Here is a 72089-nt window from a genome sequence, read left to right on the forward strand (position 1 = left end):
ATGCTTAACAACATCCTTAAAAAGAATTACCCTTTTACTTTTCCTTCCACTTAAAAAAAAATCGCAAAAAAACGTTAAATTTTCGCTCTCTACTGTGGTGTAACCCCTTAATTCTCGTCGTCGTTTTTTATCGTGAGCACACCAGGGAAACGTCGAATAACCGGCCCGTCGAATCGCCTCGTAGCGATGTTCGCTGAGAATATCGAAGATAAGATCAATATTTTACACGACTACACCGTTTCCACGGTAAATACACTCGGCGCGTCGACGTCGCGGATTTATAGATCGCTTAGAATCGCGCGTCGAGTGTTGTTCTTGGATTAACGTACCTAAACGACGATCCGTTCATTTCGGTGGGTGGCGAAGTTTGGTAGGATACGAGCCGAAGTACGCGCAATCCTCTTGAATGATCTTTTTTTCTGCAATCCGCCGATGAATTTACCGCTAGCGCGTCGTTTCAACCACTCAACTACGCTCCATTCTATTTTCTTCGCTTTAAAGAGAATCTATTATCGTACGCGTCACCCGCCTAGGGTCGCGCGCCTATCGTTCCTAGCTTCTACGTTCCGGCAGTCGAGGGGTGCAATCCACTAGACGTTTTATAGGCTTCGAGGCGTTTTTCTTTATACACGGGGTTAACGACGTCATTACGTAGAACGCTTTAAAACGCCTGATGGATTCTACCCGAGAAAGGAGGGACAAGCGAGAGTCCCAACGACTTTGGACGCGCGCTCTCGTCGCCGAGGACGGGATCTAAACCGAATCGAAAATGTTGGTTCCACCATTAATCCTCCAGACACACCGTCAAACTTGAAGAATCAATGAAGTCTCATGATATAGGCTATTGTCGTACCTTGACGCTATAAATACTTGCTTGTTATCTTCTCCGTGTTCAGGCTTCGAGAAACACTTGTGCAAGAACTATTCAATATTCGATTATCTCAATATTCTAAGTTTAATCTTCACTTTTAATTCCGATAAACAATAGATTCACTACATAACTTATTCGATCGGAGATAAAGTGTGCACACGATAAGCAAATGTTAAATAATCTAATAAAGATTAATAGATAAATCGGTAAATAAAACAACATATTTCTTTATTCGTAATTCTCTCATGATTTCTTTCTTGACGTTGGAAATTCCGATTTCGATAGATTTCAACTAGAGATTGTGAAGGGATGAAGAAAAAAGATATATAAGATATATAAGAGCACAGTTAGTATGATTTTATATCCAATAATGTAGTAAAAGAGATTAAAATTTGGATTCAGTACGTTAGCAGATAAACGGAAATGAAAAGAAAGCATCAACAGATGTCAATAAGATGGGATTCGAAAGACGGGTAAATCAGTATTTACGAAACTTATATTAGATTCTAAGGCCGGTTATTCACGATTATAAATTCTTTATGAGATGCTCTCCGAGTGCATAGTTATATATAGTTATAGGTTCATATTCGTGAACCGTTATTCGATTAGATTATTTCGTGCTTAGATCGGTATTACTTGTATGAAATGGATGCAGACTAATGAATAATCGGAGATTCATGAAGCTATAACTGTCAAATAATGAATGAGCTATGAATAAAGGAATAAATTCTGATTTGTTATTTCCTTATACACGGTAAGTTAGTCAAATGTCTGTTAAAATTAAAAACATCCCGGATAATAAATAATTTAACATACCTAAGGAAACATATCATACTTTATTATCCACGTCCCGACGTCTATCCTGCATCCTGTGTCCTGCCAATCCCAGCATCCTGCTCCAAGATTCATCATAGCATTCCGGATATTCATTCGTGACATTGGCACTGACACTCACGTAAGTGCGATTCGATCGGAGAAACGCGTGTTAATTAACACGATGTCGATGGGAGCCCGATTACATATCTCAGTAGCCGGCGAAATATTTTAATTATCCGACTGGAATTGCAAATAAAGCATCGATACGCATGCTATGCGTCACGGTATGTACGTAGGTAGTCGACTCGACACGTAATGGCCCCATCACGACGCATGATCATTAATTAACGCCGCATTTTCGATTGACTCGTACTTTCGTGACATCGTTGAGCGTCTAACCACGATGACGAGCAGGAGTTGATTTTAGAACGGATTACAGGACATAGGATGCAGGACAGTAGCTGGCAACGAGGCTTACAATTCCTTATTCTTCGCATCTTTCGAATCCCGAAATTCTATCGAAATTTAGCCGAAACTAAAGCCGATAAAAAATAATAATGAAGAAATTATGAAAAAAGAACGTTTCTTGTTTTATGTATATTTACCTATTCACCTATTAATATTTAATACTTACCTCATAATTACTAATATTATCTATTGCCTATATTATCTATTAATATTAATTATACATGTGTCACTATTTATAAGATTATTTAATAATTGCTTATCGCAATAGCTTAACTGCAGTTGAGCAAGTTGCACGCAATTCATTTCATTTTGAATAATTTGTTTCGAAATGTTTTCTTCTTTTTCTATTTGCACTTTATTTTATTTATTATTATTCATTGTACTCAGGAACATCTTCTCGTTTAAATAAATAAATAAATAATACATTTCTGATTAAAATTACAAATTAAGAGAGATTAAATGCAGGTAGACTATTGAGATACTGTAATGTTAAATAATCTCTTGAATAAGTAGTTTTAAGAATCACAACAAAGCAGCGGGAAGTAGCCGTTTGTAGCGTCAAAAGTAAGTGGTCTGCATAATATTATACCTTGAGATCTTCCATTGGTCCTTCAAGTCCGACGGAATCCGCAGGGTTAGGAAGAACTACAACTGCCGAACCAAGATTTCCACTCGGGCATACTTACGATCGATCTAAATTACGTATTCACAGGTCGAGAACTATTGTCGTGTCTCTCCGCGCCGCTAATCGTCTCGTCGGCGAACATCTCCCCGGAGGCGAGCGAAATATCGTCGATCGCTCTCATCACTTCGTCCGCACTAGATCCGCACGATCGCGTCTAGGGTCACACATTCACCGGCCGCACGTTATCGTCCGATTGCGGTTGCTCTCCGCTCTGCCAGCCGGAGTCCAGAGTCGTCGAGTCGCTGAGGCAACATTGTGGCGTCTCCTCCTCCTGACTGCTCCTGTAATCCCTGTAATCCCTCTCCCTGCCTCTCTCGTTCTCGTCCTCGCGGAAGTAGCCGGAACTCGCCGGGCCCTCCTGCAGCTCCTCGTCGTCCTTCGACGCGTAATAGGAGTAACGACCCTGCTGGATCACTTCGTACTGCGCGTCCGGCGCGAGAAACGGACCCCTCGAGTTCCTCGGCTCGTCGCTGTTCGCGTAATTGTCTGACGGAATGTCGCTGGTGTCGGCCGGCAAGGGAAGAGGCAACCGCGACCTCTTCGACAACTGACGCTTGCCCAGCCTGGCCGCCAGGTAGTCGACACCTTCCGTGTGCTCCGCGCCTGAAAATCGAGACGCGTCGGTTAGACATGCGCGCTCGTCGCGAGGCTGCGTGTCGTCGAGGTGGAGAAGTGACGGTTTTCGAGAGGAATGTAAATCGCGGATACTTTCATAGGATTCGCGGTGACGAGAATTTGCGAACGCACGCCCGAAGATTTGCCGTGGATGTAACAATAATCAACGGGAGAGGAAACGCGCTCACGTGTGGAAGATTCTCGGATCTCGGAGAATCCTCGGGAAATTAATCCAAGCGCGCGCACGCCGAAGCAAGCATCCGACCGTGGAGTTTCCACGCGCGATGGAAGGCCGCGAGGCGTGAGATGAACTTCGATAATACCTTCTTTCTCCACAGCCAGATCGTAAAAACTACTCTCCGGTCCGCAGCACGAGGACACGTCACCGAAATACAGCTCGCTCTCGGATTGCTTCGGGCCGGGATTCGCCTCCTGCTGAAATGCCCCGTTCTCCACGCCCTTCAAGGGCTTCCTGGCTCTCCTACCTTTGATCGTTCCCTCGTTCCCGCCCTCGGGATCCGTGCTGTTGGAGATCTCCTCGGCGTTCTCGTAATTGTCCGAAGGCCGCTTCGCAGATCGCGCCCTGTGATCTAAACGTTCAAAAAATCGCGAACATTCAATTCCTAACGTTCAACGTTCCAAATTTAACGGAATCTTAATATTGTGTAATGGATTTTTCGTTAAACCAATTATTAAGATTTGTTCGAGTCGCGAACCAGGAGTTACATGATTCGTAATATGTGATAAATGCTTTACCTTCGCTAGTCTCGAAGTTATCCATCCTTTTGGCAATTCTGGCTCTCGATTCGGTCACCTGTGGCCGCCTGGCTGGACTGTTCGGGTCGCTGTAAGGAGGCGGCGGTCCCCACAATGGCACAGGCGCTTCGAGGACGCTGTAGGACGCGGTACTCGGCGTATACGGGGCGCTCGGAGTGTTTAAGACCGAGTAGGGACCGCTTGACTGTGAATTGAGGACACTGTAAGGTCCCGTACCGCTCTCTACGTTAGCTTCCGCCGGTCGTGTTTGCGTGTGAAAGCCGTAATTCGAGTCCGGACTCGGCGCCGGACCCCTTGACCTGGACCAGGGCAGTCGCCATCTCCTGAAGAAGGAATACTCTTTAGTACAGGAGAAAAAGATTTTCTAATTTCCGGCCCCGTTATTAATATTTTTTTCTTGTCAAAACATCTAAATACTCGCACGAAATTATCACATAATTATTACACTATTAAAATAAAAAAATATATTTAATAATGATATCACACATACGTAAAGCATTATATAATTTTATATTATATTCTATGATATAATAATTATGATAATAATAACTAAATATAATAATTATATTATTATATTGTTGGATAAAATTGAAATGTTTCTTTCATCGGAGTTCATCTTTTTCTTTTTAATTTCGGGAGATCGAATGTTTATGCGGGAAGCATACCTGGACGGCGCTATATCCGGATTCGGTGTGTAAAGATTCCCCGGCGTCTGGGCCCACCACGGGCTCGCACCGCCGCAGTCGTTGCAGCAGCCGCAGGACCCGGCCGGCGGCCCGACGGCACCTCCTTGGCCGTACAGCGACCTGCATCGCAGCTCCAACTGCTCCCAGTACATCTTCTTCTTCTCGTGACTCAACAATTGGTACACCAGCATGCACGAGAATATGCAGGCCAGAATACCGGCGACTGAGACGCCGAAGAGGGCCCTCAGGCAGTCCGACAGCGCGCCGTGCACCGCTTCGCAGTGAGGGGTTCCCTCAAACAGCACCCCGGGATCCCCTTTCGATTGCGGCGCGCCGTAACATGTGCACGATCTGAATCGCCGCGGAAATTCGAAATTAATGTCTATATCCGAGAGATATATATTTGCTAATTTCAACGAAAGAGAAAATATATACACGGGGAGAATATTTTAGCATTTTCTTCGTATAATTTCTTTTTAATTTCTTTTCATCGTGTTATCTAGAGTGCAGAAACTGTCTGACAGACTGTCGGTAGAGTTTATCTCGTTGGGAACATAAATTTTTTCAACGGTAGATTTCAGTTCCTAAAATATAATAAAACGGCATATATGAAACGGAATGGTAATGGACACCAATGCCGATATGTGTTCCTCGGTTGCAAAGTTTTATACAAAATTTTTACTACAAAATTCTCTCCGTGTGAATATGTTCTCGGGCAATTTTAATCATTCGAATGAGGATCGACTACAAATTGCTTGAATGAAAATTGACATTTATTCGACCATTTCCGTGCGCAAGCCACTTCTACCGCGAGGAGTCTCTATCAGTACGAACGATCATTATCAAAAGCTACGCATTTGCCGTAATAATAAAAGGAACGAATTGATTTTTTACTTCCACCGCGTACTCTCGTTCCTTTTGTCTTCTGAATACACAAACGAGAGATATACGTACCTCGCGCGCGCAGTGTAAACGCACTCGCGAAGTCCCTGCAATCGGGACATGTGAATCACCGTGGTGGTGACGGTGACGAGAACGCACACCATCGCGCACACCACTCCCACGGAACCGCAGACTTTCATCTGCAAAAGTTATAAACCCGGTTTAATAGCGGAACTGTCAGCATCACCGATGACGCTTTACCGCGGGAATGAGAAGTTACCGGGGAAACTTACCAGAAGTCCGTATCTATGCTTTCGCCGAGCCAGCAGCATTGTGAAGAGACCCATCAGGATCAGCTAGAATCGTTAATTAATTATTCGCCGTCGAACCTCCGCGATCTTCTCAGCCGGCTGATTGAACGAGAAAACGCGCAAACTTTCATACACCTTCATCAATAACTAATAAGCCAATTAATTCAATAAGTTAAAAAGAAATTCAGTTACATCGTATAATGCACAAAATCGACAGTATGAAACTTTCAACTAACTTGACGATAAAATATAAAACCGTTTTAAGGAGATTGTAAGACTCAGTGTCGTATTTTCAGTGGCACTTACTTTTATATATAATTTAGAAGATATTAAAAATAGAAATGAAAAGTAGCACGCTAATCTCTCTCAAGGAACACGTGTAAAAGAACGTCGACTTTAGTTATATCTCAGCCCTCGAATGGTCAATCTCTTTCTAATTGCAGAAGCAGTTAGATAATATTTCAGTCTATACTTGGTGTAAGTTTCACCGAATTCTTATCAAACTCATTATCTACAATCTCCTTAAATATAAGACCAATAATTCCCGCTGCGTTCGACGTGTTAGCTCGTTTTCGCGTAGGACCGCCGCAGGTACGCCATTGCGCGCGCTGAGACAGTTTCGGTAATACGGTCGATCGATCTTTGTCTCTCACCATAATGCCAGGAATGTAAGACGGCACGGTCTCGAAGAGCGCTAAGCTGGCTGTGTGGGCCGAGAGGACCGCGTGCACCGCCAAAAACAGGCAGCCGACCGCCGCGCTCAGGCCGCCGCAAAGGCAGCAAAGGACTACGTACTTCTTGCAGCAGCCGCCTTCGCCGGTGTGACCTGCAAAAGTCGATCCTGAATGAAATTCAAAGCGCTGGCGCGACGAAGAAACGTCCCGGCGCGTGATCGCAATACCGATTTGCCCGCGTGTATCCCCGGGATCACATCGATCTCAGGCGATGGAAAACGAAGCGATGCTCGCGCGCGATTCGTCGGTGTCAAGGCCACCAATCGTCGATCTCGTGTCATGGCATATCGCGATCCTGCGGGACGACGCGTCGTCGAAGCGCGAGAATATCAACACGAGAGCGCAATCACCGCGGAGATTCGAGGAATCTCGTTCGCGGCACGTTTCTCATTGTGACCAGATCAGGAGTACTGCTGTTAGATTCTCACGCGGGGACGATCATTATCCGGCTGACCGAGGACCCGGCACGATTTACTCCGGTTGCATCCGGGTGTCCCGATCCCCCCGGAAGGGTTAAACGGAGCGCAACGAACTGAGCGACCGGGACATCGCCGGCGACGGATAACGATGTACGTAAAGAATATACACGATGCTGAGGGAAGAAAATTGAATCTCAGCACCCGGGACGACGGTATCGGAGAAGAGAAACAGAGGAGTACAGCGAGTCGGCAGGACTCAACGTCGTGATTTATTCCGCCGAAAACACGTCCCACGGGTGAAATTGAACGCGTTCGAACGCGTATCGCGCGGGAGGGGGGGGAACCGCGAGGAGCCGCCGATTGTATTTCCGTTTTCTACGGCGTGGCTCGCGAACACGCCGCGAAACGCTTACGACGCTGCTTTTGTAACGTTCGACGCAGCTGTGTTATTTCGTTTGATGGCATCCGGGTTCGACTTCCATTGTCGAGCCACCCTATTGAGTCCAGCGCGCCGTATTGGAAGTTCTCTCAATGAATTCTCGGGCGTCAATACACACCGGCCGGCTGCCGGAGACAATGTGCTAATACTCCTCGGAGGCTCGCGAGGAATAAAATTTTCGATCGCGCGCGCACACGTACATCGTCGATCCGCGGGAGATCGAAAAATTCAAGCGCGCGAACGTAATCAAGGGTATTGATTCGCGCTTTACGGCGCGCCGACCATTTTTTCTCTCCTACGTCTCTACGTCATTAAACGACGCGGGAACGAGAGCTCATTGTGCGAACTACATGAGGGCAAAGGTCAAAGGCCGGACATTATTTTCGTCGGGAATTTACGATCGCTCATTCTCTCTCTCTCTCTCTCTCTCTCTCTCTCTTTTTTACTTAGGAACGCACACAGGAACGAAAGCCGTAAGGGCTCGCGGGGTAAAAATATTTGCGGTGAAAGAGAGGAGAGCGCGGGAGTCTCGATAGAAATTTCCAAGGAATACTTCGAGCGTGACGCGTCTCCCGATTCTAATCTGCCGTTCAAAGGTTAGATACAAAATTCACGGGGTGGAAATTCTCAGGAGGGAGAAAGAGTCGAGTCGGAGGGGTCCTTTGAAGGAGAGGCTGTGCTCTTCCTCTTTCTTTCTTTCTCTGTTGATCCGGCCCTCCGGAGGGGCGAATTCACGCTTTTCACGAGGACAATAATCTCGAAAATCGGTAACGTCACATCTCGCGATGCGGTACGCACATTTCACCCCGTGTGTGCCCATGGCCGCTCGAGAAACTCGTGAGAGACACCCGTGGTTTTTTCCCCCTCAGGTAACAATGTCCGCCCAACGTTTTTCATCCTAGCTATGACACGCCCGCCACTCGCGGTGTTTATCAACGAGAAGAAACGGCACCGCTATGAATCGATGCAGAACGAATTGGGAATCCGAGGGAGAATTCACCGCGTCTGAGATTTCGGCCGTCGTGGGAAATGGTAGAGGAGGAGGAGGAGGAGGGGAGGAAGAAGAGAGCGAACAGCGACAGCGAAACGCTTCGCTTGCGATGCACTAACGATGAAAACGAATATAACAAGATATTGGAAAGATTCCGCAATTGCTACACGCGCAGAGGGGGTCGCGTAAAACGGTCCCAGTATCTCCTTCGGATCTACGTCGGGCGCGTAAACGCGCGACGATCCATCCGGGCCAACCCCCTCGCGAAATCGGAGCCGTCTATTTCGGAACTGAGAGCGGCTAAGAATATTTCGTACGTGGTAAACGGATAGTCGATACGTCGAGAGCAATTTTTCCATCACGGAAAGAAAAAGAGAGAGAGAGAGAGAGAGAAATATGATGGTTGAATAAATACGATATATCTGATAAATATAATATAAATATATACGAAAGGGAAATGTATAAATATGATAAATGAAAAATATAATTAATACGAAATATATACATGTATATAAATATGATATACGATTTTTACAATCGAGTGTTCTTGTTTAAAGAAAATGAAGAGACAATAAAGCCCGCGATGTTGCAAAGCGCAGTTTATCGAATTACATTACGCGTACGACAGAAGAAAATAGCAATTTCGTCCTTCCCCCTCCCCCTCTCTCTCTCTCTCGCTAATACGCATCGCGACAAGTTCGCAAGCAACAATATCGGACAAGATAATTCTCAATTTTGCGAATTACGACGCTGATGAAGATTCAACGCGGACGCGTGACGTACGCGTCGAAAGAGCGAAGCGACGCAACCTTTGACCTTGCCTCAAGACGACGACGACGACAACGCGCGTTGACCTATTAATAACGATGCACACGAGTGCACAAAGGGAGTGCGAGGGAAAAAAGGGTTGCTTCGATACGAGCGAGCAAGCAGCCCACGGGGTTGATCGTCGGCGTACCACAGGGATGCGGATAATGCGGCCTCGGGAAGTGCGCGTGATGTGGCAAGTGTGAGTGCGAGTGCGAATGTGCCGGTATCGGGAACGGATAGCCCTGGCTGTCCATTTCCATTTCCGTCCCGAGGCGACAGCGCACTATTTGGAGCACCGGGTTGCCATCCATCTTCCCGCCTTGTCACTTTGGCCCGATCCTTCACGACGATCCTCAGCAATCCTGCGAGCTCATCCCTGCGTTCTTGTCGCTCGCTAACACGTGCCGGCGATTCTCCTTCGCGCTGGAGCCGAGCGGCACTCTCAGCGACGATCGGCCGAATCGATCGGAACTCCCGTCTCCTTCGGCCGATCCTCGATCGAACGAGATTCGCAGCGTCCCAAGGGAGGCTTGAATCGTTCACCGATGTGTAAAACGCTCGAAGCTGAATTCTCTTGGATTCAACATTCGTTCATCGTTCGCGCGCGATTATTGTAATTAGCTTGGCGCTAATTTTTATTCGCACGTCACCGCGGCGTCGATCCTTGAAAGCGCGCGCGGGACCTCGAATCGAGTGTCTCCTGTCAATATTGACATATATTACTACTATAAAGCAGACTCTTCAAACTGCATTTCATTCAAGTGTAACGCAATACAATAGCCACATGTCACTACACACTCGTAGAAATTCATTACATTCACCGACGAGTGTTTCTTTTTCGAGGCTTCCTGAATTAAAACAATCAGAAGGTTTGTTTAAAATCCGTATAAACCCGATGTAAAATTATCCAGTGTAAATTAACGAAAGGAACAGGAAAAAAATACGAAGTCTGCGAATGACGTATAGTCGTAGCTTACCGCTTGAATCTAGATATTTGTCAAGCTCGCAATGCACATTATTCGCGATAAAGAAAAAACGATGGGAAATATTTTCGACAAACGTAGAGGTGGCTGTAACAATCGGACGATCACATGTACGCGATATTCTTCATTACTCCGCGGAGGGGAGAGATCGTATTCGCACCGGAACGTAATCAATGTTGCACATGACACTCGATCTGCGATTAAATATGATTTATTGCAGACAACGTCATTAAATCATACGTGCCCGCGATATTCCGCACACACACACATATACAGACACGTAGACACGCGCGCACACAGGTCACGTGTCACCATGAACTCGTCTCTCCCTCCAAGGTCACCTGTTCGACTCGCATTTCCGACCGGGTCGAGCCCACTTTCACCGTCAATTATCGTCATCGGAAGTCATTACTGACGCGGAGATTCCCTCGATATCCTTCACCGAGCATCCCGCGCGACGATCAGTCGGCGACGGCTGACGAGAGCGATTCGATATCGCCAGGGTATCGATCTTCCCGCCGTGTACCCTTCTCAAGACGCGAAAATTCACCCCCCCCGTATCGATGATCGCGCGCTCCAGACAGAGGATCCACGAAACGTCGCTGGCGGCCACGTCGTCGTGGCGTGTCCCACAGGTGGCGGCTTCCGTAGCTGCTGGCACGAGTCGAGATCCAGGTGATCCGGCTTTCTTCTCCACGTCAGCGAAGAAGAAGCGGATACTGAGCACGCGTGAGGCACGTAGAGAGAAAAAGAGAGAATGAGGGGGAGAGAACGATAGAGCGAGCAAGAGGGAGAGAGAGAGAGAAAGTGGCCACGTTGATAGTGCGATGGCTGTGTCGTATCGTCGGCCCGTTTTTAACTCGCCCGCATCCCACGACGGGGTCGTCCTACTCTCGGTTGGTGCGAGCATCGACTGGTCGATATACCCCCGGATGATTCGAGCGACCCGGCGCGGTCGGGGGTTGAAATTCCGCGGGAATGCTCCCCCGGGCAAGAGAGAGAGAGCGGGGTAGAAACCTATCGCGTGGTAGTCGATAACGCGTGTCCGCGACTGATAAGGCCGCCCGCGAGGACGAACGCGTCGGACTCCTCATCCGGCTGATAGTGCAGTCGGGATAATCGTAAAACAAGTCGGCATACAAGGATGGAGCTACCCTAACCGTCGTCGACGCGTGTCCCGCCGCGGCGTCGCATTCCCCGGCGATCGGCTGGGGCGAATTTTCAGGAAACGCCGCCGTCCGACATTTCAACGGCTGCCTGACATTTCAATCTCGAATGGAAATTAAGTCACCGATATAGAGCGGGTGTTAACGTCATATCGCGAATCGACTATTCATATCGACGCGTGCGCTCGCGAGCGGGGGAATATCACGCTCGTGGAAAATACGAGCCTCGACTGCGCCCCCCTCCCCGAATCTTGTCGGATCGCGCGGAAAATTTTATTTCGTTTCGCGTAACGCGTAGAAATCGCCGAGGGAGAATTATGGCCGATCGTCGATAAATTTTATTCCTTACTGTTAAATTATTGAAAATTCAATGAAGTCGCCGGTGATGACCTCGTTCATTTCATTGTTCCAATATATTGGGATCACTTATCCGGGCTCATCCCTTGTATTTTATCGGACGAGCGTGGCGATAATAAAATTAAACCAATCAACAAAATCGTTTATTAAAATTAACCGTCGGCTTTGCAGATAAACAGCCGTTGGATCTCCCCGAGTGCGAATAATATCACGGGCAAAAATCCGATAACCGCATGGAAGTTAGTCACTTACATTGATTGGCAGCGGTTGTCTCGTAGCGTCTTGTTGGTCTCGGCGGTGGACGTGGCGGAAGGGCGGGCGGTTGATGCGTTCTCGATGTCACCTCGACGCCTCCGTCACTCTCACCCTCGGCGCCTCTATTGTTTCCTCCGGGTTGCTGCACCACGTGACATTGACACTTGTTCTTCGTAGGGGCCGAAACCTAGACGACAAACGTGTTCGTGTCAACTCGCTTATCAATTCGTGCGAGCGGCTTGATAATAACGCGGGGACAGTCGTCCGATACGATAACGAGTACGCTTTGAGGAAACCAAAAAGAGAAACCCTTAATTCATGTCGCAAGTCAAATTACACGACTTACGTCGTAAAAGATCAGTAACACTTGACGAGCTGCGATAATGTCTTCTTTCGTTAAAACTGTCTCTTCGGGAGCAATAATTATCGGAGATTTACAGGGACCGGAGTGGTTCCTCAAGATGTATAATTATCGGCTCGTTAAGGCTTAACGCGGCTCGATAATGAGTATTAAGTGTGATATCGTCACGTCGTTCGACGAGTCTCTTTTCCTCTCGTTCATCTGGCGGGAACAATGTTCGCGGCTCGCGCGAATCTCTCACGATCTCTCGCTCCCGCGCCGCGACATTTTCGATATCAACATTCGCGGACGAAGAATAAGCCCCGGTGAAATATTTTTCGTCGCACTCGCCCCGAAATTCGAACGCATTCCTGCAACGGGCACCGGATCATTAATCATCCGTGCGCGCTGCATTTGGCCTTCGGCTGAAAATATTTCCTGATATAAGCTCTAAGGGCAGAACCGTTGCTTAGTACACGATTTATAGCTTCTCGCGTGGCTAGGACACGGCGAACGTAACTCAAGCGTGCGCGGATAGAGATATGGCGATTCACGAACATGTATTTTCTGAGATGTGGCGGCAAAAAAACCCGCTAGGAATATACGAGCCGCTTGGGCGGAACAGTGGTATAAGTCATTCTCCTCATTTGGAGAAGCGGAAGGGAAATTTATGGAGGCGCGATCGCGCCAAATCTAATTATCTCGCGCGTTTCTTGTTTGTTTTTAATTCTCCACTTCGCGCTCCTGTCCAATTCACGTCGTGTGTGTTGCGCGACTATTTCAAGATTTGAAATTCCATGTCGCCTCGAAGCAAGAACCGACGCGATTCGAAATCTGTTCGACATGTGTGTACAATTTCTCTTTATTAGCATCCATTAATTGGCGTTATTCCTTATTAAAAATCAAGTCGAAAAGTTCGGAGGCATTTTTCTCTACGACGCTTAATAAGGTAATAATTATTAAGAGAAGTCCAGCCACATCGTTACGCGTTCAATCATTGACATTCGTTCGCGTAAAAAAGATGATCGGCTGATTTTTATTTACTAATTATTACTTTATTATGTGTGTTGTGGAAAAAATGTCTCGAGACTTTCCGACTTGATTTTTAATAAGAAATAGCATTGCATAATTATTGGACGGTAATTGAGAAATATTCATATAAATGTATTATATAAATAATTATAATTCAAGTTCACACACCTGAATGGCGTCGACGCCCATGAGAGACGCGTTTTTGGTGTCGTTCTGTCCGTGCGGATGGCCATGATTGTGAACGTGGGCGTGGTGGTGTCCATGATGATCCAAGCTGGAGGGAGCCCGATCCCGCTGTCTGGTGTCGGGATGACTCGGATGCAACGAGTGCACCGGCTGTAGGTGATGATGATGGTCGTGGACATGGTCTAGCCTGCTGTGCGTCCTGGTGTTGGCGTTCGACGACGAGGACTCGCAGGATATACCGGAGCTGACGTGATGGTGGTTGACGCTGGAGTGACCGGTCGTCAGGCTGCCCGACGAACTACCGTGGTGATGGCCGCCCAACGGCGTCGTCGACAGACTACTGTTGACGTTAACTACGTGGCGGTGTACCGCGGGTGAGCCACCGTGATTCATCATGCTCGAGTTGGACGACGCGCCGCTCAAAGCACTGGACGTGCCGTGATGCTCACTTGAAAAGGTAGGATTCGAATGATGGGTCAGGCTGGAGCCGGTGCCGAGCCGATGATGGCTGTGCGGCGAGTTCACGTGGTTTATCGTGGCGGTGATCGGCATCGACGTTGGATGATGGTGCCCGGTCGGGGTGGTCGAGCTAGTCTGATTGATGGAACTGGAACCTGGAATAAGAATGTTTAATCTGATACTCGAGGTGGTATCGAGAAATGCTCGATCTGGACTCAGCGTTTCTCGTAGATTTATTTCCGACATTTCAGTTCCTTTCTTCAGGGTAAAGAATAAACTAAAACAGTCTCAAGTTGTTCTTCTCCCCGAAGAAATAAACTAGAATGTTCACGAGACGAACAAATTCACGAAAGATACGGCGCCAACCCAGGATCTACGAAATCCAGATCAAGCAAGAACGTTAATCTCCTTAAATAACACGAATGTCCCAAAGATATCATAAAATATATTCAACAAATTTCTTGTATTTTTTACAGTTTTTCAGGCATCTTTAAAAGATTTTTCAGAAATTTGTGTTGCCTGAGTCTGTTACAACATCGTGACGGACGTCATCGATGTCGCCGGAGAGAGAACAATATTTTGTTGTCATAGTAAATTGTTAATTATTATGGGGACAACAAAAAAACTTGTTTGGACAGCAAAAAGATTTGTTAAAAATATTAACTGCTGTTTGCTAGATACATGGACAGCAAAATAATTTGGTTATGCCAATTAAATTATGTCGTTGTCGCAACGACGTTTTGCTACAGCAAAATCATTTCTTCCGTGTGACAAATCTTTGCGCTGTTCCCACAGTAACTAACAATTTACCGTGTCAGCAAAACATTTTTTTCCGTGTGATAGAAAATAGAGAGAGAGAGAGAGAGAGAGAGAGAGAGAGAGAGAGAGAGANAATACAAACCAGACGCGCTCAAAGGTCCGGGATTTCCATGAACATGACCGGTAAGACTGGCCGCCAGGTTGCCGTGATGGTGCCCGGCGATGGCCTGCGCGTGCGGGTGATGCGTCCCGGATCCGTGATGATGAGCTACGCCGGTCTTCGCGTTACCGTGATGATGATGCGTGTGTTGCCGTTGGTGCTGCTGATAGCCCATCAAGCCTTCGCCGGCGTCCAAGTTCGTGGCGCCTCTGAAGTTATCGGCGTGCTTGTGGATGTGGGCGTGCATATCGCTGTGAAAGTGACCGTGCACGCCGCGATCGACCGCCGCGGGCTCGTGATGGTGCTGGTAGGGGTTCAGAACCTGCTGAACGCTCTTCAACTTATCCTTAGCGGTATTCGGTTTTTGCGACAAGCCGGAGTGCTCCTCCAGCTGCTTGTCCAGCTCCTTGCTCGTTGTCTCGAGCAAGTTCGGCCCAGGTTCCAGCAAGGGGCTGGGGCTCGAGGTCAAGCTGTGCTGATTGTCCTGCAGGCTCGAGCTCTCTTGGACGCGTCGCGCCGCTTCGAACGCCAGGTTGCGAGACAGGTCTAAGTTGCGCGGACTGCAGGAGAGATTGTGACCGTGTCGTGATAACATCGAGCTCTGACCGCTGATGGATCTCGAGTTGGACGACATGTTCGCCTGGTGCTCCAACAGATCGACGTTCCTAGTGTTGTCCAGATTGATCTGCGAACTATCCTGGTGAGGACTCTCCAGTCTGCGTATCGGCTCGAAAGCGCTCTGCAAGGTCTCCAAGCTGCGCGGCAGATCTTGACTGTTGTTGGAGATCCTGGTGCTGCCCATGTTCCTCTCCGTCCTGTCCCTCGGCGTCCTCAGAGGGTCCATGTTGTTGATCGCGGAACACTGACACGGATGCTGCGTGCTTTCCGACACGTCCAAGTCGCTGATCAATTCTGGCTGGGACATTTTAGTACCTGGAATGAGAAAGCGTATGATAAAAAAAAAAAAGAATATGTTCCCAGGAGTCGTAAAAAATCGACCCTCTTATCAGAGAACAGAAGGGGCGATCGTGACCGATAATCGAGCCGAAGAAGCGTGGGGTTTCCAATTTTCTCGTCAAGGGTAATAACGGAGAGCAAGAATCACGTCGAGCCGGCCGCGTCGCGTGGTAAATAGCGGCGAAGATGCGAGACAAAACGCTAGGTGAATTCTCTCGGTTTCGCTTTTACATTTTACAAGGTGGCTCCCGCTGTTTCGTAATATCGAACGATTTATCAAGTTCAACGAAGCGGAGCAACAAAACGGGCCGTCTCTCGTGGAGGTGCAAGAAACGGTGGTCACGCGGCTGGCACCTTCGACGCACCGATCCCGATCTGGACAGTCGATGTGTCAACGCCGTCGTTATTATCCCTCGTCTCAAGCTGTCGCGTATATGACGATAATGAGCTGCGTTTACTCGGAAACGAATGAAAAGTGTGAGCTATCGTTGAATAACAATGCGCTCGCTTTCATTGACTTCTGCCGACATAACATGAGCTAATAACCAGATATTATTTAAAAAAATTTCGTTTACCTCAAATATAATTTTAAGTCTAAAATGTGCTTGAAAAATATTGGCAGCCTCATAATTAAATATTCTCTCGGTCGTTTGCTGAAGAAAAAAATGTCAATAATGTAATCGGGGATTATGAACGTTCTAATGTAGAAATTAATCTCGCAATGCAAAACGACGTAGGAAAGATCGACATTTAATAAGTAAGCTCCGACGATGGAACGGGGCGAAGAGCTAACGAATCCGTAAATTATGAAGAACCACAAGGGTGGCAACGCATCCGCTCAGGATGCGGAAACGCGCGAAACTTTACGGCTTATTATCGCCATTCGTCGTTAAAACTTTTCCGATGGCTTTCGGCGAACTTAAATAAATATCTTCGAAAAGACTGGATGGTCCTTCACGACTCTTCGGAAGAGGGGACGGACTTTTATGATCGAGCATTGTGCGCGGACTTCGGGAGCTGCGCTGAGGCGGTTTATTACGCGTTTATCTCGTTAGGAATTGTTACGGATTTCAATCGTGAGGGCTTCGTCGGGCTGCGCATAAGAACGGTTAATAGTTCCGGTAATTATGCGAAGGGGAATACAACCAAAGCAATTATAACGTTAAATAATGAAATATTTCCCATCTCTTCACGCAAGTTTACATCGTGCTCTGTACATGATAGATTTAAATCAATAGATAAATTATCTTTGTTAAAGAATACTTTTATCATAAGTGAATAGATATTTATGATATGTCTTTGAAATCTTTTAAATTAAATATCATAAAGATTCTCTGAGTTCCGGTTTATTGCTTGCATTTATACTTGCATGTTTCTCTTTTAATTTCGTCTTAATTCCTTTTTTTTCTACGTAAACATTTTTCCTTCTTCTAATTTATTATTTTCTGGATATTATGTACGAATTTAAAAGGGTATATTTTCCCGTTAACAATGAAAGAAATAGATAAATAAATTATTAAAATCGGCGCGTTTGAGAGAAAGTATTTCAATATGAAAGCCAGATCGGACTGCTGAACGAGAGATCTTATCGGTATTTCTCGAGTTTATGCGAACGAAACGGAAAGTGAGTCGCTAAATTATTCCGCGACCATTAAACGCGACTCTCGGTTGGACCTATATATCACTCGAAACCTCCGGTCTTATCACTCTGACGACCGTAAGATTGCAATTAGCTTGCAATATATCTTCCACGATCCTGAAATGAATTCCGATTTATGCGCATCCGCCTATTCGCGCATGCAAAGACACTCCTCCGAGGATCCCGAGGAGTTTCGCGAAGAGGCTCGCCTCGCGCTACCGATTACGCGCCAACGTCGCGCAGCTCCGTTTCGATATCGGGCATCTAGCTGCCGTAACCAGTCCGAAGTGGTCTTCGTAAGTACGACCGGTGACTCCCGACCGCTCACATTCCTCGTATCTCGTTATACGAGTGCAAAGGCATCGAAGGCCACGGTCAAGTTCGATGCCGTGTGCTCGGCCGGCCGCTGGCTTTTTCTCGGCTGTCCGACGATCCCGGCGTTAGTCGCGAGAATGGGAATATCCGCGCGCACGGCACGTGGATTTAATTTCGCCCATTCCGACTCGCGGATCGTCGCCGTCGGGAGCGCCGCAAAAACGCATTCCGTCGCGGCCGTCGCGTTAATTACAATTTTCATCCCGACATCGTCTCGCCGCTCGATCGGAACGATCGGGAGGAGAGCGCGTTCGCCGATCCGTAAGAGTCGCGGGACAAAGGCCTTTGCTGACGCGCGAAATGAGTGCCGACACTCGTGAGCAAAGATCTAACAAGTACACCTGCACCTAATCGAGGGATTTCGCGACGCTATCTGACGATTGGTGCGTCGGGGATTTCATCTCCGAGAGACTCCGCAAATTTCGACTTCTCGACCGGTTCTTCGGCGAAGCTGACGGCGCGATTACCGCATCGTCATTAGCGAATCGCCAGGTCGCTCTTCCCGGAGCGCTCGCCGACGATCGCAGCACCGTGAGAAGAAGTTGCCGACCTTTTCGCGATACGGGCCTAGCGTGCACGCTTCGCACGCGCCTTGCGAAATCCAATAGCGAGCAGCTCACCACCGCGCTGCTGCTCGCAGTCGAGTTCCGGCTCGACCCGCAGCGCGACCGAGAATTAACACACAGTCGGCTGGCTGGCTGCTCACCTGCGAGTCGGCCCTCCCGACGTCGACCGGATCCTCTCAATCACTGTCCTCCAACAGCGGCGCGCCTTCCGCATGCCCGGCGATCTGCGTGCGACATAGGAGCCCGATGCTCAGCCTGGTGCCTTGTTATCCCTCGGGAGCGCCCTCCGGTGGCCCCGAAACGGCGCATTTTCGACGGGCACCTGCGGACGCCGCTTTCCTCCTGCTCCGCTCGGTTCAGAGACGTCTAAGGAGGCTGCGATGCCCCTCGGAGCATCGCGTGGGATCCAGAACGAGGAGTGAAGCCGATGGAACGTGAGCGCGACGGTGTGTGAACGACTCGCGAATTCTTTCGTTGACGACAATGAGATCTCGCGGAGAAATCGATCGCGGGCCTCTCGCTCGAGACGGGGCCTTAACGATCCACGACAGGAGAGCAGATGCCTCGGAGACTAGGCTTCGTTCCGAAACTGCTGCGGACGCCGTTGATTACTGTCACGGTCTGCTGGTAATGAGTCCCTGAAGAAGCGCGTTCAAAGCCGGGGACCGTTACTTATTCGAAGTGATTTTCTCCTCGCAACAGCGAAAAGTTACCTGGTCGATTTGGCGCCGAGCCTCTACCGAGACTGTTTCGCCAGACGATCTGTGGCAAAACCGGAATGTCAGGATCGAGATCAACGCAAACGCACGGTTTCGCGCGATATTTGTAACAATATCACAATGATATGACGCCTGTAGCACGATAAAACACAGACTGACTGACGTTCGCGTCACTGGCTGGTGAAATTTTCACGACTTATGCACCGTCACATCACAAGCAGGCTCGCGACGCTCGAGACGCTCGGACGTTCCCCCCCAAAAATAGAATTTAAGATTTCATCGACGGTCACGCGACGGACCCCGAATTTACGAAGCAAACCGCACGTTTGTATCACTCGTATCACGCCGAGGCGTAAGGCCCAGGACGAGGGAACGGTGAGTATACGGCGCGAGAATAGCAGCGGGATATCGTGAGAGACTGTCGGGGCCTTCCACCTTCACTGGCAGCCGTTCTGCCTTGGAATGTGCCTTTGCCCCCTGTTCTCCCCTCTCAAGTCGCTAGAGGGGCCCCAAGAGCCCCGGCTGTGCGTTGCACGGCGTCCCTCTCTCTCTTCTCGCCAATCGTGCGCCGGCAACTGCCGTTTCGGTTTTCTGGGACCGACCGCGTGTCAGCCCACCCACTCTCGCGAGCCTCGAGCCGAGCTCGATGGATAGGGTAGGACGTTCGACTCGAAGCGGACTTTCGGGAGCGCATTAAATTCTTCTTGCGCTCATTACCGGACATGATAAAAGACCGTTTGATTGGCGGCTTTGAAAATCGATCGGAGTCCGACTTTCGCGTTGGTTCCGAGTCAAATCTACTACCTTATCGGAATTATATGGCTTATCGAATATCTTCTTGTAAACATAACAGTCAATATTATATTACCCAATAAAAAGAAACTTATAGATTTATTTTATAAAAAATGTAAGGATATATTAGAAGAGAATTGACTCGGATGGTCTCTCTTGTCGAGATCTCTCGAATAAAAATCTAGGACAGACTTTTATTCCCTTTATCGCTAAAAAAATTTGTTTAAAATATTTAAAGTAGAGAGAGAGAGAAAGAGATGTATAGTTATCTATTGAAAGTATCTAATTCTCTGTCGACAAGACTGCGTGCGTTTCAGGTTAGGGCGAAAGCGAGTTGTAACTAACTAGCGACTAGCTATGCTTTCACGATCGTTTAAGTGAGCTACCACGGTGAAGGGCGAGAGGTATAATTTTCACGGAAAGAATGAAATAAAAATTTAGCACGCATATATTCCATTCTCGAATCTCTATATTTTTTTTCTTTCGTATTCCTGCGATATTTTCACGAAACATATTTGCTACATGTGCTACATGTAATAGTTTTGGAAATACAAACCGTTCCTCCCATCCAGAGAGAGTTCCTCCAGTCACTTATCCAGTGGGTCTCTTTAAGGGATTTAAATAGCGGGCTGTCTTACCGAGCGGTAGTAACCGATCGGATCGACGTCCATTTGTTTGCTGTTGATAATTTATTAAATTGTACGTGATACTGTTGCGAAGAAAGGAATCAATTACATATATATATATATATGAGAATTTATCGTAAAACTATTATTAGAAAGATAAGTTCGATTCTGACTTTTTTACTTGATCATTTAATTAACGCATGTTATGTGCCCGTTGTGATTTAATTCGCGAGCACATCGGATTTCCGTTTCGCGTTTCCAAAAATAGGAGATTCGGAAAAGCGAAGTTCGCACGGCGCGAACGCGCGCAATCGATAAAATAATACAACGGCGTAGAGACATGACGCGGGATAATATGATATATTGCACCTATGCTGGTAATAGAATGCTGCTCTCTCCCGACAACAGCTCGTTTTACATAAATATTCGACGCTCGAGACAATGGGATGCCATGGGTAGTATTTACCGAAATAACATGGAAGCGTAAGCGTTACGGACTCATCCATACAAACAGCCGTTGAATGGGCGTTTCTCAGCCAAACGTAGAGAGAGAGACAATGGAGGTGTATGATCATATGCCGAGCATGATGCCAGGCTCGCTCCTATGATCTTTTCGCGTGTAAAGCGCATTTTTTTCTACACGTACACGCCCGAATACGCTACGTTACGTATTCATAACGACGTCTTGATCGCATTTTTATACACGCAAACACGCTTGATTTAATCGCGTGCCCATTGAGAAGATTCCGATTTATTAACGTCTCGTAGGGCACATGCGTGGTAATTGAATGAATGAAGGAGAGATAGAGAGAGAGAGAGAGAGAGAGAGAGAAAAGATAAATGGCGACCTCCTCTCGGATCGAGCTAAAGTTTAATTCGGGTTTACGGCATACTTCTCGCTTATGAAACTTATTTCGTTCGAGAAATTCCGCGTGAAACGCGGCAAAAATATTCGCGAAAGGTACACGAGTTATTAAACGCCGGACTGGCGGACACGTTTTTTCAGCGCATTCGCGTTTTCGCGTCGCATCTGGGAGAAAGAAAGAACTCTCCTCGAGCACAATGGTCTATGTAATTAAGGGTCAAAAGTTTTTAGCTACGTTAATTACGCGAACACTTGAAATGACGCTATTATCATTCCAGGAATGCTGCTGACAAAACGATTCACAATGCGCGATATAATTTCGTTTCTTCTTCATCGTGACGCCCTTTCCATCCGTAGTAACGACGTCTGAGAAAAAATGTCCCAATTTCGTACATATAATTACATTGTACATATTATCATTATCATTGTTTCGCGCTTCGAAAGAAATTGTAAGAAAAAAAAAAAAATATATATATATATATATATGTACGTATAAATTGAAGAGATAATTTATTATTTTAATTTTTTACATTATATTTTTTTCCTATTGCATGCATCTACGAAGAATTCACGTTACCCGATAGATAAACTGGTTCGTCGTTCGATACGTCAAAGCTGAGTCAGACGGTTCGTTGCACCGTTGGCAGATGGCACTGTCAGTGCGTGCGCAATTGTTTATATAAAAACACACCGGCGGAACATAGAAACGAAAATAAGAAACTTCTCACGCGAAAACGTGATGAAATATTTTCCTTCAATCAACGGTCGTGTGTCAAAAAAGCGAGAAAAAGTGATCTGTCAACAATTAATATTAACGAGACATATCAAGCATTGATCAAATTTACTCTTAAATTACACCTAAATTAAGCTGAGAAAATGTGACGTCTAAAAAAGAACGACAAAAGACCGAAGACCATTTCACTTCCGAATCGCGCGCCGGTAGTTCGACCCGCGAAAGAATCCGCAACTCATAAGAGCCCCCGGGACTCCGGCAGCGAAGAATCGTTTGCGGGCATAAATCAGCCCGCGGCCGAATGGATTCGGCAAAATCAGTTCGCGAACAGCGCGATTGCCATTCCGGACGGTTATGCCGGGCTTCGGGAGCGGCAGTCCTGTTGCCGAAAGTCCCGGACGAAACAGGAACCGTACGCGCGTACGGTCGCGTGCGGGGCTTTCGAGCTCGTTGACCTCGCGGGCCACGCCGGCTAAACCGAGCATAAGTTCGATCGTTTCCTTTCGGATCCCGCCCAGCTTTCGCTCTTCCTACACCTACATCTCCCTTCTTCTTCTCATTCTCCCCCTTCGCCAACGGGGGAGAGTTATGAGCGGGTTATAGTTTTACGAGACCAGGTCCGAGACGACGATTGCTGGGGGGAAGGGGGGAGGGAGGGCTGCCTTCGCATTCGGACCATTAGTCCGGTAACGGCAATTCGTCAAATCGGGAGAAATGTAGTATCAATAACGTACCGCAGCTGCTGCCAGCGAAGCATGCATTTCCCTGACGCGCAAATTGCCGGCGCCCGATGCCTTTTCGAACGGACGCCGAGCGACAATCGTTTCCGATTTCGCCCGTTGCCGCTGCTGCCGCCCCCGACCTTCTGCGCCCCGCCACCTCCACCAGCTCCTCCTCCTCCTCTTGCTCCTATCATTCCTACTACCACTACTACCACTCTCTCCGTTTAAGCGACGGCACCTGCTGTTTTTACCCGACGCCGATGCTTCCCCGAAAGCGCGCTTTTTCCGGCCGACGCAGCCGCCAATCCGCCGATTCATCGCCGCGCGAATAGCAGTCGCGCTAATGGCGGATCATCTTCTACAAGTGAATTTAATCTCCTCGCTCGCTCGGTCCCCCGTCGAATTCCCGCGGCACGGACGGGTGGAAATGGGAAATCCCGCGGAGTTCAGAGTTTCACGTAAAATTCACCGTTTCTTCCTTTTTTTTTTCTTGGTTTCACCATAGTCACGCCGGACATCTCTCGGTGACTCACCGAGAGTTACATTTCCTGCGCCGTCGACGCACATTTGAGACTCGGAGGCACCGTGAGAGGGGGCAGGGGGCGAAGTCGCACGTCCCTCGCCGACGAGTCGCCCCCTCGTTTGCCCTCGTAAGTGACCGCCCGTCGACGTTAATTTCCCGCGGTTTCCGCGGCTCCGCATTCAACGTCGTGCCGGGGACCGCGCGATGCGCGCGATGTTTGCGAGATAAATCCTCGTCCTCCCTCCCCTTCCCGCCCCCTCTTCTTCCGCTCTTGCTCCCCCACAAACACACACACCCGCCCCCGCTCTCTCTTCCTCCGGCCGATTCTTCTCCTTTTCCTCTCGCTTCCTCCGGCGCGAACCCGCGCTAAATAATAAATACGAGAGGGTTCTTCGGGAATACCCCGAGGGTGCCATTAGCGGGGTACAGGCCCGCGCCCTCGGACTTACCCTCTCGCACCCTTCGGAAACCCACCTCCGCGAGGCCCCCTCGCCGCGCCTCGACCCCTGCTCCGCTCCCATCCTCTCTCTTCGGCTTCTTCCACGACCCGAAACGCGAGTCTAATACACTTAGAGGCGAGACGCGCGGCGCGTCCTATGGAAAAAGGGCGAGGGTCCCAACGATCGCTTTATGGAGACAGCCGCCTTTCTTTCTGCTCTCTTTTTCTGTTTTCTCCTCTCTCTCTCTCTCTGTCCATCTTTTTTACGTTTTCTTGAACTCACCGAGCGAACGATACGGCAGGAGAACAGAAAGTGAGAGAGCGGGCGTCGAATCAACGACCGGCTTGAAATTTATGAAAAGGATCGAAAGATCATCCCGCTCGGCCGGGACAGCGACCGGGGAGTTAGGGGAAAGCACGCTAACGTTTGGGATATTAATAGGGTCGCTTCTCGCGTCTCGTGTGTGCTGCAATGCGGATGGAGCTTTACGCTTCGATCGAGTTCGCTCCAAGTGTCGCGCGTCGGCTTCGCAAGTCGTGTCGGGGATACCTAGAGCGAGGGACACACGAGGTCCCGAGTCGCGAGTTCTTGCGAGTCGTCGATCCCTCGCGTGCGCGAGCGAGGTCCTCCGTTATCCTCTGTATTTCTCGCTAGCGCGCGAATAACGCTCCCGAAAGCCGCAATTTCGATACTCGTTACCGCGCCGTGCGGGCCGTTAAAATTCCAAAACCCGGAATCTGCTGTCGATTAATGCCACCACGGTCATCGATCTCTTTTTCTCTTCTCCTCCGCCCCCTCCCCCCTTCTCTCTCTCTCTCTCTCTCTCTCTCTCTCCCTCTCGATATCTGCCGGTGAAGAGGTACGCCGCGCTATCGAACGGAGAAAACTTCCAATCAGCGCGGTCGCTTTTTGGATCTTTTTCGTCCGCTCGAGATCAGCTCGCCGAATTCGATGCAAAGAAACATTGTGAAACGACGACTCGCCCGCCTCCGGAAACCTGCGCCGGACTTCCGGTAGATCTAATAGAGCTCGCTTGGAAAACGTCCACCGTTCGCTCTAGTCAAACGGTTAATCGAGGCCATTGCGGACAACAGAGGTTCTCAAACGCTCGCTTTCCGATATCTAAGTTTACGAACTGCGCCGTCCGGCTCTGTAACTGAACTCCGGCATCGTCAAACTTCGTCCGGCGATACCTCGAATCGTCCTCGATACACGCGTCGTCGGATTCGCCCGCAACCGCGACCGTTAATTTCGTGAGCCTCGTGAATTTACACAAGTTACCGAAACTCTCGGCGAAGAGAGCACTCACGTAAAAGACGGGTGCATCGAACATAAATACATATACATGTACATCGAACACAGCTTCCTTAATCGAAACGTAACATCGGTGTTTGTAGGCGCAGAAGAAATTACTTGACACGCGTCAAATTAATTTTTCACGCATCAAAATGTTTCTTCTCGTTAGAAAGATTCAATCTTCCCGCAAAAGCCCGCGGATTACCGCCACTTTGAAAAGTCACACAAGGCAAAATAAGATTTAAAGAGAGAACTTAAATCCGAGCGCTGAAAAAATACTCCAGCAAAGTTTGAGAGTCAGCTTCTTATCATCCGCCGTTTCGATCGGGGGGTTTTTTTTTTTCACCTGCGCCAATCGAACGACAGGAAACGCGCGGAGAGTCACATCCTCGACGTTCCAGGACGGTCTTCCGGTCGCGCGTCTTCTTGGCCGCTCCGAGGTGCATTCGCCGCGCCACACATCGGGGGACGCATCGAGGCACACGCAGCCCTGGAAACGCGCGCGCGAGGCAACGCGAGGGGTAAGTATCAATAATTGAGCACCATGGGGGTGGCTTCGCTTGGCCATTTAGCGGTCGAACGAGGGGGATGGTCCACGGGTATGCCTATGGTACGGGGATATCGGTGGATGTATCGCACGGCGAGGCCTGCTATCGACATGTCGACGATGCCAGACCGGAGCTGTATATTCTACGATATAGGAAACTATCCTAGAGAGAGAGAACCGCGATCATGATACGCGAAAATACCATCTGTCATTCGGGGGTGCGTGCCGGCCGGCCGGCCCCCCTCCCGCCGCCGGCGGGATTTTCGGCCGCCCCGTCATTCCCTCTGCTCGCCGTGACCTTCGACTTTTTTTTTCGGGTTCGCCGGCGAGAATAGGAAACTTGTCGTCGTCGTAGAAACGCGGGCCTGTGCTACGCGCTGGTTTCGGGATAGTTTTAAGGTGGAAGAATATGCATTTGTTGTGCAATCGTTCCGGTTGTTATTATCGATTTGGTTAATTAATCCCGTGCTCGGAAAAATGTAATTTTTTAATGGCCGAGATGATTATGCAACAGAACGCTTGCGCGTTCCTCTCGTTGTCGCGGTTCCACTCGCTGCCAACCGGCCGTCCAATCCCCCGCCGACCTTATTTTATTAATCGGCGCGTACACGTGTATTGGAAATTAGAGCGATCCACTTCGTCGCCGACACATAATGGATAATTGAGTTTGAAATATGCATCGGCAGTCCTGCGCCATCCGCGCTGGCCACGCGCGCGGAATTGCGCAGACACCACTAAGCTCCGAAAATGTTTTCTTAAATAGCGCGACCGTAAGACCCCCTTAATCCCGGATTCCGGAACAATGCGGGATTTGAAACAATTGGCTGCGAACGAACGAACGAACGAACAAACGAGTATCGGGACCGGTTGCTGCCCGGCAGCCGTGAATAATCGTGACCCCATAGTCGGATTCACTTTCCAATTAAAGGTCCCGATTTGCATTCGACTCCAACGCTGTTGATCGGGACGCGACCGAATGGAGGTCGTCGACCGACCGCGCGCCATCGAAAGTAGCGAATAACGAGGATGGCGATAAATCGATCGAACGTGTCAAACAATATGTCCTTATCGAGACCGGAATATTGCACGGAATTGTGCGCGAGCGCGGATCGTATTTGCATCTCGGCTGGCGGGAGGGAACTTCATGCATTTCGAGAAACTTCTTATCTGAAAGTGATAGAATTATTTTGGTGGACATTCACACATTATCTCAGTGAAATATAGCACAATTTAAAACTTTCCTGAAAAGTTGTAATACCAAAACCCGAAAATCGAGATAATTTCTCGAAATGCAACTTTATGCGGTGAAATATCGGAATTGTTTATTGAGTGCATTAGTATATGGCAAAAGATTTTTTATCAAATTCAACATATTATACATGCTTCAAACGGTCCACACGAATTTCTGTGTTAATTTCGTCATCCGGTATTATGATTTCCCGGGAAATTGTGTCTCGGTTTCCGAATTTTTAGATTTTTACTTATCGGGACAATGAATGTCCACCGTTGTTTTTACCAAGCACCAAAAAACCGCATTTTTATAGAAATTATATATTTTTATACAATATTTTTAAAAATAAACGCGAAACATCGCGCGCTCGTCAAAATGTAGAAATTAGTCAATACTCCTCGAAATTTTACCAGAGACAAGTTTTTGCCACAGATTGTCATCACAGTGTTGCGAGAGGTAAAACGATGGTAGTAATCTCTTACGTCTAAAGATTCGCAGGACCTACGCGAGGACGAGCTGCGCGCGCGTTCGTGATTCGACTTCGTCGCAGCGTTTCGCCTTCGCGTTTTAACCCCCATTAGTGACCCAGACCGCGGCGCGAAGGTCTCGGGCGCACGAACAACCCAATGTTATGTAAAAATACCGCCACCCACGGGTCTCGGTGTATATTAATGCCGAAGAAGAGCGAAACGAGCGAAGGAGAACGCGCGCACGCGGAGAGGAGACATCGAACCACGAGCAGATGCTCCTGCCGGAATATCTAAATAAATCCAGCCAGCCCTTAAAATCCCAGAGTCGAATAAGTAATAACATCCACCGACCACGGCTGTGTCCTATCCTTCCCCTCTCTCTTTCTCTGCTTTTCCGTCTCTCCCCACCCCCTCTCTCTCTCGCTCTTATCCTCTTGCCTGTTTTGCCTGCATAAGCGAGCACGTCCGATTTCGAGACTTTAATTGGCCGGAGGGAATTCCGCCGCGTGGCCTTACTTTACGAGGAAACTTTCGAGATATTTTGAGCGAGCGAACGAGCGAGAGAGAGAGAGAGAGAGAGAGAGAGAGAGAAAGAAAGAGAGAGAAAGAGGGAGAAGGATGAAGTAAAGAGGGAGGTACGGACGAGGGAAACACGCTGCACACACTCTTTTTCCGGTTACATGGGAGAGCGAGCCGGCGAGATTGAGTCGACGTAGCGACCGCACGTTTGAAAGATTTGACTTTTATCGCGCGGGTGGATGCGAGAGACGGTACGTTTTATAAAAGCTCACCCGCGCGACGACGACGCGAGTCTCGTACTACGCGGTGTACTTTTTAACTTCCCGTGAGATAGAAAGAACGAGAGAAAGAGAGGGAGAGGGGGGAGGGGGGGGGAGAGAGAGAGAGGATTGAAATCGTCGTCTGATTCATTAGATGTATCCAATTCGGAATTCTAATTATCCGGCGCATACGGTAATGGTTGACATTTTTCGGGGATAATTCAACGCGATATATATCAAGGACGAACGTTCGCACATTGGAGTCCCTTAACTTCCGGCGCGATCTGTTAATCTAATTATCGGAAGGCGACGCCATTAACTGCAGGCGCAGAGCGGTGGTCTCTTCGCGCGGACGGATTAGCGCGGACGTGGTTGCGTGTGTGCCAACACGCGACGACACCGAGTTCATCCCGACGAGCTAGGACGATTTACGAGGTTTCACAGGCTTGTCTGGCGTGCAGATAGGGCGAATGTGTCAATTACGATAACGCGCATCGACGAGCGATTTATCTGATGAAATTATTTAGACGCTCGCCGACAATTATCGCGCGGCGATTCGAAACGCGTCGAGAGCGCGCAACCGCCCCGCAACGCGTTACGCTCTTCTCCTTCGCGCGCACGCGAGTTTTCCGCGAGGCGATAAAATCCCTCGGCGTCTCTTCGCGCCGCATTTTTCCTCGCCGAACGCACCACCGCGTCGGTTACCCTGGGAAAATAATTATTCGCGCGGAGAAATTAGATCTTTCGTCGTCGCCCGAAATCAACAATCTAAAATCAAAGAGTCGTTCACCCTGTTTTGCATTTGTTATTTCACGTTACTTTCGCTTGCCCCTCGCGCGTACCTAGTCTCGTTAGGTGCGACAAGATCCCGGCGATTCGTCGCCACGGGAAAACGTGCTTTTCCGGGCTCGGAGGTCGCGCTCGCTAAATCATCTCGCGGAAAATCAACGGCTCTTTCGGAGGCTCTCGGGCGGAATCCGGTTCGCCTCGCGACTCGCCGCTTCGAGTCGCGAGATCGCTCTTTAAAGAGGCCATACCCGGGGTATCCCACGGGGTATTGATACACGTAGCCGTCTTTGTCGAGAGTATCCGGGACGAAGCGGAAGCCCGACCAGTCCGCGCGACCGTCGTAATAACGATACGGCCGGGCCGATGGCGAGCGGAGTCCGTCGTAGATCGCCCGGTCGCCGAGCTCCCGATCGTAACGAAGCATATCGCGATCAGACTCCCTTGCTACGGGATACGTCGCGAATTTCGCTACGTCGCTTCTCTGTCGAGGTAGTCGTCGAGCCTCGAGGACAATCTCAGGGCCTAGCCGTGGATCGTGGAAACCGATCGCTTCGGATACCCGCTTCGCTCCGGGGCGAAAACTGCGCGGAAAACGAACGTCTTCGACTGTCATCCTCGATAACGGTGCAACAGCGTTGAAGATATGTCCGTGTCTTCTTCTGCCGCGACGTCTCAGTCGCCGGAACGTCGGATCGTCGAAATAAGCGTCGGGGTCGAAGTTTATGTCTCTGGCGTTGATTAACGCGGACGTTTTCTCTCCCATCAACAAAGCGCGATCGTTGTAATACGTGGGTCCTCTTATTATTGGCGTCATTCTCCAGCCGACGACGTCACCCGACCGATCGTCGTTTCTTAATCTTAGGAGCTCCAAATTATTTCCAGAATTCGTATCCGGGTCACCCGGTTCGTCCAAATCCTTACTGTACCTGTCCCTTAATTTATTTCCAGTGGGATCGTCGTAGTCGTCGACGAGAGTCGAGTTCCCGTGGTCCTCGTCTCGAATTCCCTCCCCTCCCCCCTGCAGTTTGAGATTTTTCAACTCGACCTCGGGATCCGTCCGCTCGGCTTGACAGTTCGCCGACCGGTTGAATTTTACAGCGTTATCGTCCGCCTCTCTCCGCGTTTCCGGGACTTCCCGTCGTCCCACTGTCGAGTTCACCAAGCGCGCGGTGACACCTCCGCCGTCGTTCGCGTGGTCAATTTTTGTCTCGCAATTTATCCCGCCGAGTTCCCCCCTAACACGGTTATCGGATCCCGCGTTTATCGCGGTTAACTTCCCCTCCGCTCTCTCGCTCGCGGCTTCGCTTTCGTTATCCGCGAAAACATTGATTCCGCGTTCGACCGATCTCAGATCGTTCTCCCTCGTTACGCTGTTATCGCCGTTCCCGCTCTCCACCCCGGAGCTTTCCTCCGATTCTCCTGCACCGTCATCGATTTCGGACGCGCGGCCACCGTTCGGCCGACTCGCGTCCGCGATGACAGCGGACGCTGCGCGGACGAGCCCCTCTCGTTTCGTCCTGGAGTTCACGTCGGCGCTCGGCTTTCGTTTGTCCGCTTCCGTCAATCTCTCGAAACGTACGCGCTCCCTGCTCGCGTTGTTCCTCATATCCTTGCCGAACGCGACTTCTTCCAGCTGCTCCTCGTTCTCCCTCCGCCAAGCCTCGCGTTTACTGAGCAGTATCACTTCGTCCTCCGCGCGATTCTTCCCCTTGATCGGCAACAAATCGTGCGCCCCGTCGCCCAAGGACTCCGCGTTTTCCTTACCAGTCGACCCCCGCCCCCTCTTCCTCTTCTCGCCCGTCAATTCCGCGTCCAGAACGTCGAGCGAGTCGTAAATCGCCGGCGCCTCGTAGCCCGAATAAAGCCAAGTCCGATGACTTTCTTCCGGGTTCGCGCGCTTCCGTCGCGACTTCCCGCGCCCGGACAACGATCCCGGACGACGATCTCGATGCCTGAGACGTCCCCGGCGACGCTTCCCTTTCGACTTCCCGCGATTTTGGCGCTTCCTCGCGCGATGTCGCTTCAGCCGAGCCGTTTTACCGACACTGCGACTTTTTCTGCGACGAGGTACGACGCGATCTACAAATAGTAAATAACACGACAAGTAATAGGAATGGAAATGATCCAGGAATAATCCTAAGCGAGAATATAACACGGTAAGCTCGGAGGAGAGAAAAATATGCGTGGCGTATTCGAGCGTTTCGGTTCAGCGGGTCACGCACGAGTGTCCGGTCGCACGAAATATCTCGCGAACGTGTAATTACTCGCAGTTTAAAAGTTCGGCTGGAAAACCACCATCAAAACCACCATGGTTTTTTATCAAGCACGCGTAGAGATAGTTTACGGTGGCGCGGTATTTAGACTGAAAACACATTTCCGATAACCAATTTCCCGTTACCGATAGTTGAAGAAACATCGCCTGCGGCGCTCGTACACGCGAGTTCTCCGCCGAAATTTTAATATTTATCCTGCGCCCCGGTGACGCGAAGCCACGCCGATCGCGTCGTCGTCGTCGTTCCGAGGGAACATTGCGAATGACGTCGCAAATGACGAGTACACTCGACGAAGAGCGAAATTACGCGCTATCGCGAAGTTAGTAGTTGTTTACCCGCCATTCCGAGCGTAGCGTTGTCGAAACGGAGAAAGTTGCGCGTGTCGACCGGCGAGGAGAACGCGTCTCTTATCGGGAAACTCGTATTAGTGGCATTAGGCATCGCGTTTTGATATTGCAGAATACTTCCTGTTCGCACTTTAGCCGCTCCAGTTACCGCTTTCGTTTCCGCGGCCTCTCGCGCTTCGATTTGTTGCAGAAGCAGCTTTAATTGGCGAGTCTGGAAACGACGATCGTGAAATTATTTCCTTCCGGCGCGACGGGAGAATATTATTTCTTTACTCATTTATCTTTGCAATTATTCCCTTAATCTTCAAAATAAACCTTACAAATAAACATTGGTGAAGTTTTTTAAATCAACAAGAGAGAAGCTAGTAAATCTCCTTTCTCTTTTGGTTCTCTGATATTTTTCACATTAAATTCTTCAAATTCAAATTTCTCGAGATCTTTTAATTCTAAATCTTCAATAAAATTATTCTTCGAATATTTGTATTCTGTATGAACCTCCTCATTATTTTAGTTGGTTGAACGAATATAGTGATATTAATTAATAAGCGGACTCGTACCAAGTAATCGTGAACTGTCCGAACCCTCGTTTTCTCTTGCGCCGTCAAACCGTTGTATTCTTTCACGAGGGATTCCAACACTCGCACTTTTTTCTGCAAGTCACTAATGTCTCTTTCTCGGTCGGAGGTGCTATCGAACAAAAATTTCGGTCCCGAGTCCTCTTTCGGGACGATTTCCTCGCGGATCAAAGGCAACGGCGGCGCCTACACATTACGAATGAATATTTATCGAACGGTGAAAGTGCGTTATAACACGCGTTACGACGGAACGTACATCGTCCAAAGACTCCTCCTCTCGATCGACCTCCAAAATCCATCCTAAAAATTCTCGCATGTCCGCAGATAAGGAGACGCAGGTCTTTCTCTGAACTTCGTTCAGAATCAGCCTACCGAGCAGCTCCATGATTCTTTTCATCGTCGTCTCCGTGTGATTCGTCTGGATCGCGTTAATTCCCAGAATTAACTCGGAATTGTCAAATTCAATTGTCGCGCGGCGATTCAACGGTGTACGAATTATTAAGCAAAATGTGATCGTGATTACTTCGTCCTCGTCGAGTCCTCGCGGATAAGCCGCTGTCACGTCCTCCGCTCTAAAATTACGATCAAGACCGGGACCGAAGACGCTCTTCAATTGGCCATTCTTCTGAACCTACGCATTCACGGTGGTCGTTTTTCGTATTTTCTTAGCAGGAATAATCGCGTACTTACATCATAATATATCGAATAATTTTTGTCTAACTTATTCCGTTTATTGAATAAATAAGAATAATAATAAAACGATATAATTCATCACCTACTAATTTAAAACGCGATTAACAAGCTCGTGCGAATTGACTTCCGCAATGTGATCACTTCTCAGCGCGAATTCGTGTGCGTAAATTAACGATATCGCGCGAAATTTTCAGAAATTCTCCCGACGAAAGCGTCGCCGAAGGTAGCCTGAACGCGCCCTTTAACACGATGGCCTTTACTCGCCTGCTCGAATATCTGTTGGACGATTTTTCCAGCCAGCTCGCCGCGAAGCGCCACGTCCATCTGCGACTCGTCGTCGACGTTGTCGGCTGCGAGGAGCAGCGTAATTTCCTTTCGCCGTGCGTCATCCTCCGCCGGCTTCACTGTCTGAAAAATCATCCTTAATTCTTTTCTCCTTTTATAATCCGGAGCCGTGCGCGATCGACGACTCGCGCCGAGACCCGATCGCCGATCGAGTGTCCCTTTTCCACCGCTCCCACTCCTCCAGCCCTTTTCACACTCACACTCTGATCCTCCGCGTTCTCGTAAAGCACTTTTTCACCCGACGCCCCGTTCGACCCCGCGCGAAGCAACTCTCGATCGGCCATTCTGCTCTTCTGGCTACTGCCGCCGCGTCCACTCGAGCGAGACGCTTCGTTCTCCATCTGCTTCCTGCTCTTATTTTTCCTCCGCTTCCAATCGCCACGATTGGCGTTCTTCGACACGTCGGATCGATGCGTACGATGTCCTCTGTTGCGTCGATTACTCGAAGTGGAATGCGAACTACCTTTCTTCGCGTGTCTCCCCGAGATATTCACGGAGACCCGATTCTTCTTCTTCTCCTTCTTCTTCTTATTAGCTTTCCCAGTTCTATCTTGCTTCCTCGAATCGACACTTCGAAGAGCCTTCGAGTACCGATCGAGCGCGTCGTCGTTTGGAATCACGTATCCGCGATACACGTCGTCGGATCGATCCTCGAGAACGTCCGAAAGAGGGAAGCGATCAACCGGACTTCCGTCCGCGTCGTCGTTAAACGCGTGATACGAAGAGACCGTCCGCCTGATTCGCGGGGTTTGTCGATTCTCGTGTTTTTGTTCGGCCACCTCGAGATCCCCGTCCGTGTTAATCATATTCGTCAGAGGCGATTCTCTTGCCTTCTCGACACACCGATCGACGACGTTAAGGACGTCAGCTAAGTCCGTGGTTGTATTGCAGTGCCGACCTCGGGAGGAGGTCGAGTTATCGCGGGTAGCGCGCGGACGAACGCGAAGCTCCGAATTCGCAGTTGCATTCGCCACGTCCGATTTGTCAAGTCGTTCACGAGTCTCGTTCGTGAGAATCGGCGTTTCGTCCATGGACTTCAGTCCTCTGCCAAATCTAAGTTTCGTATCGTCATCGAAGTCGTCGCGCCAGTCCAGCGATTCTACGAAGGACTCGTGCAAGTCCTGCGGGCTAATCGCCGCCGCCTGCCTTTTGGTATTTCGCTTCAGCGCGTCGCGCGTCTCGGACCGGATGTACTTCCGATTTTCGTATGGGGAACCGGAATCCACGTCGGTCGTCGAGCGTTCTGCCGCGCTCCCTTCGGCGAGCGAGCTGTTTCTGTCTTTAGTGATCTAGACGGATATATCATTTCACAGTGTTTTGTTTGTAACTTTTCGGTCGCATGGAGAAAATGGGACTCTTAGGTCTGGTTGCACCGACATTATTTTGGTTTTAAGCGAGACTTAAACATGTGCCTGTCATTATCCTTCTTTCTAAATAAACAAAGGCAGACATATTTAAATCTTGTTTAAGGCCGAAATAACGTTGGTGAAACTTTATGAGTAAATGAGAAAAACGTTCTACTAATCGGTCGTTCTACGTTTCGATTAGTAAAAACTACGCATACCTTCAACATTTTCAACCCAGTGATCGCGCTAACGGGGAATACACTCGGCGAATTTCCCTCCGCGGCGTTGCTTTGCTCGAAGCCGCCTTTGAACATGTCATCCGTGACTTTGAGCGCGAGGTAATTGCTCGACGGTGTGTTATACGAATCTGCGACTGTCGTTCGAACGATTCACGAAATTAATATCGTTTATAATGTTATTTAGTGTTATGTATAAACGTGATAAAAATCACGGCGAAAGCTACAGCAAAATAATGGCGAGAACGTAAGAGACACAGAAGGGAGGAGTCTATTAAAAGTTGAGAAAACGAGTCTGTGATTAAAATAATGATTAACGCAAAATGTTCCAAGATCACACGGATAGATTCGATTAAAACGAAGACGGATAAGAGGCACCCCGCGGGTGATTGTGCATTCAGCATTTACTCCAAGATGCATCGGCCGAGTGGAGTCCCCTCTGTGCATCGTCGTTTTGATTCGAGCCTAATAATCTATCGTCCAATGGCCGTAATTGAGAGGGCTTCGTATCAAGCTTATCATCCGATTCATAGCGCCGTCTTTGATCGCCTCTGAGCCGGGGTCCACTCTTTAATTCACCATCCGGCCAATCGTACACTTTCTTTAATTCTTCGTACAGAGGCTCGTCTTCGTTCGACGGTCTCCGATCGTTATCTTGATAATAATAACGATCCTCTGGTCTGCGAAGAAAACTCTTAAACACGGGCAACTTCGAGATTCTCGAGCAGAATGAAGGAATTACTTTTCAACTAATCCGATGTATCTGTTTAGAGAATCTTTCTTTCGATTACTTTTACGGAATTTACTTGTTTTTATTACAATTTTAAATTAATCTCAATCTATTTTAAATTCATTCATTTCTTTACCAAACCCCCTCCCCGGACTTTTTCTAAATGAAATTAAAGTCTATTGAATATGAAATTTTTAAATATAAAATATAAATAATGTCTCTGGAATCGTCTGAACGGTCTGAAGGAAATATAATTTCCGCAAACTGACCCACAATTCTGCAAGCGAGCAGTAATATAGTCGCTTGCTCTTTAACTTTGAGCATGTACATTTTATGATACACCGTACAACTTTCCAAATACCGTCAAGTTTAATATTCGAAAGATAATGTAAGCAATCATACTGCTCGTCTTCATAGTCTTCGTAGAAGAGGTCTTCAGAAGTTTTCGACTGTCTATCTTGCTCAAAAATTCTGATAGGCTGTATATCTGGTAAAATATTCCCGATAACATAAGGATTCACATCTGCACGAGCATTGGATGAGTACTTCAACGGATCGTTCCAAGTGATTTTCCCCCTATAGCTATCTCCTGCCGACGTATCTGAATCTTTCAACGACGTCATCCTGCTCTCAAACGACTCGTCTGACCTACCGCGGAAATCTATTTTTCGGTCATTTGCATCAACAGCGTTGCGTTACGCGCGTACCCGTGCGCTCGAGCTTGTAATTAACACGCTCGCTACCACGGCTCATTTGGGAAACCGTTTCCCCCCTTACAATACGTTAATGAAACAAATTAAAATAAACAACGACTCGAAACGCGCCGACGACGTCAACCCGCCGAACAATTTGATTTACCATTTCGATTTCGCATTCGCGACCTCCCCGCTTTCTCGGATCCCCGCGTTTTCCTCGGCCGGCCGTTCTCGCCGATTGAACGCATCCTCGAGGCTTGATTCCGGCGTACCTGCGGACGACTTGCTGTCGTTCCGACCAGATCCCTTATTCTTAGACTCGCCGACGTTGCTGACGAACTCCTCCTTCGGCTCTTTGTTCTTCAATTGCGACTTCTCGCGCTGCTCCTTCATCCTCGCCTCCTCATTCTCGTTCTTCTTCTTCCCTAATTCGCCCGACCAGCGTACCTGCACTTTGCCGTCTGTCGACGCGCCGAACGATTTCACACTACTTTATTACGCTTTCGCCATATTATCCGTCACCGTATTATTATTACTACCATCCTCCATTCTACTCAGCGTCATTCTACTAAGCATCGCGTTCTTACCGCGCTTCATCATCGCTTTATCGTCCGAAAGTTCCACCTCCCCATTCTTAACCTCCCGCTCGTTCGCCAACGCGTCATGCTGCTCTTCGTCGCCGTCGTAATCGTAATACTCGATCGTGTCCAACGTGTCGCGCTTGTCTCGTCTGTAATCGCGGCCGTATTTGCTCTTCTTGTCGAGCTTCTGCTTGATCAACATGTCGACTTTAGCCTTCACAGGATTGATCCTCCGACCGGCCGGCGCTCGTCCCTCTCTTTCGTTCCCTGCGAACGAGAACACGTCGCTCTTACTTTCACGCGCGTCGTTGATCCCGCTGTAAATTTCAAGAACGTCTAATTGTACCCTCGACTACACCCTCTTCCCTGTCATTATAATCGTCCACGAGCTCTTCCGCGTTCTGATTCAGATATTCTTCGTTATCTTCTCGCTTCTCGTCGGGGCTCGCCGCCGTCTTTCCGATCGCCACGCTCCCGGCGGCGTCTACCTCGTCGTCGGGCTCGAGATTTTCAAGGGAATACGCGGATCGTTTGTAACGAGCGCGACTGTGCGCGTCGGAGATGCGAGAATTCAAGTAACTTCGCGGCGTGGAAACTCCGGGCTCGACTTCGACTTGTGAGAAGAACGCTCCCACGGAACCCGAAGAATCGGCTGCGATCGCTTTACCTCGCTGTCGATCGTCGTCCGCAGGGGGGGAGATCGCGGATATCCATAATAATCTTCGCCGTAAATTATCGCCGAGGCCGTGCTGCGCGATAGTTCCAACCCCTGCCTTTGCATTCATAGTCTCATTTCCGCTTGACCCGGCGGGAATATCGACTTCATCGGTAGCCGAATTTCCATTCGATTCATTCCCCCGGCCGTTTCGCGCGCCTAAAGACGGAACCATCTGTTGCTCCCGCGAATCGCTGTCCGGAACCGCCGAGTTGTCGTCGCGCCGACGATCACTCGGCATCGTCGGCTCGCCGAGTGTGCCTGCGACTTCCGGTCCCGCCGTCGCGACGCGATCAATCGACGACGGATGGATCCGAGAGCCTGCCGCCTTCCCCGGCTCGATGACGTCGCTCATTCTTGTCTTCTCCGCGGAGAAAAGAGAAGAAGCACGACCCATCCCCTCCGCCGTTCGCCGGGACAATCTTACCGTCGCGTCCGCCTCCGGCTTTTGATACGGACGCCCTTGAGGCACAGAACCGTCACCGAAGACCTTGATCACACCGGGTATCGGCTCGCGCCTCCCTCCTCGAGTCCCACCGTCTGTCTCGCGTCCGCCCGCCGCCGCGGTTGTCTCGTCGACGACGCGCGATTCATTTGTTGTCGTCGAGCACCGCGACATATTTCCCTGGGGAAGTCCCTCTCCCTTCAATGGCCCTCCAACCGCGGCGAGTCGCGATACTTGTCGCGCCCCGTGCCTTTTCTCCCCGGCATCGTCGCTCGTCGAGAGGCCCGAGGAATTCCTACTTCCGGAATTCACGGATGCGTTCAACGAGGCTAGACTCCTCGCGACATCCAGCGACTCGGAATGATCCGTCGCCGCGGGCTCGATGTATCTCGGTGACACTTCGAGCTCGGATCGTCGATCGATCTGCCGCCAGCTCGTGCTTGAAGTTTTCTTCATCACGGTATGTTCCACGGGGGAAGTCTGAGCTTCGATCGCGTTTTCCGGGACGTTCCCGGTCATTCGATCTCTCCGAAGCGTCTCATTCGCGAAGACGACTGTCTGGTTACTCGTCATGTACCCGGTGAAGTTTCTCCTACTGCGTTTATTGCGATCGCGCGATTTCTCGGCGAAACGCGACCCCGCGAGATCTATTCCCGGAAACTTCCTCGAGTTATTGTCGTTATCATCGCCCGCGCTTCCCGATCTCTTTATTCGCCACATTGTTTCCGGGTGATCGTCGAGATCAGGTAATCGTTCCACATCGAGTAGTTCGACTGCCGGCCTCATCGGATCGTCCCACCAGTCGGATTTTCCTAAAAGATGAGGTTGTAGTAATCATGGAAATGTTAACAGATTGCGGATCGAAACGACATCTCTTAAAGCTGTGAAAACCGAAAACGTCGATTCGCGTCTTCAGATAATGAAACATAATACATCTGTAGATTCTGTTCGGTACTTTTTCCAAAACAATAATATTTAATTTCAATGAATATTTCATATTAAAATTACTACAGTACATATTTGTTAACTGTATGATTTAATGTCGAATGAACTATTACAATTATGTATATGGTCCGCAACGTGTTAATGAGATATCGCTTCTGATGACAATTATACCGCTTCTCGGGAAGATAATGTTGCCGTGCCGATCGCTCATTGCTAGACTATTTCTCAACTCCAGCACTTTTCTCCTCAAAGATTCTAATGACGACGATGTATTTCTGGATTTCTCGTTTTTAATCGCAGCCGGAGGCTCGTGGAGAGCCGTGAAATCGTCCGCGTATGTTGGTCCGTGCAACGACACGATCTCCGCTTGACCCTGTCGCGTGTCGATATCGCCGTGCAACTTCTCCTCGTCCTTTCTCGAATCTGCGAGATCGACGCTTTTACGTGCTATTTCAGATCGAACTAATGAACCTAACACTGTAATTGTTTCGGTAATACCGGAATCAACGAGAACGGGCGCGTAATTGCGAAGCCATGTGCTCTCGCCGTTGGTGATTCGGAAATTCTCATTAGAATTAGGCCAGTTGCCCGAGAAACCGAGATCCTTCTTTCTGACCCAATCTTTCAGTGGCTGATCGGCCATCGCTCCTCCTTCGTAGACGGCTCTATTCGACCTACGCTCAGGGGTGGCATGAATTTCTCTCTATTTGCAACCGGAGAGGGAGAAAAGGGGAAAGAGATACGCGCGTTGGCTTTCGGGAAATTTATTAGACGCAGCTATGAAGCATTCAACGTGAACGTTTGATCGACTAATTCAACTCGCTAATCAACCTTATAATTTGCAATTATCAATCTCAACGAAATGTCACTACTTTTTCATTTTTAATGAAAAGAAATAATACGTGAACGTCCTCCTAAAACGTGCAGACATTATTTTATTAATTTATAGAAAACATCTGTGGAGAGACACGCTAACTTTCCGAGACGCGGGGACGATCGGAGCAACGATGGAATTTAATTTCACGGTGCATCGATATCGTTCAGTCGCGCTTACGTGTCATGTGATCGATAAAGGGCGTCGAAATCAACGCCACCGGTGTCTCTCTTAAACGTCATGTCGTTATCCAGATAGACTCTCTGAGGGACGTCGCGAGTGCCCTCCCCGCCGTATTTCTTCTTCCGCGGCGTCCGCATCATTTCATAATTCCGATCGAAGCCCCTCTTGCCGCGTAACCTACTTCCATAACCGATATCACCGAGTTCTAGGACGTCCTCCATGCCGACGGATCCCGCAGAGTGCTCACTTATATACGCCGGCGGACTGTATCGGAAATATTCTTATTGGATCGCTCAATGGAGATCGGCGCGTCTCTAAATCGCCGTGGGTAAAAATACGAGTCGAGCACGTTGGGAATTTGTTCGTCCTTCGGGCGAAACACCCCGGCGTCTCGCTATTAAAATTGATGGAGTATAATATTTTGCTAATAATTCATATATTATTCGACTTGTATTTATCCAATTCATGCCAATATTCGTTGAATTCGTATTTGTTATATCGTCTATGTTTTTTAAAGGAAGACGATGTACATTTGGATACTTTTTTTGGTTTTCAATTTTTTTTAGAAATTAAATAAGACATTTATTTTATCCTCTTTTAATTTCTCATAATAGTTATATTAATACATTAAAATAAATTTCAAGTTAAAACAGTTTATTTTTGATAACATAAAATCTCAAAACACATCCAGCATTTAAACATTTGGCACTTATTGTCCGTAATGTTATGCCATCTATCGAGAGACGTTGGAACTGAAATGAACGATTTTATCGTTTGCATAACAAAACATAAAGAAATTGAATATTATTTTAGGTACAACAGTGTCCAACGTATAACACCTTCACCTACAGTTTTCTTCTTCTTATTGAAGAGACGAGTAACTATTTGAAGCTCTTACTTCTCTAAACGAGATGCATGGTTGATGCGACGCGCGTCTTCATTTATCCACTTCAAACTGTTCCGCGCCTTCAGAACGTTCTGCAGAAATCTATTTAGAGCCGCGCTATTTTTCTCGTCGCCGATCGTCACGAGTTTGCCCGCCGAATCATTTCGACCGCCAACGACCTGCGTCGAGACACAATTTTACTGTTTGACATCCCGGAATATCGCGTATATTATCCGTAGATCTCTGACGAAAACCAAGAAGCTAGACACGATAATTTACACGGCGACCGGAAATAATTATTTCCGTCTCTGTGATTACGTTGTTAAATGACGAAACGACTTCAGCACACCGTCAAACAATTAAACATGTCTGAAAGGACAATTATACAATTACCGTGTATCGCTAGCTAAAACCACGCGAAGAACGACTAACGTACATTTCGATTTTCCGGCGCGTTCGCTATCAACGCTATTAATGCATCTCTCTCCTCCCGTGGAATTAAAATACCTTTGAGAAGGAGAAAATTAACACTTGCGCGAGCGAGACACGTGCTTTCTCTCTCTCTCTCCCTCTCTTCATCCATCTCACTCGAATGTGCGAAGCCGCGGGCTCCGAAAGGGCCTAGAACATCCTGCAGCGGCATTCCCGCGAAGACAGCGGAATGTCCTGTCGCTGACAATCCCTTCCTGCCATCCCCGCGGCACGTTGGCGCGTTATAATAATACCGGGCGGGCGTTCCGTACCGTTCTTATTCCGTTCCGTAACGCATCGTACGTATTTCGCATCGTCCTTTTTCCGACGCGCGCGGCCAAGACAATGGGATTCTACGTGGCGCCGCGGGCACGGGGCGCGGTGTTATTAAAAATTCACTCCCCCCCACCTTAGCACGGCTGAAGTGGCCTCTGGCAATCTGCATCTCATTCCCGGTGGGCCCTTGTGCCATCAGGTGGCTGGCAGCCACCGGCAGGGCGCGGGCGGAAAAGGGTGGAAGAAAACTCGAGCGCGTCGCGTCGAGGCCGGCGCAAGGCGAGGCGCTCGCACGCTGAAGGGGTGGCCGGCAGTTTCGCGGGACGCGACGTCTCTCGCGGCCGGCTTGCCGAACAAAATGAAAAAATTTTACACCCAATTACACGCAACGTTTAACTAAATAAAGACTCGCCGCCCGCCTGCCCTCTCGACCACGGTCGCCTTCCTTCACCTCGTCGCGCAGAGTCATTCTGTGCGCGGAATTCTTTTCATTGGACTGTCCGCAGCAACGGACCTGTTTCTCGTGCATCTGGTTTTGGTAGAACGACGTTGCGTATTGCAAATGTATATGCAGATTGAGGTGATAACTGTCATCATCATCAATATCTTCAATATTTTCGATGTATAAGAATAGGAAAAAAATGTGTCTAAGAGAAATTGTGCGTCGATATTAATGATCATTGCTTTAAACATCTACTCTAAATGTAAATTATTTTCATCTTTATAACAATAACAATAATAATAATTTTATTAGTCGCTACAAGCAGATAAAAATAAACAATAATATGGAAAATAAAAATAGCGAAAATCTGATTGTTGATAAAATATCTGGATTTTTCGAAGAGATTCAGGGTGATAATAGTTATTGCCTCACTCTGTATGTTAAACGGTTCGCTTAATTGAATTGCCACTATAATTGCTTGATTCGAGAGATGAAGATAAATGCTTCCTTTTTTTCCCGAAAGAGGCATACCGCGCGAGCAGTTAATTAAAATAATTATCTCGTTGTGTATTACGAGCTCGCTCTTTCCTTCTCTCTCATTCTCCCTCTCTCGATTCCGTTTTAATCGCTCCGCATTCCTACGGCATGCATCAACGACATCGTGATCCCGCTTGTGCGAGCGCGAAGTCCTTTCCGCGGGCTCTCTCTCTCTCTCTCTCTTCTTCTCCTTCTTCTTCGGGCTCTCCATCAATCGGCCTTTGCGGGAGCCAGGCACCGAAAGTACAGCGGGCATAATCAATCACGTGACGTTTTCGGCCGCAATACGCGGCCGAGGTGAGGGGCGGCCGACGACAGTTCGCATAGTTCCGAAATGGAAACGGTAATATCGCTGGCCCGAGGCGACCAGCCCTTTGTCATTTTGTCATCCGGCGTAAAGACAAGAGCCGCGAGAGCCGGCGAAAGAGGGATCTCGGATACTGCCGCGGCGGCGGTAACGCGTCGCGACCTGTGTATGTATGTGTGTGTCTTTCGAAGCCGAAAGAAATTAACGCTTGAGATATTAAAACGCACCTGTGAACGGATGCCTGTCGTCGCGCATCTCTTTCGCCCGACACCGATATATCGCCCCGATCATCAAACCGAACGCGGATGATGCGCTCGCTCTGTGAAATTTCGCGGCGGGGGGGCTCTCAATTATATTCTCACAGAGATGAAAGATTATGAAGATATCGCTAGCACATCGAAATCATTTTTATCCTAGATGAATATTTCGTATCTTTACTTTATCATTTCCATGCTGATGCGGAGAGACCATCGATTTCTTAGCGCTTCTAATCGAGTTAGATCCCTCTTTCGCGTACGTCGCTTTGTTTCCGTCGTGCTTATTAATTTCCGCCGAGCTGAATGTCGTAAACACGATGGCCAGCATGACGTAAATCAGGAAGCACATTCGACAGAGCCGAATCGGCGACGGGGAGGGCGACCCAGCTATTCTCTTCATGCTGCAAGTATTAATCAGTTCTTACGAGGCCCGATACGGTAATCGATATTTCAAGAAAATTATTTCGCGAAAAAATATGTGGAAAACGATAAGATAATTATCTTCCTTACCAAAAGAAAATTAGTGTAATACATAGTATCGTCTCCGCGAGATACGCGAGTCAATCATGAAGTAAACATCGTCAGTAAAGTAATCCAGAGTAGTCAAGAAGTAGAGTAAAGTAGAAGTGAGAAGAAAAAGTAGAGCACATTTCGGCGAGAATATCGGCGTACGATTCGCATCGACGAATCGCGATTAACACGGCACCAAGAAATGGGCCAAGTCGAATTCAATTTAGCGAGCGAGCGCGCACACGAGAGAGAGAGAGAGAGAGAGAGAGAGTTCGTCACTTCATAAATCCGCTGCGGAATTGCGCACGCGTGTATGTGTATGTGGCGCGCGGAGTATATAACGGGCTATTAAGTCCCGATCTCGGGAAGACATTAATTCCACGGCCGCGCATAACTTTCCTGTCACAATTTGCATTCGGCCTGGGCCCTTCCGCGAGCGCGCGCGGGAAATTAAAAACGTCCGATCGTAAAGCCTCGAAAAGGTGGTGAAATATCACCGCCCGCGCATTCTGAATCGTAATCAGCCGTATTACTCGCCGGAGGAGCGCCGGCTTCGCGTCTCGTTCGACTTCTGCGTTCGAATCGCGAGGTCCGCCTCTCGGAAAACCTTCCGGGGAAACTCGACAGAGAAATGCGGCACGGTGAAATCGTTACCGTCGAAATATCGTCGAGCCTTTCTTTCCAGAGGACTGAGCGACTGAGCGAATTCACGAGTTATCCGCGCGATACTCCCCGATACTCCCGCTCGTCGACACGAGTTATCCGCACGCGTCTTCCTCGATTTGCCAGCCGAAGGCGAGGCCAATCGCACAGTCGGCAATGACTCAAATGTCTAACATCCGCACCGATCTCCTTGCCGCCGCCCTCTCTATTATCCGTCGAAACAAAAACCGCGGGAGATCCGCCATTCAGCGAAAGCGCGAGGAATAAAGACTTAAACGATCGTTTCGTCCTGCAGCTATCGCGCGAGCGCCAAGGGGTAAGAACCCCGGGGGTGAATTTCCAGGAGGGTTGCCTGCTTACTTGTTCGCTCGCTCGCCGTAATTTCCCCCGGAGGAGCGCGAGTCCGAACTGGCACGCGAGAAGTATCGCCGTAAGCGGCACGAGCGGGCGGGCGAACGAACGGCTAGCGGGAGACGCGTCGGATATTTTTCGTCGTTTCGTCGAGGAGCGCGAATAAAGGAACGGGCTAACGAAAAAGCAACGGAGGGTAGGCAGAAAGGAGGCGGGAGGGAGCAGTCAGGGGAAAGATATAATGTACCGCGTAAGAGCCATTAGGTTATTAAAAACAGTGGTCGCTAGATGCGAATAATAAACCGGCTGGTGGCCACCGAGGAGCGCGACAAAGGCGGAAAATTAGCCCTGATAACTTCACGTTTGAATGCGGAGGAGAGAGGGAGGAAGGGTGAGCGCACGGGAGAAGGGCGAAAGGATAGAAAACGAAGCGCGCTGGTAATCTCGACTCGCCTCTTCCTGTGATGACGGGGTTGTTCCCGTTTGTTCCGTTCTTCCTTCGTTCGTTCGAGCGCTGATTTATTCGTCGGTTCGTTCATTCGTTCGTTCGTTTGCGAGCCGCGAAGTCTCTCTCCATCTCTCTCTCTCTCTCTTTCTCTTTCTCGTCGACTGCGTGTTTGCGGAAGACGTCACGACGAAGACATCTCGATTTCCTCGAGCGTGAGGCTTCCTCGTGCGATTTTTCACGGTGAAAAGCGATACTCTGGCGGAATTAGCCATGATGATTTTCGACCTCCCCTCGCGAAGCTCACGGGAGGAAGAAAGAGAGGAAGAGGCGGAGAATGAAAATGCGTACGTTCTGTACGGGAGACATTACATTGGTCATGATAATGAAACGATAAAACGATAAGCGGTGTTCCATGAATTAACGGACACTCTGTATAGACGCAATCAAATTGCCGCGATTCCTAAACGCGAAGCAAAATTCTGATAATGAGCATGAGGAATTATAAGAATTGAATTACTACGATAGATATGAAATTGGTAATAAATTAAACAAATTATCATAATTGTATTATGATAATGTATGCTAACAAAATTGTGATAATAATCAGATAAACGCGAGGACATACGTGCGATATACGATGCGAGCAAAGATTGACGAGTCGTACGTTGAGTCACGCTCGGAGTTTTGACTTTCCTTATAAATTTACCTGGTGCTCCGCGGTCTACGGGAGTGCTGGAGTAGCGGCCGAATTTCGCACGCGCACTCATGCGCACGTCATCGATGATAACGTTCGCGTAAACGATCCACACGTCACGCCGTGCCGGATTGAATTGCAACCGGATTGACATCTCGCGTAACAAATTTCGATCGAGCAGCGATTGTTTCGCATCGATTATCGATTCCCGCGAAAGAGCGCGCATCTTCCCGCGGCTCACGTTTTCATCACGCTTTTTATCGCCTGTCTGACGCAGCGACGGTTGCTGCGTCCAGTTGATCATCACGTATTCGACGATACTCTCTAGCGAACGCTCAATCAGTCATCGATGAGTCTGTCAAATAGTTCTCCATCTATATAGCTTTATAGTTTTGGAAAATCCGTTCTCCCCCATTTTTCCACGGATTTCTTCGGTTTCTGTCCCAAAGATACAAAAATTCGTTTGCAAAATTTCACGCGTGTTCAATTAAAACTTCCCACACTAGCTTTGTTTCCGTAAAGAAAGTAAGAGATAAAAAAGATCCGCGGAAAATGGGGAAGAAACGGATCTTTTCCGAAACTTTAAAACTATATTCATCCGCGAATATCCGCGAAACGTTTCTCGCAAGTTCACGTTAATTCGTTCATCCATTTCTCTCTCCCGAAAAACTTCGGACGTGCCGATAATTGATTTAACGAGCCAGCCTGAACGCGACGATAAATCCGAATCGTCTCGAGAACGCGGGGGCAGGGGGAATTAAAACGCACCTGCACGAAATACAAGACGCCGATACGTAGGCGCGCTCGCGTGACGAGAGTCCTCGCCTAGGAACTAGACGGCGGAGCCGAGATTTTCGGCATACGAGCGAAAACTTCGCCGCGTAGGGGGAATTTCGTTACGAGGCTCGCAGCCCTCGCAGGAAATATCCGCAATCCATGAGGGCGACTTCCGCGGCGCAGAATAAGCGGCCGCGCGTTAATTTTCGCACGTGTACGCTCTCGCCGCGTGAATGAACGGGTAAATAAGGAACGCCGTATCTCTCTCTCCCTAGGTGAATATCCGATTTGCACGATCGCCTTCCACATACACATATAGAGCGGCTCGTTTAATATTCAACGCAGAGACGAATTTGGGCTAATCGTCCCGACATTCCAGGTCGCGGACTTATTTCCGTCCGTGAAGAGCGAGCGCGCGTGTGTGTGCGCCGCAACTTCGGGCGTGTCGGAAACGAGATCTTCTTTCGAGTAGCGTAATTTTAACAAACACCGTAATCATTTGCGCGACGGTAAATTTATATAGTTTCGCGGGGAGTTTATAGCTGCCTCTGAATCATCCAGCGAAATCAGAACTGCGGACTTTATTACGCCACATCGTAGCGTCAACGGTGCGCCGGTAGACCGCCGGCGTAATGTAACGCGAATCGCTTAACCGCGAAGCTCTCCCCAGCGGGCAATTAGAATGCCCATTAGCGCGGTATAGCCGTGTCGTAGCGTTCTTTCGACGACGGCGCAGGTATACGCGAACGTCGGATCTCGAGCGACGTGATCGATACCCGGCAGTTCGTTCGCTCGTTCGTTCGACGCATCGTGCAAACGCATCGGCTCGTGTACTGCAATGGGCCGATGGGCGTTTTGTTAAACTCGAGACTGAACTTTTGTCGTAAACTATACGCTTTATACGCGGATAGAGAGAGAAAACGCGGGGCACGCATCTGTGCGGGACGATTAGGCGGCGTGGGGATGAAAAGGGATGAAGGGTCGGAGAAAGAGAGAGAGAGGTAGAGAGCGAACGAGACTGAGGGAAGGGTGGCACGTGAAGAGGATGGAAAGGACGGAGAGCAGGCGGAAAGAGGAAACGCGACGGTGGGTGGGATGGTACGCGGGGGTTGGTTTCAATTAGGAGGCAGTAACTCTCCCGGGCATTGTTCATTTCACTCTAGATTTGTATTCCCCGTTTGTTTGTTCCCGTCGCATTTGCGTTAACCTGAGCAAAAGCGAGCCACCATGCGTGTATACGCGATCAGCCCGAGCGGAAAAGACGAGGCGGGAAAGGAGGCGCGCAATGACGGCTTCGGCTCTGATTTTCGGCGCGAACTCGGACCCCGGAAAATCGAACCGTGCTGAGCGGAACTCACCAAGAAAGGAATAAGGATCGCTCCATTATTCCGTCCCGATTAGTTTCCCGAATCGAAATTTTGATGCTATTTTGACGGCTCTCATAAATGGCTTGCGCTTACTTAGACAGCTTATAAACTAATAAAAATCTACTTTAACTTTGACTCACATTTCTCTTTTGAATCTTTAATTCTACAGATTAAATTTTAACGCTACCTTCAACAACTATTTTGACGCTGAAACGGTGAGAAAACAGAAATTCATCACCAGGATCAAAGTAAGGTTATAATTATATTATTAGAATTGAAATTGAACTATTTTGCTATCTTAACTCTTACTGTGTGTAGAATCAAACTTTTCTCGGGAGCGTAAAATTTTCCGAACGATTCGATCGACTTTCGTCTTTTGCAACTCACGCATGATCGATAATGCAATCGGAAAGTCATGAGACGCCGGGGAGGAAACACGCGAATTTCGTTCATTTCGCGACGACTAACGACCCATTAAACGGATCCCACCCTTCGCTCGCTGCGTGATACGCGACGTTATTCACTTCATTAATAACCGATAAGCTCTTTCGACCATTACGCAGTTCGTACGAACGAGAATTGATAGAATTCACCCGCGGATTTAAGTAGAGCGACGCGCAAAGGGAATTTCGCATATTGCGCGAACACGACTTCGCGCCACGCGTTAATGGAGACGATCGATGCCGAAATTTCCGCCAATTTTTCGCGGGCGTGCCGTACTCGCCCGACGGAATAATTTAAGCAGTATCTGTACATCGATGCGCTCGAGTCGGAAGAATTTCGCAACATTATGTAATATAACGTAACATAACGTAATTCGAGCCTCGTAAATGCGAAATTCAAGTTATTCGTATTAACTTTACACCATTATATACTTCGTATTTATTCGTATTTACATGACAATATATCAGTAATTATAACTTTGAAGTTATAATTATATATCAGTAATTAGTTATAATTATATATCAATATATCAGTAATTATAACTTTAAAGTTTCAAAAAAAAAAATTTTTTTCCTAACTTTTCGTAGATCTTTTTGGTCTCGTGCCTACTTTGCGGTTTTTCGAACGCATGTGAATTTTTCTAAACAAAATAAACCGAAGAAATCCGTGGAAAAATGGGAAAGACCGATTTTTTCGAAACATTGAAACTATGAATATGATCGTTAGCAATTATGTTAGAGTATTTTCAACGCAAAACATGAGTTATTGTATGGCATTTTTCACTCGAAATTCACCTCGACGCAACTCGATGTGATGACTACGCTTTTTGTTCATCATACACCACTGCGAAAGATTTCTAATTTTACAAGTACTTCCAGCCGAGTATCATCATCCAAGGGTGGTTTACAGCGGATATTACAGGGTGGCAAAGGGTGTGCGCGGGGCCGGGCGGTAAACAATTCGAGGCATTTTAATGGGGCCCCCAGTGGGCCGTAAGCAGGACGCGAAACTAACGCGCGCGTAAAGGCGCGACTCTTTCGAAACGAAGGCTCGAGGTGGCCTTATCCCTTAAGGCTGTCGTACGACCGTCGAAAGGGTACGCCCATAACGTGCCTTCGATCTCGGATGAGCTTTATCTCGCTTTCTCTCTCTCTTTCTTTCTTTCTCTTTATCTCTCGACTCTTGATCTAGCCCGGGGCTTGTCTCGTTTTATTTCTCCTGCTTTGTCTGTCGCGCCGCCAAATCCGAAATAAATTTGTAGGCAACGCGAGCTCGTATTTAACGAGTTTCGAGACGACGTTCGATTTCCACACGGCGTCTCTCGCGCGCTACGACGCCGCACCACGCAGTTCTTAACGTCGTGCGCGCTGCCACCGTCTCGAGAAACGATTCCCTGCGACGTTTAAGCGAACCGAATAAATTGCAAACCACACAGAATGTGTATTCGTATATTTCCTTTTTTTTATTTTCATTCAATACATACCCGAACTTTTAAGAAAATTTCTAAATAGCGTCGTTACATACAAAGCTAACATTTCCTTTCACAAGCACGTGGAATGTATTCGGTTGTAAAAGTCGCTTAACGTTTTGCATTTGGGGGAATTGCGGCATGGCACGAATTCTTATTCTCACTCGCTCGGAATTTTACATGAAACGAGAGTAAAAAAGAAGGAGAACAAGAAAGAAAGAGAGAGAGACAGAGAGAGAGAGAGAGAGAGAGAGAGAGTCAAGTGTACTCGAGCGAAGTTTAAGCGCGTGATGCTCTTAAGGTGCGTTCACAAGGACGATCGTAGTTCCGAGTGTGGCAGCATCTAAACGAAATACGATAAGCACTTAGCCGGGCCGTATCTATCAAGCATAACCCTTATGCGGCTGCTTTGAGAGTGTGGTGTACCCTGGGGAGAGAGCCAGGGCAGGACAACCTCCTGGAATTTATACTACGGACTTCGCCCTCATCCTCCCTCCCTCCCCAACTCCCTCTCGCCCACCCACCCATCCACCTTCTCCCGCGGCTTTATCACTTATTCATATAGCGTTGCGCGAGGAAAAGTTGCCCTAAGTGCCTATAAACGTTTAGTCACCGAATGTTTCTGCGTTTCCCGCATCCGCGCGATTCGATATCATTCGATTCCTGTCACCATGCAAATCGATTCGTTCTAGTCGCCGATGCGACATACACACGTACACGGCGTGACAAGAAATAATGACGCTGGAGAATATCGCGATATATTTCGAGCGATTGTCGAAATTATACTTCGTCGCGGAGCTTAGGACTGACGTTTTCCTCAGTTGACGAATGTTCAGCATACTGAGCTGAATGTTAACGGCAGCATTTGTTATAATTTTTATTTTGACGATATTTCGACCATCTAAAGTTTATTTACTCGAAAGAAACGGATAAAAAATCCAAGACTGCTTGATGTGACTTGACATTTTCTCGAGTCGCTTACTGAAAAATTCGCCGTATTTTCAGTTACTTTCGAAAGGAATTCGCGTTAACGAAAATCTCTTTTAGATACCTGCTCTATTGTACGATATGTATATGAATTTTCTTGAGAAAAAAAAACGCATTCTTCGCCGCTTCGCGAAGAGGAAATTGATCAGTCGACATCATATCGACAGCCTTACGTACGAATTATAATATCATCGTGCGCGCATATACGCGTCAAAATACATACATTGGACGCGCATGGTGTAATCGATACATTCTGACTTGATTATCGCGTAATGAAATGTAAATGGTAACATATCGGCGCGGTCGCGTCGCGGTTAAGTCGGCATGTAATTAATTTTATTGTGACGGCAATCGGAATACGGGCTGCGCGACCGGCTTTTAATAAGAGGGATCCTCGATATAATTGGAAACAATCGCGGATTAAAATATCGATGTTCACGCTAATGAGACGTTTTCGTACGCGCTCGTGCGATCAGGCCGCGACGCTCGTGTAATTAATCGGCACGGAATAAACCTAGAACCTAATGACGCCGCTTATCGCCAGATCGCTACCAGGGGGCGAAGGGAGGACCGAGAGGAAGGGGGACGTCGCGGTCGAAATGATATACGATTTCGAGACGACAAAATCCTGTCTGATTCCTTCGGGATATTCCACGAAGTTCTTGTTCTTCGTATCACGCGCCGTATCGAATCCTTCTTTCCGCCGCGGCACGGAATTACTTTCGCGCGCGTCTCACATTGGCGACACTCGTCCCTCTAATTCGCGCGTAACGTGATTGAAAGCGCATCGTAATGTCGTCTGCCACGACGCGGACGAGAGCGCACACGCACACGAATTAACGCTCGTAATTTTACGACACGGTAATACGGTTTACGTCCGACGCTTATCCTCCGGGATCTCGGAGATTCAGGGAGAACTTTGCATGGCGTTTAGATACAATTTTCGGTCGATTCGACGAGCAGAAATTAAAGAACACAGGATTATCCCTTGGGTGAGGGTGCAAAGCATGACGGGAGGGAGGTAGGGTGAGAAAGCCGAAGGGTGGTTACAGAAGAACGGGGTGGAATTAAGCATCTCGCCTGAAGAGACTTCAAGTCACTTCAGTGTCGTTCCTTTCCCTCCTTTGCTACGACAAGGATTAAAATCTGCCTGCCTATCCTCTTCTCGTTCGTCCTCTCATTTGCTCTCTTCCCCCTTCCTCTCTCTCTCTCTCTCTCGATATTAAATGGATGTTGCGATATCTCAATGCCAATCGCCTCGCGCGGGTTTCCAGCTTCCATCGTCGAATTCTTGATTATCGATTGATTGCGGCTTCCCGCGCGAGCAACGCGCAGATACACGTGTGATTAATCGCGCGCATAATCTCATGCGCGTATTAGCACGTGTGCAAAATGTGTGCGCGGTGTTGCATTCAGTTAGCCTGTTAATTGATAATTATTTGTTACGCGAGAGCACAACTCTCTCTCTCTCTCTCTCTGCGCTTAAATATAATACGCACTTTTCGTTGCACGCGATACCATCTTTTTCCAGATTGAAATTCCGGCTTTCGGCTGGGACGCCGTAATAAAATCACGCGCGGCAACGTTATTGCCGTCGCGATTATGCGAATCGCGCAGTTTTGACGGCGGCGCTTTTTCCATCATGCGGTTATTGTGCGCCCGGTTATCTACGCGCGCGCTGCGCCGCATGTAACAGTATCAAACTGTCAGCGTGTTTGACAATTCAGGAAATTACCGTATCGCGACAAGAGCTAATACCGCTGATTACATACAACTCGTGCTTCGGTATCGCGGCGACAAGATATCATGCGCGTGTTACAAGACCCTTCGAGCATCTGGCTTTAATTATTCCCAGTTACAATAGTGGACAGTCGAAGCCCACGGTCGAAGACACCCGTTTCTATAGGAATACAATAAATTATATGCTCAGGACAAAGCGGGGAGAGGAGAGAGAAAGAAAGAGAGAGAGACGTATCATTCAGAAATTCTCGACACAAAAAAAAATAAATAACTGCCACAGGTAAAAATTAGCTGTCCACATAACACGACTGAACTTTAGTTAATTTAGCTAATTCTTTTCGTTCTTCTACCTAGTTTTTAGCTTTCACGGCTAAAAACTAGGCTTAGTAACTAAATTTCAGTATTTCATGGACAGCTAATTCCTTTTTTCCGTGGACACGGCTCGAGATAATATAAAATTAAAAAATTACGCTTCTTAACGTGTCTCTCAGAGTTTCGACGTTGTCGATATTAATGTTTAGTCGCGAGTTTCATCGCACCGCACCGTCAATCAAACGCGATTCCAGACAGGAAGATCATATTAAGCTCGCTGCCGTCGACGCCGCAAGGATTTCACATTTCTGCAAAAATCTCCGGCGGATTCCCGACGCCGGCGACAAAAGTACGGGAATAACAAACGCGGAGAATTACAGGAATGATCGGAAAGCCGAAAGGGCAGCTAGCGAGGCGTATACTTTCGCGTCTCTGGTCATTTTCCCCACGAGAAAGAGAGAGAGAGAGAGAGAGAGAGAGAGAAAGGTACGGTAAAGGAGAGAGTAGGAGGAAGAGTGAAAGAGAGAGAACGAGAACGCGCGCGCACGGGGGTGAACTGCAAATTATTTTCCAGTCGTTCGCCCGGTAACTCCCCCGGATATATAACGGGTGATCCGCCGAAATTCCCAGCGGACGAAACGAGCGTCCTATACAGTCGCGCGTCTCAGCCACGTAGACGGCCTCACGAAATATCCCGCCTTATGGTGATCCCATGGCACATCTACCGCCCTACGAGTACATCCCCATAACTCCGTCCGCCGCACTTTAGTCCCGCGCGTTCGCCGCGCGGATATGTTGTGCACGGGCCCTAATGGTATTGGATCCACGATCTTAGTTCGCGATGACCGGAGGACGAGAAGAACCGAAAGGTCCGCGCACTTTGCATCGACGGTGTGACGGGGCGGGTCCGAGCATGACAAGCGGCGGATTCACCCTCCATTCTTGCCGTTTCCTTTCCTCGTTCAACCGTAATTGTCTTCACTGGAATCCGCACGTCTCCTCGCGGCGAGTCACAAGGAAAACCGATAGCTGCCGGCCGGTCGGTAAAAGAAAGAAAAAGTTGTGTCGGTCACACCGGCACAGCACGATATGCAGCAATCGCTCCCCGGGAAAATGTTTACTCGAACTTTCTCCGTTTTCCTTCTCCTCGACGAGGATAATCCTCGTTCTTCTCATGACGGGCGACGGTGTATCCCGGCTTCGCGTGGAATCGATTGCGCTTTACTCGACGAAAGTATCCCTCGTTATTCGATACACTCGAAACCTCATAATTAGTGTCCGATGGCGCTCGAGTGGCGGCGATTTTCCAGGTCGCTGCACCGGGAAAACGGGTCTCCGTCGCGGGGAGAAATTCCGTCGACATTTCCGCGATCGGTAAACTCCCTCGTCTCCCCTCCCTTTCTTCACTATCCGGCACTGCGCCTCTCCTCGCCCCCTCCCCCACGGCCCCTTGGCCTGGCTGCCACTTTTTTTTCATTATTTTTCAGCATTCTCGCCGGCAAATGTATCTGTGTCCTCGAGCGCGCTGCGCCTTTCATCTCTCGTCTCTGCAGGCGGAGCACTTATACACTCCGTACCCTCTCGGCTTCAGCCCTCCTCTCTCTCTCGCGATCTCTTTCTCTCCCTCTCCTTCGGCCCCCTTTTTTGTCCCCCTGGCATCCCCCGCGGCGTCTCTCTGTCCCTTTACTTCGTGTCTCGCACTCGACTTCCTCGTCTTTCGTTTCCCCCCGGCCGCCCCCCCCCCCCCCCNCAACAGAGTCTGATTCTCGGGGAACGAGAACACCCAGGAATACAACATCGCGAGCTAAAATACATCGTGATTTTAATACTTTTAACTCCTTTATAATCCGCTTTGCACCTACGCCGAGGGCCGTCGGTAATGCCAGCGACACGCTCCACTCCAGATCTCCCTTTTTCACTTTCGTCCTCTCTTTCGTCGCTCCGCGTCGAAAGATCCAGCTGCAGCGAACCGCAGTCGCGGCTCACGACGACGGCTGCGGCCGGAGAACGATGCGATACCGCGCGCGATAATTTCGCCATTCGCATCCGCCTATCAACGACGGATCACGGCCGACGAATAGCCCGGGACACAGTTTTCCCCCGGTCTTTTACGCAGCAATTTGGGTCGCGAATGGATTCCTCCGAGCGCGAGCTTGAAAAGCCATTTGTAGAACGTCCCGGATAATTTTCCCGGAGCGCATCCCGGCTGTTTCTCGTGCGCACCCGCGACTCGTCGCGATAAACCGCTTTCCCTCCCGGTTTATCTGCCGCGCGAAATGCACGGCGGACGATCATTCGCGGCCTACGTGAGAATCGCTCTTACGATCGATCACGAATCATCTGTAGACGTAAGATTTTAAACGCAAATTGCATCTCGCAAACTCCGGCGTCCATTCCGCGCTGAGTGCGTCGAGAAAATTATCACACAAGAGAAAATCGAAATGGGAGCCTCTAAAAGTACTCTAAAAGTACTATGTTCTTTTATGTTTAGTTCTTTTTTCATTAGTTAACATATGCGCTTGTCGAGAAGTCATAGAAAATTTAATTTATGCTTTTTTTATATAATGAAAATTTAATAAAATTATATAATGGAATTTATATAAAATATATAATGGAAATAATAAAATTTATTCTTGGGGAGAGATTATTCTCTAGAGTGAAGAGAGAAAAATCGGAATTTATACTAAAGACGCAAAGTTCGGCAATTTAGTCTGCAAATGCGATGTTTAACGGAATTTGTCCGCACAATCCGCGTGATCGGAAATCGACCGAGCGACTTGACGGACACAGCGACTTCTCGTGTTCTCGCGCGGTTCGCGGCAGTTTCTAAGCACAGGTAAGACCGCGGCAAATCCCGCGATCGGATCCCACCAACGGTCTTTAAAGGGATTTCAGCCGGCACGTCGTTACACGCGGAAGGCGGACTGCTAAGTAAAGATTGCAAGGCAAAGGGGTTGCCGCCTTAATCCCTCCCGGATGTCTGTTTGTGGTATTACAGCGTTAAGGGATGAATCTCCAAGACACAGCCATCCCCCACACCCTCGCCATCTCGCCCCCGCCGTATTACGCATCCGCGAACGGTTTCGAATTCACCGATCTTGACAGCTGTTCTTGATTTACTTAAATTATTCTCGCTTACCTTCCGTCACGGCGAATTAATTCCGCGCGCGCAACAACAAATCCCGGTGCGCGTGTTGTAACCCGCGAATTTAATCGACGAGTACACGCGTAAACTTACATATCGAGGAAGTGTGCGATGTATTGCATTTATGGCATATATTGCTAATAAAAATTATATTCATTCGTGGAATAAAATTAATAGTCCGGAACTCTCCAGAATACCTCGGTAGAAGAAGCGGCGGGAGTTGTAAGTAAATACAGACGAGTCTGGCCGGAAGCTGGCTTTTTCTATTAACAGCCTCAAAAGCGAAAAAGTGACTCGCATTCGTGAGGAAGGCTCTCCCAAACGACTGTAAGACGGTTTCTCTCGTCGTCGATGAGACGAGGAGGCCATCAAAATGTCCGACGTTTGCTCTTGCGTTGAAAGTTTAAGAAAATTTAACTTTGCCGCCGCGTCTGTCTCGCCAATATCGATGCGCTGCGATTTCGCCATGCGATCTGATTTGCAACAATTTCTCGGAATTAAGCTGAAAAAGAAGGCAAAGAGCGACGAGTCGAAGTATACGGTTTAGTTAGCAGACGTTGATGAAATCGCGCCCTTCGCGACCCAACGCGAGCGAAGTCGATGGCAGACGCGAAACTCGACGTCCGTCCAAGAGTTGACTCGCATTTTAGCAGAACACGGCCACGTTTTTATTTGCAGCGTATAATAAGTTCGATGGATGCTCTTCCCTTTCCCTTTCTTACCTCTCTCCCCTCCCCTCCTCTCACTCTCTCTCTTTCTCTCTTAAGTGTACTTTCAGAAGCTTCGCTGTTGAACTATGGAACAATATTCCACCAAAAATTAGAAACATGTAAAAAAAATATGAATTTAAATATCTCTTCTATATCTGACAACTCGAGCGTGGAAAATTAGCTTAGCTTACTAATTCAATGGTACGCAGTATGTAAGGATAATTTATGATATGTAATATATATATACATGTAGCTGATAGTTGTTAAGTAGCAAATTTTGAATTATAAACAGACACTCTCCATATGGCACACTCTGTCAATATGATTTTCTCTTTGTTACTTCCTGCTAAACAAAACATTGTCTATTAATTTACACAACATGCACACAATCTGAATGTATAAACTGTGCACTTTATTTTAGACAAATTTTTCTTTGCAATATTGTATGTCTTTGAATCAACTTGTTATTACTTCTTCATGCGCTTGAGGGGACATATCCCAGAGCGCGAAATAAATAATGCTTCTCCCTCTCTCTCTCTCTCTCTCTCTCACCCTCTTTCTCTGCCTCTCTCTTTCTCTTTCTCTGTTCGGGTAGGCTCTGCTATGCGCGATGCCGCGGTGGTTACGCGTGGCATACATTCCGAACGCGCGGAATCACGCCGACGGTTGACACGTCGTCTTCTGACGGGACGAGGACGTTCCCGGTTGCGCCGGAAACGCAACGTCCGGCGATAATGTCCGTCAACAGAGACGATGCGACCGTCCCGCCAAACAATGCGCCATTGTTGCCAACTTATTCCATTACAGATAACTCCCCCGTTCATTGTCTCCTCTCTCTCCCTCTCCGTTGATCTCCCTCTCGCTCGCTTTTCCACCCCGCTTCGCAACCCCGATGCTGGTCTCCTCTGTCTTTCTTGAGCTCTAGTTACAAACCATCCCTCCTTCCCCCCTCTCTCTCTCTTTCTCTCTCTCTCTAGTTTCCCTCCTGCTCTCTGTCCATCCTCTCTCTCTCTCTCTCTCTCTCTCTCTCTACGTGCACTTTCTTCCTCTTCTATCCTTCCCTCCATCCATTGCATTGTCTCTCTCGCGCGTTCCTCTTTCGCTTCCATTTTAAGCTTCCCACCTCCTCTCTCTTACCCTTCCTCCGACGACTCTTTCGCAACGCGGAGGGCCCTTTCCGCGACTAAAAGATGCACCTGGGATCGCGGCGATAAAAGAAATTGTGCCAATAAGTACGCCCCCGCCGATAATTGCTCGATCAATCGTCGCTGGCTGGTTAAGAGGGGCCGCCTTAATGCACTCCCGCACTCGCGAACGCGCCCCGGATACGGTTAACGTTTTATGAACCTCTTCCTCGAAGCTACGACGGTGGTTTCGCTGGATGACACCACCGGGAGGAACTGTGCACTCATCCTGGTGCCTCGTTCTTCCCTATCGTCGTTATCTTTTCTCAGTCTCGCTCCCAGAAACATCATATGTGCGTGCGTATGAGCGTGTGTCTAATTAAATATTTAAATACACCATTCTCGCGGGGATACTTACAGTGAAGTTAAAATCTATCGGGGAACGCATATCGTGACCCCTACAAAAACTTACAAGTCACTCCCCTCCCCCCTCATTCTTAACACCTTCCGTTACCACGGTTAATTTCGAGAACTCTTTCCACGAACCACGTTATATTTGCTTTTAAATAAGCATAAGTAACTCCTTAAATAGATTAATAAACTTATTGTTATAAATTCCTACGCAGTTAGCGGTTGAAAGTTTATAATTACTACTTAATCATGCAGATTACATGAAAGAAAGATTGCAGCTTAGGATTACACGCCGAAATAAATTTAGAAAATATATACATTAAGAAGGAAACCTTCCTCTCTCTCTCTCTCTTCTCCGAACGCACCTGCTGCGCGCATCTCGAAATTACGAACACCTCTTTCCTTCACCAACGCAGCGGATAGCGAACGATGGATACGCTCGGATGGTACCCACGAAGGGCGAGCAGTCGTACATACGACGACGCTCCCCGAAGCGGGACGGCGCGAATGGAGATATCCGCTTCGCGGATAGACCGCTGACGCGCCGCGAGTGTATATTCAAATCGCGGGGAGAATCGCGCGAGCGGGGAGGCAGGAAAAAGTCTCGCGTGCCGGGATACCCGCCCGATGCTCCAAGACGCGGAGAGGATGCCGCCTTCCTCGTAATGCCGGGTCTGATATGCATCTACGTGCCTGCCAGGGGCAGAGCCGCCCCGGCTTATTAATATTAAACAGCGCCACTTTCGCCGACGACGATAGCGACCGCGGCGCTATTGTCGATCGGCTCGAGGCCCAGCCTCCTCGTCGACGCGGGCCTTAACTTACCCCGCTCGACCGAGGACACTTTTAAATAGCGGAACAAGCAATCTGCCATTCGCGCTGGATGGGATTGTTCCCCGATCCCCGATGGATACTTCATCCCCTACGACGGGCGCGCCCGTTCACCGCCGACGACGACGACGACGTTCGAGTCGTTTTTCAAAGAACCACGTGAGCGATCAAGAGTCGACGAGAATCGAGAAAGTTGGTCTGTTCGCTGAACTGGCTGCATTAACCAGAAAGGGAACAACCAGATGTATTTTGATCGAAGGAAACAGAATTTCTGATCATACGAACCACGTTTGGGTCATAAGAACCAGAAATCTTGTTTCCTTCAGCGAGAACGCATCCGGTTATTCCCTCTTACTGATTAATACGACCAAACTTTTCTTTTTGTATACATTTCGTGAGCTAGTGCAATTAGTTCAGCTAAAAAGGACGGACCAAGTGTTTCATCGGTGATGAGAGTTCGTTACTGCCGTTTGTCGCGTCGGAAGTTTGTCACATATTCTTGAACGCACAAGAGTCACCGTCGTCCTTCGCGATTCACCGTCCGCTTCTTCCGTCCCTTTGTCGTCGGTCTCGGCTCTAATTCCTCTTTTTTTCGCCTTTACTTCGTTCCGCTGGAGAACGCGGCGGCTCGAGAACTTCGACATGCGATGATAACGTCGCGAGTTCCAGAGCAGCGCCCGCGCGAAGGATAAGCCACTCCAGTCCGAAATTTTCGACGTCAACGACGATGACGTGGCGGTGTTATCGGCCCCCGACGATGTCTCCTGCGCGTTAAGTATCCCTGTCCTCGCCCTTTTTTTCCGCGAGACGACGCGTCGTTCGTGATTGCACACGTAGCGGCGGATTTCATGCAAAATACGAGTCCTGCGGCGAAATCCAGCGACAGGAGGGTGCGAGAGCGACGTCGTCCGGTAGTACACGCGCGCTCACGTCGCGCGGAAGACCGAGAAGCTCTCTCTCTCTCTCTCTCTCTCGTCAATCGCGCGTGTGTTTGTCGCAGGGTATCGCATATGCGGGTTCGAGATTATTATAATGTTCCCTCTTGGACTCGACTTCGGTTTGCCGCACCAAACGCGTCCTCGAACGCGACGGATTCGTGGAAGGAGAATGCCGAGATCACGCTGGATCCTACGTTCTCGTAAGTATACGGAAAAAAGAACTCAGTTTCTGAAACAGAATAGGGACCAGATGAAAACCTGCGACACGCGTTTCTCAACCTTCCCCTCGATTCATCGCGCGTCTCTTCCAACGGCGAGACAACCACCGTCACGATTCTTCGCGCCATTGAGAAGAGTGAGATTTTCACGGTGAGGTTTTCATGAAAAGCTCGCGCGATCTGTCCGCAACAAATCGAGTCTGGTAAAAAGTGGTCGCATAACGCGACACAGTGCAGCGTAATCAATTAGCGCGTGTCAAAGAAGACTGACGTCTTATTTTGCCGTTCTTGAAGGTTGCTGCGAGCGATGTCGATGGGGGTCGAATAAGGGGGGAGGGGGTGGTCGCGAAAGGGGAAAGGAAGAGCTTAAAAGCCAATATATCAGAATAATAACTTGTCCATTAAAACGCTTAAGTAGTAATAAGTAGGCGAGCCTAACTGACAGGCACTTGGAGATTCCCGCGGATTAAAGTGTCCAACTCGCGGAATTTATCGAAGAAAATAAATAACCGCGTGCATTCGCGCGCGCGCGCGTGCGACTAGCTTTTCCCGCCGCGCGCCGTTAAGTCCTCGTAAGACTATAGACTCTCTCGCGAACGTGAAGTCCCTTCTCCGTCTTGGAGAAAATTACGCCGGAAGTTTTCAAGCGCGACGCAGACGCGCCGTGCAAAATTTCCGGAGAGAAAAAGCGATAGCACTGGCCGATTAAACTTGAACCATTTCGCGCTCGAGCCACCGACAGAGCGGACAGTTTTGCGCATATCGTTCGCGCAAATCGGGTTATTACGCAAAACGTTTCACGGACGAATTATCGGTATTTCGGGAAGCGATGGGAGCAGCCAGCTTTACGATAACGAACGTTATTTCCTCTGAAACATGTGTGAGCACCGATTGTTAAACATATGTTAATTAAACGTAACGTGTGTATAATTAATATAACTCTATCAGTCTACATATAATTTTCTGCAACAAAGAACTTTTTTGATGAAAAAGTAGATTCTTCTAAACTCTTAGATATGTAATCAACGAAAGAAGAAATGGGCCAGTGAGGACAAAAGGACGGATCTTATAGTGCTATAAAAACGCTAATAAAATATTATAAAATGTTGAAAATAGCAAATATATTTAATAATAATAAAGGTCCAAAGAGAACCGAAACGTCTGGACATTATGACTGTAATGACTATTAAATAGTGTCGAGAGCATTATTTGCTATTTTCAACATTTTATTAATGTTTTTATGAAACTTTTTTTATCATTTATCGATCATTGAATTTTCCTGCCTGTACGTTCGATACTTCTTTCTAACATTTTGATATCATCCCGTAACGGCTACAAAGAAATCGTCATACGAAGAAAGATGTAACGAAACGCTACATTTTCCACGGCTGTATTAATAATTGAATTGCTGAAGAATACAACGCAAAAGATGCTCGCGTGTGCCGAAAGAGCGGCTACGGTTCCGCCATTCGCCAAGGTCCTTAGCGAAAGATTCAATTTTCGATAGACCGGTAGACGAGTTTTAATCCCGGAAGAATTGTGCGTACGTGCCTTATTGATTGTTGGCTTATCGTGCATCTTAATTCGGCATGGGGGAAGTAACCATGTTGAACCCACCGCCACGAACGTAATTAACCGTACAACTGAATATTCGAAGAACCGATGCGGAAAGTAAAAGAGAGAGATCTTGTCTTCCGATTGTTTTCACAAATATCATTTTCTCGCGAAACGTTTGGGAAAGAAAGAGATTGAGTAGGAGAAATAGAAAATATAATAATATCTTAGTAAGTGACTTGTATAAGAAAATTCAGCAAACAAGAGAAAGAATGCGCGTTATTTCGTATTATTTTATATTATTTTATATTCTGTATTATTTTTGACCCCCAAAAAGATTATTTTGTAATCCTTAAACAAAAATCACAATTTTGTGGGCTGGGGATCCTCCTTGCATAATTATAGCCAATTATAGCCGTCTCAACGCTGATGCCTCGCCGTTTCTGACGCTTGCAATAAAACAATTAAATAAAAAGATAAAGTAAAATAAACAAAATGAAGATTACAATATGATCGAGAAGTATCTCCTCAACTACACGTGAGTGACATTTCGAAAGATTGCACCGAGTGGTGCGACGAAAGTGCGCCTCGACGAATGGCATTGTTACGTAACGTTGCGCAACTCGGGGCACCGCGGCTCGCATTTCCCAACCGTAGATTACCGGCCCAGCGGTTTCATACGGAAGGGTACCCGGGCGAATTTGCGCGCGGCATGTTTCTTATCACGTATCTTAAAATTTTCTTAAGATAGAAAAACGAACGCTCGCCATTCCTGCCGCGACTGCCATCGCGGGGGGAAGACACCCTCACAGCTAGACCAAGCTGCATCGAGAGCGGCATGAGACGAGAGTGAGCGCGGGGGTGCGGTGGCGCGGCGGCCGGGGAACAAATCGAAAATGGATTTTCCCGGTGCGGCGCGTTGCCGCTGGTAGCCTTCGAGCGGCGAACGAAAGCATTTGCCGGTTTATTCGCGGCTGGCTGTTACCCGGCAGCCATCTTCCGACCGTCTCGCGGCATGAAAGTTGCAGCGCGCCTTCGGTGATACGCCCATATGTGCTAAAAGCGACTCCGTGTACGTGCGTGCGTGCGCGTCCGTGTGCACGTGTGGTCGCGTGGGTGTGTGCATGTGTGTATGCCTGTGTGCACACGACACCGCGGTACCAACCTGTCTGTGCCGCCAACCCACCCGGCGAACTTCTTCTTCTATCGCCTCTCCGCCCGCTGTCTTTCAGGCCCCTTAATCCTCCACCCATCTACCCCCGTACCCTGCCCCTCGCGTCCCGCAGCCGTCCTCGAGCCCGTCCCGCTTCTTCTCCTGCCTCCGACTCGAAAAGGATGAGAAGAGAGGGAGGAAGAGCCGCCGGCGGCATTTCCTCGACGAAATACGGATGTACGTGCCTCCATATCCCGATCTCGTACGTGGAATACCGCGGTGGTGCTTCTCGTCCAAGGACGGAAGCGAGGCCGCTTGACCTTTGACCGCCGCGTCGACTGCGCGGCTCTCCGAGATGAGGTACACACACACACACACCGAGCGCGGCCTCTTCTTGTCCGCGCTCGTCATCGTCGAGTGAACAAGCGAGCGGCGCGGAAAATTCGCCGTGAAGCGGTGAATGTTTCAATGCAAACGGTCGCGTCGGAGGCTTTCATTTATCCTCTCTGTAAGACGCTCCCGATCAGTCTCTCTGTACTGATAAAAGCAGAGAGGAAAATGGCGGTCTCTCGACCCGGCTCGGCGACTTCGCCGAGACGGAGAAATCGCAACTCCGGCCGCGAATCCGCACCGGGGCGACGTTAGGGCCAGGGAAATTGGAACAGGAACTATCGATCCCGGCGGGGACCCGCGTTGCCCCCCGCGCGTTATCGAAGATCCGCGCAGCGGCTCAAGGCTACTCCAGCAGCCGGGAGAGGAGAGCGAGCACAACCAGGACGAAGAGGAGAGGCGGAGGCCGACTCTCCCGCTGTCCCCCGCGGAATGCGCGGTGTGGAGACGACGTGGCGGCGGAATAAAAGAAAGATGGTCGGGGTTGCATTTTCGCAGCGGAGATACGAGCGAGGCGACCTCCCTCTTGGCCGAGTCCTCGCGTGCAACGTCAGGACCCGCAAGAAGAAGCGCATGCATCCACCGCCGCCGCCCACGCCGCCGCCGTCGCCACCGTAGGGTAGGTAAGTAAAATAATAAAATACAACGGCGGCGGGTTCGCGGCCGCGTCGATACGACGCGGCCAATGGGAGTCTGCCGGAGCCCGTGACGTCGTTGGACGGGTGCGCCGGTTGCTAGGAGGGTTGTAGGTGGAGCCAGGAAGAGCGACGCCCCGGGAGGACAGGTGGAAAATGCAGGTGAAAGCTACGGGGAGTCGTATCGGGGACCGATGCCGAATTCGCGCGCGCGTCGGTGCAACCCCGACCGGAGAATTCGCGAGAGCGAGCGAGCGAACGAGTGCGAGAGAGCGAGTGCGCACGGCAACCCCCGTACGTTCCGACCTCGCCTTACGTAACCATCACGGGCGCGGTTTCTTCTTCTTCTTCTTCCTCCTCCTTCTCCTCATCCACCTCTTCGCACGACCGTGGCGGCCAACGAAACCGGATGATATTTTTCCTTAATCCCGCGATGCACCGCTCAATTTCGCGCGTATCTCTCCGCCGAGCACCGCGAAATTTCGCTATCCGCACGAGGAACGCGTCGATGGCACACGTCGGACGTAGAGGAACCGGCGATCACTTCGCTGAAAGCTGCGGACGGTCGCGGAGGATCGACGGATATTCCGGCGTAGTCGGCGAACTTGAGGACGTAAATGTCGTCGAGGATATAATTAACTGGAAAGCGCGAGCGCGATAATCGCGGCAGTCACGACGAGAATTCTCATTGAGAGGGGGCGAACAGGAGTGAGAGAAAGAGAGGGGGGGGGGGGGGGAAAANCTCTCGGCGTCATAAACAAGCCGTCACGATTATTAACCATTACGCCGCGGTTTCCATTCCATTCACGTAGCCGCGAGCAGTCGCCGTTTTTACTTCTCGCGCCCTCGCCGCGCGTTCGCTTCGTCCTCTCCTCCATCTGCACGCGTTCTTCTTTCTTTTCCTTCCTTTCTTCTTTTTCTTTAATGTCCAAAAGCGCCACTTTATTCGTCGTTTTTAAGGGTCACGTGGGAGCGCGCCGCGAAGACTTAACGGCCGCGGAAACGGAATTTCACTGAAGAATTCATTGGCGAGGATGCGCTGTTTTACTGCGCGAGACTTTGAACCTCGCAACGATGACTCTGCGGATAATTCATGACGCACGGTTTTGCCCGTGAAAAATTCATCGTAGCGCGAACGTGTCCCGAACTTCTTTTCTTTTTTCTATCCTTCGCTCCTGCTCACTCGGCGCCGGGCGGTTGCAAGGGTTCGCCTCGAAATTGCATCCTGACCCGAGACTCCGCGGGTGACACTCGAGGGACCCGAAATTTCCAGCTAACTTCGTTAACAACGTTATCGTTAAGATACTGAGAATGTTGTGTAACGTTACGCGAGGATTAATCTGTCTCCTCGTATGTGTAACCAAGTAGGAAGGAAACGCAAATGGAACGTGGTAAGGAATTATACGGAGCGTCGCGCGTTGCGTCGCGTTTGTCCGCAGCGCCGTCGTGAAAAGAGAGAGAGAGAGAGAGAGAGAGAAAAATCATCTCACTCGCGCCGGATACTCCGAAGAAGAATGACTTTCCTCGGTCACGTAGGGAACGCTCTCGTCTGTCTAGACGGGTGCCTCCGTCTTCGTCTCGCCGCCTTCGAATTTCTTAGCCGACCCTGCCCGACCTTACGAACCGATTGGTTACCACCTTCTGGTTACGGCGCGACAGGGTAACGCGCCCGCCTAAAGACATCTACTAAGCCGCAGGGGTTAACCCGGCACCTGGTGCACACTCCCACGAGACGCTGCTTGCTATTCGTCCTGCGCACCCGCCCGCCCGCCTGCTCCGCTTCCGCCTTACCTCACGTTCCTTTTACTTCCTGCCACTCTTCTGTCCCCGTACGATTGTATTTTCCGCCGGCGGAATTGACGGGGGATGAACAGTCGTGTCTGTGATAGCGCCAAGGAGGATGTCGGGGTTCGCCGAAAGTGCCGAAGCGATGTCTCGGACGGATGAGGAGTGGTTTCGCCGATCGCACGGTCGCATGGGGAATATCGCGACAAAAGTCGATGTGGAATGCCGATTTACGCGGACGATCGCGTGATTTTAATCCACTTTGTGAACGGTCTATATTTTGGATGCAAACTTATACTATCTATATGATCCTGTTGTATTAAGTCTTATCGGAATTAAGATTCCTGGGAGGACTATCAGGAGATGTCAGATATTTTACGTTTTGCGTCACCGCGTACTCTATATAGCGAGTTTCCATATAAAGTCTGCTGGCCAATGAATATTCAAATAGTATTGATTTCTTTAATATCTCTCAAAATTCACTTAAAGTTAATTCAACTGTTTACGTGATTTTTCTTTGAATCTTATTCTGCTTGACATTTTTATTTGAATCTTATTCTGCTGACATTTTTTATAACTGCATTTTTGTAATCAAATATCAAGTGCAAATTTATGTATTTTGTACTAGTAGGAAATTTTCCCGATTATTCGATGTAATAATAATAATAATAATAATATTGATAATCTATCTCCATGAAAAAACTCGAAACAGAGTTCTATTTTTATAACTATATTGAATAATGCAAAAAACGTTGGAAAGTTTAGAAATGAAATGCGTACATATCTTTGTATGTGATGTAATTTCAATTCACCAACACGAGACGTTCTCGATTGTATTACTATCGCTACGAAATCTGCGTCTGGATTCTCGACGCAGGTAGCAAAATACAAAAGCGAACGGAGTCATGTAGACGGCTATATGCGTAAATATAGTATCGTGAGACATATACGCGCGCGGCGTGTAGATCTGTACTTTTTCGCGCACATGTGTACCTCATTCCCCGTGATTGTGTCGGAATCCAATAAGACAGCCGATGCAACCTGTCCCCGTCGTAAAACAGGGCAAACAAATTTCGTGCCGTCGCACGACACACCAAGTACACCGTGTCGCCGGAAAAATGACATATAAAGCCGAAGGCAATAAGGGGGGCGCCGTAGAGCGGTAATTAAATTAATAAAAACGCACCAATGGAACGGCACGTCTAGCCATTAATCCCTTCGTAACATTTTCAATGAAGGACCGAACAATTTTATTATACGATTACTTTCACCACCAACATTCATTATCTCCCAACTAACCGAAGGATCGTGGTTTTTTTAAATAAACTTTCAGCGAGATCAGTTATCTCCCAAAAAACAAGGACAGCAATTTTAATTGCCGCTGTCTCATCATCGGGAAATAATTACGTCATGCCGTTCATCTATCGGGTTACGATCATTTGCCGACCAACTTTGCTGGAAGTAATTTTCTTAGACCGAACTCGCCGAATGCGATAAACCGCAGCTCGTTAATGACTAATGATCTCGCTTTGCGAACGACGCTGCGACGGCCGCCTGCAATTCCCAGCGCCCGCGTTTACGGCGGAATCCGCGCGATTTGAAATTAATTACCAATTAATAATCGGTCAGCCCCGTCGGATTAATCGCCGACGAAATCTCCAAAATTGCTCAAGTTTAATCTACCACGGGCCCTTCAGCGACCCGTTCACCTCCGCACGCTCTCATCATCGTCGGGCCGGTCTGCTAACTTGGATTGCGTTTAATATTACAGAGTCAATCAGGACGAGGTGTGCTGTGCTCGGTCAAGGTGCATTAATAACGCGATCCGGCGATTTTAATCGATATTACAACGCGGATCGTTGTCGTCCCGTGTTCTATCCTCGATGAGACGAATATCGTATAATCGAGGAATGCTTTACGACAGTATGAGCTCTTGCATGAACGCGACATTGTTGGGATAATTCTTTATTTCTTCATATTATGACAATTGTAACCGAATAGTTCCTCATTACTATTAAATAAACGGGAGAATAGAATCTTCCTCTCTGAGTATACAATATAGATGAAAATAATTACACTAGTTTACACATATTAGAAGTCGCAAGACAAAAGGAAATAAAAGTAAATTGAAACCAAAAAAAGGAAAAGACGCACTATCAAGCTGATTAACTAAGACAGTTCGAAATACGCTATGCGGACATATTAAAGAAATCGACAACATCGGATCTCTCATTGGCTAGGACACATATCCGATAAATGGGCTTCAATGTACGCACGCACGTATGCAAGCATACAGGCGGCACTATACTCTGCGGGTCTCAAAGTGTTTCTACTTAAATCGAACGAACTGCTGCTTCGTCGGGTAAGAACGACGACGATGGGACAGCGAAATGCGACGCGCGGCCGGCGAAGAAGAGTCCACAAAGTTTCGGCGCGCTTCGCAGCGGTAGCAACAGCAGGAGGAACGCGATTAAGCGAGGGCCGTAAGGTAACGGCGCGCTGCTCGTTAGGCAGGGCTTGCCCTAAGTGATCTCGTATAACACGGGATTTTATGGAGAGTGCATCGGGTCTCTTTGCATGCATTTGCGGGGCGGCTGAGTGCCCCTTACCGGCGAGATGACGATTATCGTCCATCTCGGCGCGATGTGCCGGCGGTGGTGAATCTACCTGCGGGCCGATATACATTTCTCTCCCCGAGGCCGCCTGAATTTCAGCCACGCGCGATTTACGCCGCTCCCCGGCCGATCTACGCACGGCACCGGGGCTCCGGAGCGTCGCGACGCGACGCGAATACTTCGTTACGGTATCGGGGGATGGGCTTTTATCGTGTGACGTTTCTAATTTCTCTTTTCATCATTGTTCACGAAGAGCAAATCAGCAACCCTGCTCGGCTTTCCGAAGAAGAATAACTGCTTCTCAATTTTTAATTTTTTCGCATCTCTATTATACCGCCTTTCTCTGAGCTAAAAAGACGAGTATATTGAAGAAAGGATTCAAGGATAGAAAATTCGTTTAGAAAAATTCACGTGTGTTCGGTTTTTCCGCAAAAAAGACAATAAAATCGGGGAGATTCGCGCAAAAATAAAGGAAAACCCGATTTTTTCCCGACTTTTCAAAACTATAACATTTTGTAAAGTGTTGCAAATGCTTGAATGTTAAGAAAATCGAGAATAAAGGCACTTCCTCTTGACTTAGGAAAGAAGCCACCGTGAAAAGGAAGAAAGAGAAGACCGTCGTCTCTCTCTTTCTCTCTCTCTTTTGATATTTAAGGGTCTCCGCGATTTGCGTAAGCTCACTATACGATAACTACGTCCCCACGATCCGCAGTTAGCCACGACTCAGTGTGCCCCGTCGTACGACACGAGCGAGTTGTAATATCGCGGTAGATCGCGACGCAGCTAATAGATCGGGTAGACCGGCCGGTTGGCCGTTAATCGCCGGATTAAGTGCGGCGAGCGGTTCGTTTAATTCGACGTTAGAGTTAGTGCGCGCGCGAGTTATAGGTGAGCGCGGCCGCTAAAGGGACGCCAGTGCGCGAAACCGGCAAATCGATCATTAAACGTCCAAGCTGTTAAATTAACCGCCATCTACTCAGCCGCGCTAATAAAGTGGTCATTCCCTCTCCCCCGGCGGGACCGCACGCCCACGCCAACGCACATTGTGCGTCTTCGGTCGATACGCACTCCCCCCGAAAAACTCTTACACGGAGTCCACAAACTCTGCGAGAGATATGGCGAGAGATTCGCGATTACCTTCGGACGAGCTGGGTCGGATAAGCAACATAAAAAATAAAAATAATAATACTTTATTGGTCGACTTATATATCGCATAAATAACGTTAGAAAAAAATCACAGAAGTGCAGTTAGATGGTCAAAAGATTAGACAACTTTGTAACTGGTATTATCATCTAGCCCTCACTGGGAAAATTAAGACTACAAACTAATCTAATTCTAAGTTACTAATTGCTATGTCGCAGAAACCGTGCTCGTAACAGCACTCACCACGCGAAACAAAAGTCAGAAAGATAAACGACGATCGCAATACAAATAATTACGTTACGCGATTACGTTATCGCGAGGTTGATACTACTAATATTAACTGTATTAATTAGTATGCTTTAGTAAAATCTGTCTGATATAACTCTAACTCTGATATAACGTGACGATATGCGCGCGTTCGGCTTTCTTTTCGGGTCGAGACAAATGTCGCCACGCTTAAATCATCTTCCGAGAGAATCGTAACGTTTACCGTCGTCGTCGTCGTCGCAGAGAGAACATTTCCGAGCGACGCAGGCGTTCTGCGAGCGTGGAATTAATTCGGCGGGCTCATGGAAAGGACTTGCAGAGGGCGAGAGGGAGGAAGAAAGAGAGAGAGAGAGAGAGAGGGAGGGAAGGGGAGAGAGAGAGCGAGTCTCGAGGGGACTATTCGCGAGTCCTTCGGGGTATCAATTGGCGTGCTCGTCCAGGTCGACAGCTGCGATAGTGAGACGCATTGTCCGGTCCATAGTGGTAGTGAGTTCTTAATATTGAATAAGATCGACCTCGCTCCGCGCTGACCGGGCGCGGACGAAATACTGACGGTCGCAGCGAGTAATTCCGAGGACGGCTCGATTTTCGGACTGAATTGGGAAACGTACGAACCACTGCGGGTAACTTTTCACGCGGAAAATAATCCACCGGGTCATTAACGACGGGTGAAATTAGAGAAGCGTAAAGGGTCATTAAAAAAGAGGAAGCTTATAAAGGCAGATGTAAAATAAATGCGAGACCGTTCAACACGATAGCGATTGCATTTCCTCACTTCGAGAAGCGGAAGCGTTTGTGAAAACGTTAGTTTTACAATTGAGCTGTTTCATTGCAGTTACTTTCCCTTGTAGTTCGATAAAAATGTCTAAAAAAGTTCAGGACGCGACGAAATAATTATTTCATTGTTCACGTAACCAATTATTTCTTTTCTTGGATGAACGAGACGTTGCTCTCTCTCTCTCTCTCTCTCTCTCGTGGATATCGCTTTACGTATGTAAATACGATAAATCATCTGAATTATTAATGAAAATGGAACACTTTTACCGAGCCGACCGAGATGAAATATTAATACCTGCGCGATACTTTATTCGCGGCATTTAGTCGGTGAATTACACGGTGAGGCTAATTCATAATATTCGAGGGATCGAGTAATTAGTTCCGCCTTTCTAATTAATGTCTGAGCCTTAGCCCCATGGAAGGGCAACCCTCGAGCGCGATAAATATGTCACTGTGTACGCGTTATAGTCTCTTTGTGTATGAATTCAGAAACATTATGTCGCCGTCGTAATCCGGCTCGAAGACACTTTATTAGAAGGCTCTTACGAAATTTCGCGATATACTGCGCCCGCAATAATTCCGAGAGATCGACGCAGCCTCGCCCCGTTGGTCCTCCCGGTAAAATCGTTTTGATACGAGATCGGGCAAAAGCCAGTTACACGTCCGCGGAGAAGGAGTCGTGGAGGGTCCGATCGAACCGCCGTGTAACGCGTCCGGGGTCTCTCGCCGGATTTGCTCCGGCCGACAAATTAAATTTTCCGAATCACAAGACGCGCCGAGAAACCGTTCATCCGGCAACACCTCCGCCATAAATCATAATCAATCGCATTTCTACAAGTAGTGGGTTCTGACAGATTGTCGCTCTCCGCACGCCTGCAACAATCTCCTTCCTTTTCTTTCCTTTTCCTTTCATCCCTCTTACATTCATCCTATTCCTCCCATTTTGTAAGATCCTTTTCTCCTTAGAGAATATTAAATATTACGCATAAATAAACATATGAAACGTCGATATGTTTCAAATAAATGTTTTCCTAATATACCGCGTGTATATATATCATTGGTATTTTTTTTTAAGATTTTTTAAATTCAAGCCATTTTTCAGGAAACAATTTTCGCGAGTGAGAAAATGCGCTGCATCTTATGGGCTCGCAATTATTAAGCGGATCGGAAATTCTGTGGGTCATTAGCGTACGTTAATCTAC

At 48.5% G+C, this 72089-nt stretch overlaps 1 protein-coding gene across 1 annotated transcript; it reads right to left on the bottom strand.

Annotated features, from left to right (window-relative positions):
• Window positions 1-2351: 2351 nt before the first annotated feature.
• On the bottom strand, window positions 2352-16126 carry LOC106742045. The gene is made up of 10 exons (XM_014614633.1): window positions 15184-16126; window positions 13806-14437; window positions 12263-12452; window positions 6765-6937; window positions 6094-6156; window positions 5873-6000; window positions 4898-5269; window positions 4212-4555; window positions 3779-4045; window positions 2352-3443 (listed from the first exon to the last, which is right to left on the bottom strand). The coding sequence occupies exons 1-10, from the start codon at window positions 16124-16126 to the stop codon at window positions 3001-3003; spliced, it is 3555 nt and encodes a 1184-aa protein (XP_014470119.1). The 3' UTR covers window positions 2352-3000.
• Window positions 16127-72089: the final 55963 nt, after the last annotated feature.

Source organism: Dinoponera quadriceps, unplaced genomic scaffold (assembly GCF_001313825.1).
Source record: "Dinoponera quadriceps isolate SergipeBrazil2010 unplaced genomic scaffold, ASM131382v1 scaffold696, whole genome shotgun sequence".
Classification (NCBI taxonomy): domain Eukaryota; kingdom Metazoa; phylum Arthropoda; class Insecta; order Hymenoptera; family Formicidae; genus Dinoponera; species Dinoponera quadriceps.

Bases quoted from the DNA above. Each gene is read 5' to 3' on its own strand.
- LOC106742045 (XM_014614633.1), bottom strand. From the start codon at position 16,126: ATGTCCCAGCCAGAATTGATCAGCGACTTGGACGTGTCGGAAAGCACG. The intron at 6,157-6,764 runs GTGAGAGACAAA...TAACGATTCTAG, and splicing joins CTTACATTCCTGGCATTATG to CTGATCCTGATGGGTCTCTT. The intron at 6,001-6,093 runs GTAAGTTTCCCC...TAACTTTTGCAG, and splicing joins AGCATAGATACGGACTTCTG to ATGAAAGTCTGCGGTTCCGT.